The sequence below is a fragment of the Pleurodeles waltl genome, chromosome 5, assembly GCF_031143425.1.
Source record: "Pleurodeles waltl isolate 20211129_DDA chromosome 5, aPleWal1.hap1.20221129, whole genome shotgun sequence".
Classification (NCBI taxonomy): domain Eukaryota; kingdom Metazoa; phylum Chordata; class Amphibia; order Caudata; family Salamandridae; genus Pleurodeles; species Pleurodeles waltl.
This window is the reverse complement of record NC_090444.1, coordinates 1,091,043,311-1,091,115,399: the sequence shown is the minus strand read 5'-3', so window position 1 is coordinate 1,091,115,399 and position 72,089 is coordinate 1,091,043,311.

Below are 72,089 nucleotides of genomic sequence, written 5' to 3'. Positions count from 1 at the left end.
AAAGGCAGATCCAAGATCAGAAGCCAGAGTGGTCCGGAGCGGGCAGGAACAAGCAAGGAACAAACCACGCAACAGCCACGCTCACACCATGTCACTCAGTGACTCCTTCCTTCCGACCAGGGTTCCACTGCTTCAATTCTGCATTTGGAAGCCCTCACTAGCCAAAGGTAATAAATCTCTTCTTAAAACAACAAATAGTTAATTAAAGAACAGTGTTCCAAAGAGCTTGTGAGGAAAATGAACATATGGGTGGAGTTTTAGCATGGTCAGGAACATCTAGAGCCAGTGTTAATGGGACACTTGAGGTGCTGGATCCGGCTACTGATTCTATCAATTCTGATAGTGATGCTATTCAAAGGATTTTTGTAACTACTATTATGCACTTTATCATGCTCATATGGAGGTTCAAGAGAATGCCATTTTATAGTTTCTCACTTCATTTCCAATTCCCCAGCTCTCAAATGAACTAGAAGACAGTGCAATTTAACCATTTTCAGTGAGTTAATTTTGGGAGGCCTTGGCCTCTATGTCTAATGCCATGGCAGCAGGGACTGGTGGTATCGCAATTGCTATAAAAGGAATTCTCTCTGGTTTTCCAAGTTTTTCCAATTACACTTTTTAATGAAATAATTTCCAGTGGGTTTATTTCTACATAATGTACAAAATCTATAGTTTTAAGCTTTAAAAAAAATGCCAAATTGTCTTTTAATCTTAATGCGAATTGACCAATTTGCCTGCTAAATATAGATTACAAACTTCTGATTAAAATTTAAACCAATCTTTTAGCACCCTGTTGCTCAAAAGCTTACACATGAGGATCAGAATTGTTTTCTCCCTCATAGGTCATTTGCGACTAATACATACTGTTTGATTCAGGCTGTAGACAATCTTGCGACTAATAGAACAAGAGCAGCCATAATTATGGTCGATGTGGAGAAAGCCTTTGACCTGGTAAATTGTGTAGCATTATTTCAGATATTGAGGATGTTTGGTTTCCCTGGTCAATTTTTAAGGATTTTGCAAAAATGTATTTAGTGGCAATATTATCAACTCATGCGATACAAGCCTTATTCATATTTCTTGTGGGACGCATCAAGGTTGCCCCCATTCTACGGTTTTATTTATATTTTTTGTTGATCAATTGGATATTCTTCCATGGAATGGTGGTTCAAATTTGCCTCCAGATCCAAGTATGGTAAGCTAAAACTTTTTGCAATCAATCTTATTTTGTATTTGGATGCAACATAAGCAAATACCTAAAGAACCTTCAATAGATTTCAAGGACAAACGCACATTGAGGGTTATGAAATTATTCATAACAAGTCAGAAATGCATCTTTTTAGTGCCTTGAAGGAGGATATGCCTACTGCAGCTAGGGGCCGGTGGTTGCCTACTGACCCCATTCTGTATCTTGGGGTGTTTGTGACTGAGCTAAATTATTGTGCAATGCTGTCTAAAGTCAGTAGAATGTTAGAGAGATGGCATATTTTACCATTCATGAGGTTATTTCAGCCTTTGTATTGACAAATTTAGTTTGGCTTGGTTCTGGGGCCTGCACCCTCACCTAGTCACTTGTCATTGTATTCCTATTACTGTAGCAAGGCTTCAGTTTTAGTGGCAATGTTTTATAAAAAAATTTATTTTGGGGTGGTATTTTATTGTGATTTTGAAACAATAACAACAAATAAGCATTGCACAAATACAGTCACTATAGATCTCACACATTCTTAATAATGATTTATTATTTTTATCTGCTGCCTTTGTATGCAGAATTTTGTTATTCATTTTTTTCATCCTGTGCTCACTCCAAGGCTGCACACGTTAGTTTACTGGGTATTGCCAGTTCAGAGAGTGCAATGTTTACCTGACAAAGAAAACATGCATTATCATGCCAGGGCAGTTCTCAGAACAACATGTTTTATTGTAAAACAACATGCTGCTCAAACTAAGTCAGAGGAGACATTCCAGCCAGCCTGCCATCTAATGCTGCACGTTGTGGCAGTGTCTGCTGAAACCTCACACTTCCTCTTCGTCTACGTGGGAGGACTCTCAGCAGACTAACAGACCTCTTCTTTACCTCTAGCACAGGTATGGGGATTAGGTTTCCATCATGGGGCTAGGTGGGTGGATTGGGGCTACCACTGCTATTTGTTCTCATGTAGAAACTTAGTAGTTAAGGTAGGGATATTAGGCACACTATTGTGACAATATGGTGTGACTCTTTCTGTGCTTCACTTTCCTGGTGAAATAGGCTTGTGTTTCATTATCCTCATAATCACAATTCATGCCTTTTTACTTAGAATGCAGTTGCTTCAATAAAGCCTACTGAACCAATAATCTGCTTCTATTTGTCTTTGCATGTATGCAACTTGTATAAGTGAGAGAAAGTTGTATGATCTGTTCCACCACAACTTCCCTGAGGAGTATGAGTGTCATACGATAGGCTGCCACAAGTCACTTTTACCTTTGGTACTGGTGAGGTGCTGCTAGCTAGCCAGAAGGGTTCAGCCGATAGCTGACACACGGTATGGGATCAGACTCAGTCCCCCATAATCAGTGTGCTGCCATCCAAAATCCAGCAGTCTTGTTACTACAACGGGAGTCCTATGACATACCTTTATCCATTGTAGGCTAAGTAGCCTTAATAAACATTTTGATTTATCTCCTATTTCTGTTTTTATTTTCTAATGTTCCAATCAAGCTCAGTAAGACATATTTTAAAGATAACAATTGCAGAATGAGAAACTTTATATGGAAACTTCAGCAACCACGAGTTAATCTGACCACCATTCAATCAAGCAAGGAGCAGGGGGCTGGCCATTCCTGATTTTTATGTGTATTATAAGTCTGCCTTTACTGGTTCTCATTCTTGTTTCTATCCTGATTTACTCTCTCCAAGTAGTTTTCTTGAAACCCTGGATATTTCCCAAAAATCTAGGTATAAAATCCAAAAGGAAATGATTCTGCAAAAGAATATAATTCACTTGATTTTCATGCATTCTTTTCCTTGCAGGATTGTAGTAGATTGTGACTAAAGGTTCTAGAAAACCTAATTAAAGCTGAGAATAGACATGGGTTTGCTAAATTATCAGATTTTACAAAAAATAATAGGTGGAATTCCTGACAACAGTTAGTTTTCCAGGATCATGAGAGTGCCTCTTTTTTATGAATGAATAATGTATTGCACAGATAATAAAATCCAATACAATCAAAACAACAGAAAACAAGGAACAGTTTCGTTTTCCATTAATTTTTAGTTTCTTGCTGGACCTTACACCTGATCTAGAGAATTTTGTCTTGTACCTATTCTTTAAGAATAACATCATAAGGCTCAGTATTTGGTACAATGTGTTTTATCTGAAACTTCAGGAAAAATGTATCCCAAAACTGATTCGTAAGATAACATCATTAATAGGGTTTATTATTTCCCCGTAACACGGGCTAGGTATCTCCTCTGCCATAAACTGTTCAGAGCAGCACATTTTAAAAGAATAGAATTCATTGTTTGATGGACACTCTATGGTACATCTCAATTTTTGAACAAACGCTTTTCTAATTTCCCCAATAAAGGTTTTTGGCATATTATAATGACACAAGGCAACTGGGCCGTTATTCTTTATACTTGTCCCAGTTTTGCAGGAATTCTGCATTGTTATTGGTTTTTGACCCAACTATCAAAAAGGGTGCAACCAGACCCATTAGTAGTTCTTTTTGGGCTGCTCACCAATAATGAGTCTTTTTTGAGGAGTGAACAAAATTGTTGAATTTTCGATTGCAAGGCAGGCCCTGCGTCCAATTTCCAGTCAGTAAGTCAGGGCTGCGTCATTCTGGTAGGCTGTCCGGTGAATTCTTGCCTGCAATGCAGGCTTCGCATAGATTTCAGCAGGCAGTGCATCGATTTGCTATGTACAGGGAGTTTCCCGAAGTGATGAAGTCCTTTTGGCCCTGAGACTTCAGAAAACAGGAGGCGAGCTCAAGGTAAGCCATTGGAGAGCACTTTTGGGGGAGGCAGAGTCCTTCTGAGCAAAGTCAGAGGCCAGCAGGGCAGCAGGGCAACAGCAAGGCAGCAATCCTTCTCACCAAAGCAGTCAAGATGAGTCCTCTGGGTAGCCAGTCAGCTCCTCAAAAATGCCTTTGATGTGGGGGAGACTACAAAGAGTGGTTTTGAAGAGCACAAGTTCCCCTTTCAGCCCAGTCTGGTCTGCCAGGGTCCCAGAGGGGGGATATCAGTCCATTGTGTGAGGCCAGGCCACTGGTCTTTGAAATGCAAGTGTCAGGCCCTCCCCCTTTCCAGCACACGAAGCCCCATTCAGTACGCAGATGAATGCAGGTGTGACTGAGTGTCCTGTGTTTGTGGTTGTCTGGGTGAAATGCACAAGGAGCTGTCAACCAGCCCAGACCAGACATCGATTGGAGATAGGATGTAAGGCACAGATGGCTTTAAGTGCAGAGATATGCTCACTTTCTAAAAGTGGCATTTCTAAAATAGTAATATAAAATCCAAACTCACCAATAAGCAGGATTTTCTATTACCATTCTCACCATACTAAATATTACCTGGTTACCTCTTTAAGATCAGAATATACCACTCAAACGGTAAATGAGGGCAGCCCTAATGCTAGTCTATAAAAGGAGCAGGCCTAACAGCAGTGGAAAACACATTTAGGAGTTTTCCATTACCAGGACATCTAAAACACATATGTACATATCCTGCCTTTTACCTACATAGCACCCTGCCCTATGAGTTAACTAGGGCCTATTTTAGGGGTGACTTAGATGTAGAAAAAGGTGAGTTTAAGGCTAGGCAAGTACTTTTAAATGCCAAGTCGAAGTAGCAGTGAAACTGCACACACAGGCCTTGCAATGGCAGACCTGAGACATGGTTAAGGGGCTATTTATGTGGGTGGCACAATCAGTGCTGCAGGCCCACTAGTAGCATGTGATTTATAGGTCCTGGGCACAGGGAGTGCACTTTACTAGGGACTTACAAGTAAATTAAATATGTCAGTTGGGTATGAGATAATGTTACCATGTTTTTAGGGAGAGAGCACAGGCACTTTAGCACTGGTTAGCAGTGGTAAAGTGCCAGAGTTCAAAAGCCAGCAAAAATGAGGTCAGAAAAAGAAGAAGAGGAAGGAAAGTAGTTTGGAGTGACCCTACAGAGAGGCCATTTTCTACTATATATATATGTATGTATATGATTGTATGTGTATATATGTATATATATATATATATATATATATATATATATATATATATATATATACACATAATGCACATGAACATAATATACTTAACATGCGTGGTAAAGGCATCTGCCCTTTAAAGACATGTGTGGTCAAGGCATCTGCATGCAAAGGAATGTGTGGTAAAAACATTTGTGTTATTGTCATACAACCTAATTGCATGTGCCTCTTTTCCTAAGATCAAGTTCAGGGGGAAGGTAAATGCACTGTGCAGTGAGGGACATAAGTATAAAAACCATGCAGTGAGATGGCATTGGGTTGCTATGATGTAACTGCGTTTTTTGAGTTGGTGAACATAATGTACAGTGTTGTGCTAATGTCCTTGGACCGTAATGCAATTTGTGAGTTACTGTCTAGTAATTAATTTCATTAGTTGTTTGTAGTACGGTTGTTCGTGTAGTACCCCGACAATGCAGAGTACTGCGTTATTGTATCTATTAGGCAGTGCTCATAGTTAAGGTCTTTAAGGTGCAGTTCCATTTTCTAGGTAAGAGTCCCTTGGTCACAGTACATGACATTTTCATAATGTTCTTAGTATACAGTATGGCATATTTAGTTATTGCAGTGAAGCAAGGTGTGTGAGTGTAATAAAGATGCATTATAATGCGGTGGTTTAGTGGTTCTAGGAGTGTGCATCACAATTATATAGTGGATTGTGATGAATTAGTACTGCTAAGTTACTATGTAGTGCGATATGATGGCTTGGTGGCACACAATGCAGGGCATCGTTATTGGATAGGGTCTCTAGAATTCAGTGCAGTATAGTGAGCAAATGCTACAAGTAACTAATGCTGGAGTTTAACGCCCTGAAGTGGGCAGGATAGAAGGGTTATATATCTAAGGAGTCCGAAAATATTGTCCTACAAAATAATTTTGTTCAGCATATCGAGTTTTCTGTTTCCATTTTTATAAGTGCATAGCTACCTGACATTCAATTTTCTGAAAAGGAGGGTGAATGATATGCAAAGCTATACACATCAGGTTCAGAGAAAAGAAATATCTTAAATATTTTTTCAAAACTCATAAAATTGACCTCCCTTCTGAGGCTTAAAGGGAGCCACAGTTTATGAGTGAGATAAGTATTCAGGGAACAACCAACAGTTCCAAATGTTTCATTTTCATGTCACTGTTGATATAGTAGGGGGTGGCCTGACACTACAGAATGGATGGCCTGGCCTTATACTTAGCCTTATGCAAGACACATAGGGCCTGATTACAACTTTGGCGGAAGGGGTTAATCTGTCCCAAATGTGACAGATATCCCGCCCACCGTATTACGAGTTCCATAGGATATAATTGACTTGTAATACGACGGGCGTGATATCTGTCACATTTGGGACGGATTAACCCCCTCCGCCAAAGTTGTAATCAGGCCCATAATGCTTTCAATTTTCCTTTTCCTTTTATAAGAAGCCAGTGAAACAGTTTGAGTGCTTCCCCTGTTGCCTAGCAACACCTGAGCTGCAGCATTTTGGATGATTTGAAGCTTTTTTTATCACAGCCTTTGGGCTTCCTAAATAAAAAGCATTGCCACAATCCAGACGGGAAAGGATCAATCACCACCCTACGTGATTCCATCAGGAGCCACTCTAGTATCTTTCTCAGCACCATCAGAGGGCCAAAGCAGCTCCCAGCCACCTTTTTGTGCATGGGAGGTGATAGACAACTGGGCATCCAGAATTACCTGTAGGCTTTTTACTTCTGCTTTAGGAGCTTGCCTTTCTCCTAATGATGATGGCCAGGTGATTTGATCCCAAAGTAATGGATTCATCCCTAGTAGCAGTACCTCATTCTTCTTTCCTTTCATCTTTAGATAGCTCACTTTCATCCACTCAGATACCTTCTCTAGGCATCCATTTGAGCCGAGGAAAGTGGACACTGCATCTGGTGACAGCATGACTACCAGCTAAGTGTCGTCCGCATAGAATATCATCTTGAAGCCAAAAGAACAGATGACATCTGTTAAAGGGCGGGAATAGATATTAAATAACGTGGGGCTCAAAGACAAGCCCTGTGGGACTCCACACTTCAGCTGATAACAGAACGAAGGTAAGGCCCTTCTCTGACCCGGAATCTCCAGTTTTCCAGGAATGATGCTATCCATCTCATTGTCTTCCCTGTGATGCCTACCTCTTCCAGTTTCTCCAGAAGAGCCGAGAAGGAGACTGTGTCAAAGTCCTAAGATCTGAAAGGATTAGTGCTACTGACCCACCCTGGTCCATAGTCACTCCCAAATCTTCGGTTGCTCTTAAAAGGGCAGTCTCTGTATTACATCACACCCAGAAACCCATCTGGGTGTGATGAAGAATATTATTACTTTCCAGATAATATGAAATATGCTTATTAATAATTTTTTCTATGATCTTACTGAGTCTGCAATTCTCTATCAGCTCAGGATCAAGGTTGGATTTTTTAAAGAACCGGATGGATAATGGTGTGTTTCCATACCTGTGGAACACTGCACTTTTCTAAAGACAGATTGTACAAGTCCATCAAAGTGCAAAGCATCATGCTGCCTCCCTTCCATAGAATGTCAATTGGGGCGAGTCCGGTGGGGAGCCCAGTTTCACTAAGGTTGCCACAGCCCTCACTTCCTCTTGGTCAAAAGTGGAAATCTAAAAAGCGTCACATTATTGTTCATGACTCTTAGGCTGTTGTTTCCATTTCCTATGCCATCTGCTGATTCTGAAAGAGACTCATTGATATCCTTTACCTTACCCATGAAGTGTTTTGCCAGGGCTTCACATTGCTCAATTGAGATTGTAGGACCCTTCTCTAAAGTGTCATGGTTCTTTCACCTCCATTACCACACTATATAACCCTCTATAACAACATAGTGAAAACAAATATTTATAGGTTTGTATAGCATTACTATTGTTGTCTCCAAACTTTCTTGCACATAGATATTTTTATCCTTAAGGTGCAAATATGTGGATTTAGGAATATAAGGTACATATTAACTATAGACACTTCTCTTCACAATATTGCAGTTTCTTTCTATTTAACTGGTATAGTTTTGTATAACTATGTTTAAAATAGGATATTTTGGTGTTGAAGGCTTAGGATCCTTGGGCTATATGACAGTACCAGAATTGCATGGGAATATCCATAAGTAGAAATGCAGTAGTTTAGTGTCCCTGTCATCTAATGTAGTATTTTGAGTTGGTGCTGCTAGGATGCAATGCAATGAGAAAATGTATTTATTTATGGATGTTTGTAGGGAAATTATCAAGTTCCTTTTGGCGCTACGTAGCCTTGGCTGATACAATGGAGGCCATCTCCTTTCCTCTCTAAATGTTGCTTGTGCTCGAAAAGGAAGAACGTTAGAATAATAGCAATTCAATGGGTTAGCGTTGCTAAAATTCAGTACATTAGGGTTGTTTTTTGCCCATAAGATACAATGCAGTTGTACATTTAGCATGTCCCTACACTTCGTGATTTAGTATGAGGGTCATTACGACTTTGGCGGTCAGAATAATCTGTCTGCCAAAGTCATAGGGAAGAGGTTGCCGTCATACTGGCGGCCTCCCACCAGTCGTATTACAATGTTTCCCCAGGGCTGAGTGGCTGAAACATTGTATTATGACATTTCAGCCTGTCAGCCTGGCGAAAACAGTGCCCTTAAGGGAGCCGAGGCCAATGCCGTGGCACATCAGCACCCTCATAATGCACACTATCTGCAGAGCAGACAGTGTGCATTCTGAGGTGCTGGAAGCTGGGGGCCCAGCACTGCTCCTGCCAAGGGTATGGGCAGTGCAGTGCCTCCCGTGGCCCACAGAACTGGCTTTCTGCCAGCCTGTTCATGGTGGGGACCTCACCATGAAAAGGCTGTTGGAAAGAGGACTCATGATGATAATGGCGGCGCTGAACTCAGCACTGTCGTGGCTGACCACGACTCCACCTGCTGCTCGCCACCGAGATCCATGATCCTGGTGGTGGCGGCAGTCCCTTGGTGCTCGGACGCCAGAAGTGATCAGGTCCTCCTGACACCACGAGTTTGGCAGCTCTTGGACCCCCAAACTCATAATGACCCCCTATGTCCCTCCCTTCCATGAGCCCCCAGTGAAAAGGAGCACTCATGAACTTTTAGGTCAGGAAAATGGCCATACTGGCCTGTAGGAAAATAAGGCAGTGCCAAAGGGGCTAGCCTGACAAATTAGTGCATAGGATGTTTTTAGGTTGCAGCCTAACAGACAGCTATGTTATCTGGTTTGCTAAAGACATCTTGAGAACTTTCAGAAAGCTGACCTTGGAATACAGTCCACTTGTTGATTATCATTGACTTTGCGCTTTGTAACTCACGTTTTCTGGCTTTCTATTTGCTGGCTTTATTTGCTTTAGGCCCTCCAGGTTCAGTTTGTTGATCCTGTTGCCTAAAGCGTGTTCACTGTTTCCTTCCAAGAACTCACTTTCTGTAAACAGGCTTTTAAATCTTGTTCTTATCTTATCACATTTCCTGTTAATTCAATGACTGAGGTCAAATTTCAGGAGCTGTCTAACGAGAGCACTTGTTAACTTTTCTTTCTCTGACTTCAAAGTGAACGATTTATGTGAGAATCTTTCCTGATACTCTAGGTAGATAAGAGTTTTTTTCTAGCACGTCAACATTTAAATGAACTGTGTACGTATTTCAAAACATATCAAAGTTAGTAACACAAATGAATAATTTTTCTATTTGTGAAGTGTGATGAAACCAAACACTTTAATATGATTAAAACAAATCATTACACTAGGTGATGCTATTTTCACACTTTTCCGTTTGTGCACTGTATAGTTTTATTAGTAAAACTGTAGGTCTGTGCACATTTAAAATGTGTAACGCCGCGCTCAGACGTGGCGTCTCTTTCTGTCCTCGCGGATGGAACGCGCTACCGATACTCGAAGCGCCGTTCCCTGCGTTTTTTGACTACACATTCTGGGAAGCATATATTTCGCACCCGGTCACACTACACTTACCTGTAGCCCTTTTTTCTTCTTTTTTGTTGTTGGTGAGTTTGTCTGGTCTTTTTACCTGTCTCTGTCCATGTTGTGTCCATCTTGTCTTCTTCATGTTTTTGTCCCAGCATGCTCTGTTTTTCTTTTATACTACTTTCTTTTTCCTATACTGGTCTATGGGCTCTTCCCAATTCAAGATAGTGTACTTTCCTTTTCCTGTGATGTCACTTCCCTTTTCTCAGTATATAAGTCAGTCAGTCTTGTTCCACCTTGTGTTGCAAACACTTCCTTCTGGTTGTGCTGTTCGCTCCTGTTCTTTGTTCCTGCTTTTTGCCTTGGGAGATTTTTGCCTGTTCTTTGTTCCTGCTTTTTGCCTTGGGAGATTTTTGCCTGTTCTTTGTTCCTGCTTTTTGCCTTGGGAGATTTTTGCCTATTTCTGTTTCCTGTTGTTTAGTCCAGTTCTTTCTTGTTTTTCTTCAGGAGTTCCTGTTTGAGGTTTTTTCCCCAGTGTTGGGGGTTTTTCCCTCTGGGACTCCTTCTGGAGGGTACGGTCTGCTTTGGCGTAGCCTGTCAAGCTGCACCGTGGCTACTAGAAGGGGTCGCCCTTATCTGGGAGTATCCAGAACCTGTAGAAGACTTGGTGTATTCGCCAACCCGGTATCCAGAGGTGAGAAGTCCAGCGCAGTACGTAACAGATTGCAACGCCAAAAGATTCCACGTTGCGAGCTCGCCATGGAAGATCCACAATGCTCAAGCCATGTTGCAGACTGTCCAATAACAAGCCCAAGAGTTACAACAGTTACGGGCAGAGAACACTGAGCTACGACAGGTCTTGTCTTCCCGATCAATGGACATACCACCCGTATCTGCCACTTCTCCTCGATATTCTGGAGATCCTCTAAAGATGAAGGAATTTTTGGATGCCCTGATGGTTTTCTTTGCCTTTTGTCCACTTCAGTTTTCTTCGGATAAAGCTAAGGTGGGCTATCTGATCAGCGCCTTGTCTGGTCCGGCGTTCGCTTGGGCAACTCCTTTGGTTTCTGAAGAAGACCCAGCCCTGGCTAACTATTCCACTTTCCTGACTCTTTTCAAACAAATGTTTGAGAGACCTGGGGTAGAAGCAGCAGCTGAAGAAGCCTTATGTGACATTCAGCAGGGTAATCAGGATGTTCTGCAGTATATTACCCGCTTCAAACAGCTGGCAGCTGAAACCTCCTGGGTGGAACGTACCTTCATAATCCTTTTCCGCAGAGAAATTAAAGATGAGTTTGTACATTCTTCTCCAGCTTGTTCTTTGAAGGAATTGATGGATCAATCTATGAACATCGAATATAGACTTCAAGAGCGCAAGATGGAGAGACGTAGAACGCGAGCTCCATACCAGTCTGGTACCTTTCATGCTAGCAGTCGGCGAACAGAAGATATTCCATCCGAAGCCCCTCCAACTCCCGCTGAAGAATCCATGCAGATAGATCTGGTTTGTTGGCCATTGACAGAGTTAGAAAGGGAGGAAGACGACGAAAGGGACTTTGTCTGTACTGTGGTAAGGCTGGCCACCTGATCCGTAGTTGTCCGGTACGTACCTCAAGACCTGCGGGAAACGCCAGCTCCCATCCCCTGTAAGGAGGAAGGAGACGGGAGGAGCTGAAGTACCATAAATATGTTCCTCCAAATAAAGCATGTCCACCCTGTTTATCCTCTCGGTCAAGTTACAAAGTTCACAAGATCAAGAGGAGCACCTTCTGGCACTCCTTGATTGTGGAGCAAGTGGACTCTATCTGGATGAGACCTGGGCTACGAGTAAAGGAATTCCCCGCATTCTTAAAGAGACTCCTGAGCAGGTTTACATGGTGGATGGTTCTCCGTTAACCTCAGGACCTGTGGTGGCCTCAACTCCTACTCTTTGTTTGACATTTGGGGGGGCATCAAGAACATGTTGCCTTTGATCTCATAGCCTCACCAAATCACATCATGATTTTGGGAATACCCTGGTTAGCCCGACACAACCCCTATATCAATTGGGAAACAAGAACTATATCCCTAAAGTCTTTATTTTGTCAACAGAATTGTTATTCCACTACTTCTTATTGGACTCCCAAAAGGTCCTGTCAGTCAACTAAGGATAACACTAACTCTAGCAATATGATCCAGGGAGTTCCAGATTGTTATCGGGAATATATCAGGATTTTTCAGAAACCTAGTAATCCTATTTCGCTGCCTCATCGCAGTTATGACTGTGCTATTCCTTTAATTCCTGATGAAGTCGTCCCCTTTGGTCGAATGTATTCTCTGACAGACCAAGAAAAGAAGGTGCTAAAGGAATATTTAGACGATAACTTGTACAACGGTTTGATTACTCCTTCCACGTCCCCGGCTGGGGCTCCTCTCTTCTTCGTCCCAAAGAAGTCCAAGGATCTGCGTCCTTAGGTTGACTTTCGTGAACTCAACAGAATAACGATTAAGGATCGATATCTGCTGCCTTTAATCAGAGATATATTGGATGCCATTCAAGGAGCCAAGATGTTTACCAAATTAGACTTACGGGGTGCCTATCATCTCCTTCGGATCAAGGAAGGAGATGAATGGAAGACAGCTTTCTGTACCCCTTTTGGGCGCTATGAGTACCGTGTTATGCCTTTTGGACTGACTAACGCCCCTTCTGTTTTTCAACGATTTACGGATTCGGTGTTCTCTGATGTACTCAACCAATATGTAGTCATTTATTTGGATGATATCTTGATATATTCCCGTGATCTTGAGCAACATATAAATCATGTCCTGCAAGTCCTGGAAAGACTCAAGAAAAAGCAATTGTTTTGTAAACCTGAGAAGTGTGAGTTTCATAAATCTGAAGTAAAGTAGTTGGGGTTCTGTATTAATCAACACGGAATATCTATGGATCCTGACAAGGTCAGTGCCATATTAGATTGGCCTTCTCCAACGTCCATTAAGGAAACGCAATGTTTCCTTGGTTTATCAAACTTTTATAGTCAGTTTATTCAGAACTTTGCCCACCTACAAAGTTTCATAACACAAACAATTAAGAAAGAGAACCTGTAGAAGGGTTTCGTTTGGACCAAGGATGCTGAACGTGCATTTTAAGAATTAAAGACAGCCTTTACCCAAGCACCCGTGTTGCGTCATCCTGACAATACCAAGAAATTTATCGTTGAGACTGATGCCTCAGACAGAGCTATTGGGGCAGTTCTGCTACAAAATCAAGACAACGATGTACTGGAACATCCTATCTTTTATCTGTCTCATATCCTATCAGAGGCTGAGCGCAATTATTCTGTACTGGAACAAGAACTACTCGCGCTCAAAGTAGCTTGTAAAGATTGGAGGCTTTTCTTGATGGGTTCCAGAGAGCCTTTTGAAGCCAGGACTGATCATCGTAATCTCCAATGTCTTCGGAGTTTTCAGTGTCGCAATAGTCATCAGGCTCGATGGGCTTTCTTCTTTAGCCAGTACGATTTCGTGATCACGTACATACCTGGTTCCCAGAATTCAGTGGCAGATGCCTTATCCTGCAGATATCCTGACATAGCCGAGAACTCCTCTCCACCTCTTATTGAGTCTAGCAGAATCATCGGAGCTACTCAATCTTTTCAAGAACGCGTTCAATCCGAGTACCAGTTTCTGTCTGCTTCAGAATGGGATAGAGTGACTCCGTTTTTGCAGAAGAAGGACAACTACTTCTATCATCAACATGCTCTTTTTCTACCTTCCAAGAAAGTGCAGACAGAAGCTCTACAAATGTGCCATGATTCTCCTATAGCCGGTCATCGAAGTATCAGGAAGACCCAGGAGCTGCTTCAGCGATCTTTTTGGTGGCCTCCGCTTAAGACAGACACTGAAACCTATGTGTCAGCATGCCCAGTCTGCGCTCAGACTAAGACACCCCGAACTAAGGTGGCAGGCTTATGAAGACCTTTACTGGTTCCTTCCGCTCCGTGGTGTACTCTATCCACAGATTTCATATGCTCTCTACCTACTTCCTCTGGTAACCAAGTAATCATGGTGACCATAGATTCATTCACCAAGATGGCCCATTTCTCAGCCTTGAAGAAACTACAGACAGCCCCAGAAATGAGTCGCATTTTTCTGTGGGATATTTTTCGCCTCCATGGTCTTCCGCAAGAGGTAATTTCAGACAGAGGGCCTCAATATGTATCACGTTTGTGGAGGGCCCTTTTGTGCCTTATTTAACATTGAGATTTCTTTATCCTCTGGTTTCCATCCACAAACTAATGGGCAAACTGAAAGAGTGCATCAAGAACTTCAGCAGTATCTGAGATGTTACTGCAATGCCACACAAAGCAATTGGTCGGAGTATCTTGCTCTTGCCGAGTTCTCCTATAACAACACAATAAATAGTGCGACCAAAACAAACACCCTTTTATTGTACCTATGGATTTCATCCGAGGACTTTCACTAATGTTTCCCGAACATCCTCTTCTGTGCCTGCTGTCACTTCTTTCTCACGACAGATCCGTCGAATCCAAGGCATACTTCACACAACTCTCCTAGCTTCGAAACAAGTAATGAAACAAAAGGCGGATCGTTATCGACAAGCCGCACCTTTGTATCAAGTGGGCCACAAGGTGTGGATTTCTTCCAGATTCCTACCTTCCCGGTTTTCCACCAATACGTTCAAGCCACGTTTTTATGGACCTTTTCGGATTTCACAAGTCCTGAATCCTGTAGTTGTGCGTTTCCGCTTACCTCATACCTGGAGGGTTCATACTGTTTTCCATGTGTCCCAGTTAAAACTCTTTGTTCCTGATCCATACCATCGCCAGTTCCAGAGTCCGCCGCCTCTTTCTATTAATGGACAGCCTGAGTATGAAGTCCTGGAAATCTGTGACTCCAGAATTTTTCGACGCATACTACAGTTTTTGGTCCATTGGAAAGTATACCCTCTCAGTGACTGTTCTTGGGAGGATGCTTCCTCCGTCCATGCTCTCCGTTTGGTGCGCCTGTTTTTTGACAGTCATCCTGACAAATCTGGTGCCTCGGGGAGGGGACCTACTGTAATGCCGCGCTCAGACGCGGCGTCTCTTTGTGTCCTCACGGATGGAACGCGCTACCGATACTCAGAGCGCCGTTCCCCGCGTTTTTTGACTGCACATTCTGGAAGCATATATTTCACTCCCAGTCGCGCTACACTTACATGCAGCCCTTTTTTCTTCTTTTTTGTTGTTGGTGGGTTTGTCTGGTCTTTTTACCTTTCTGTCCATGTTGTGTCCATCTTGTCTTCTTCGTGTTTTTGTCCCAGCATGCTCTGTTTTTCTTTTATACTACTTTCTTTTTCCTACACTGGTCTATGGGCTCTTCCCAATTCAAGATGGTGTACTTTCCTTTTCCTGTGATGTCACTTCCCTTTTCTCAGTATATAAGTCAGTCAGTCTTGTTCCACATTCCGTTGCAAACACTTCCTTCTGATTGTGCTGTTCGCTCCTGTTCTTTGTTCCTGCTTTTTGCCTTGGGCGATTTTTGCCAGTTCTTTGTTCCTGCTTTTTGCCTTGGGAGATTTTTGCCTGTTCTTTGTTCCTGCTTTTTGCCTTGGGAGATTTTTGCCTATTTCTGTTTCCTGTTGTTTAGTCCAGTTCTTTCTTGTTTTTCTTCAGGAGTTCCTGTTTGAGGTTTTTTCCCCAGTGTTGGGGGTTTTTCCCTCTGGGACTCCTTCTGGAGGGTACGGTCTGCTTTGGCGTAGCCTGTCAAGCGGCACCGTGGCTAATAGAAGGGGTCGCCCTTATCTGGGAGTATCCAGAACCTGTAGAAGACTTGGGGCCAGATGTAGCAACGTAAAAATTTGCGAGGTGCAAAGTGCGAGTCCATGCGACTCGCAATTTGCACCTCGCAAATTTGTATGCAGTACGGTGTCTCAGACACCGACTGCAACTCGCTATGGGGTCGCAATGACCCACCTCATGAATATTCATGAGTTGGGTCGCAAATTGCGGCCCCATAGCGAGTATAGGCACTTGCAAACATGGAGGCCTGCTGTAGTCAGCAGACCTCCGTGTTCGTGACTGCTTTAAATAAAGCAGTTTTTTTTTTTTAAGTGTAGCCCGTTTTCCTTAAAGGAAAACGAGCTGCACTTTAAAAAAAAAAAAAAACCTTTAGTTTCGGTATTTTTTCAGGGCAGGGAGTGGTCCCTGGGACCACTCCCTGCCCTGAAAAATATTTTTGGGTCCATTCACAAAGTGGAAGGGGTCCCATGGGGACCCCTTCCAATTTGCGAGTGGGTTACCATCCACTTGAAGTGGATGGTAACTGCGATACGATTTGCGACCGCGTACGCGGTCGCAAATGGTATTGCATACCACTCAGACTCGCAAATAGGAAGGGAACACCCCTTCCTATTTGCGAGTCGGAAATGCATTTTGCGAGTCGGTTCCGACTCGCAAAATGCATTTCTGCATAGCAAAGAGGCATTTGCGCCCAGGGTGTATTCGCCAACCCGGTATCCAGAGGTGAGAAGTCCAGCGCAGTACGTAACAAAATGGTCATTTCATTTGAAAATCTGCTGTCTGTAGTGGCAGTGCACTACCATACCGTGCATACACAACACTATGCCAATCCACTCTCCTCTGAATTACTCCACACCACTGCACTCTACTCTTCACCACTCAATTTTATATGACTCAACACCATTCCAAACCACTGCACTCTTCGCCACCCTGCTCTACACCACTGCACTCACCACTCCAATCTAGGCCACACAAATCTACTCTGTACAAATCCACTCAATACCACTGTACTCTGCGCTACACTGCAACACTGTACTTTATGCTGCTGCACTTTATGCAAATACACTTTATGCCAATGCACATTACCCGGTAACACTCAACTCTATGCCCCTGCATTCTAAGCCAACCCACTGTGCGCCACTCCAATCTACTCTGCATCATTGTACTCTATGCACACTGCACTCTACATCACTTTTGCTCTATGCCATTACTCTATACAACTACACCCTACCCTGTACCACTCAACTATATTCCACTTCACTCTGCTGTGAAACAATCTACTCTATGCCACGGTACTCTACACCACTCTACTTTACTCTGTGCCACTCCACTCTATGCCATTACACTCAATGCCACTCTACTCTTAACCACTGCACTCTACGCCAATGCACGCTACACAACTGTACTCTATGTCACTGCACTCTATGCCACTGCACTCTACTCTGCATTGCTGTACTGTACACCACTGTTTTCTACTCCACTCTACTCCACTGCACTTTACCACTTTACTCTGCAACACTGCACTCTCCACCACTAAACTCTATACCACTCTACTCTGCACTTCTGCACTCTATAATACCCCACTCTATGCCACTCAACTCTATGCCACTGCACTCTATGCCACTGCACCGTATGGCACTGTACTCCACTGTGCACCACTCTATGCTACTTTACTCTGCACCACTCTACATCATTTGACTCTACGCTGCACTCTATGCCACTGCACCCTATGGCACTTGACTCTACTGTGTGCCACTGCCCTCTGCATCACTGAACTGTACACCTCTCCACTCTGCATCACTATGCCACTCTGTGCCACCATATGCGGCTGCACTCTATACCACTGCACTGTGAGCTACTCTACTCTGTGCCACTTTAGTCTGTGCCACTCTGTTCTATACCACTCCACTTTGAGCCACTGCACTCTACTATGCACCACTCTAATCTACACCACTGCATTCTACAATGCTGCATTGTATGCATCTAACTTCAATGGCACTGCACTCAACATCACTCCACTCTACTCTATACCACTCTAGTTAATGGCACTCTATGCAACTCCACACCAAGCCACTCCAATACACAGCACTCTCTGCCACTCCAGTCTACAACACTCTACTCCACTCTTCACAATTGTACTCCACAACCCTCCACACAATTCTCCTCTATACCACTATTTGTTAGCCATGCTGTACAGGAGCCACCCTGGTGTACAACATGGCTAAAACACATTGACAAAACAAATAACTCTTGCATATGAGAGACCTATTGGCTTTACAAATGCTTGTTTTGGCTTTTTTGTGGGACGGATTAATGGTCCGAAGGGCCAGTTTTTATTGTTGATTTGTCTAGAAATTGGGTCTCTAGTTGGCAGAGGTATGCACCGTTGTCCACGTAGGGGCTACAATCCTAGTCAGGGTAAGGCACAACACAACCCAAATTATCCTGAACACACCCTCTGGTAGCTTGGCATAGAGCTTTCAGGCTTAACTTAGAAGGCAATGTGTGAAGTATGTGTGCAATAACTCATGCAGTAACTGTTAGAAATGGGGTCTCTGGTTGGCAGTCAGTTTGCACTCTGTCTAAGCAGGGACCCTCACTCTAGTCAGGGTAAGGGAGATGCACAGCTCAGATAACCCTTGCTCACATTCTTGGTAGCTTGACATAAGCAGTCAGGCTTATCTCAGAGGCAATGTGTATTTGTACAGGCACACACAGTGACACAGTAAAAACACCACAAAAGGACCCCACACCAGTTTAAATAACAGCCAATATTTATCTAAATCAACAAGACCAAAATGACAGAAATCCAACATACGCAGGCAAAAATATGGATTTTCTACAGTAAAAAGAGTCTTACTCCATAGAAATCAATAGAGGCGTTGTTTTAGTACAAAGTACCTGGTATGCATCAAAAATAAAGCCACAAAGGCAATGGCGCGTCAGAAAAGCAAGTGATGTGTTGATTGGTCAATCACTGCGTCGATTCTTTACTCACACTAGAGGCCGTGTGTAAGGAAATGCCTCCTTGGCATGGTTACCCCCTGACTTTTTGCCTTTGCTGATGCTATGTTTTGAATTGAAAGTGTGCTAAGGCCTGCTAACCAGGCCCCAGCACCAGGGTTCTTTCCCTAAACCTGTACTTTTGTATCCACAATTGGCACACCCTGGCATCCAGATAAGTCCCTTGTAAATGGTACCCCTGGTACCAAGGGCCCTGATGCCAAGGAAGGTCTCTAAGGGCTGCAGCATATCTTATGCCACCCTGGAAACCCCTCACTCAGCACAGACACCCTGCTTGCCAGTTTGTGTGTGCTGGTGAGAACAAAACGAGTAAGTCGACATGGCACTCCCCTCAGGGTGCCATGCCAGCCTCTCACTGCCTATGCAGGTATAGATAAGTCACCCCTCTAGCAGGCCTTACAGCCCTAAGGCAGGGTGCACTATACCATAGGTGAGGGCACCAGTGCATGAGCACTGTGCCCCTACAGTGTCTAAGCGATACCTTAGACATTGTAAGTGCAGGGTAGCCATAAGAGTATATGGTCTGGGAGTCTGTTTCACACGAACTCCACAGCACCATAATGGCTACACTGAAAACTGGGAAGTTTGGTATCAAACTTCTCAGCACAATAAATGCACACTGATGCCAGTGTACATTTTATTGTGAAATACACCCCAGAGGGCACCTTAGAGGTGCCCCCTGAAACCTTAACCGACTATCTGTGTAGGCTGACTAGTTCCAGCAGCCTGCCACAACCGAGACATGTTGCTGGCCCCATGGGGAGAGTGCCTTTGTCACTCTGAGGCCAGTAACAAAGCCTGCACTGGGTGGAGATGCTAACACCTCCCCCAGGCAGGAGCTGTCACACCTGGCGGTGAGCCTCAAAGGCTCACCCCTTTGTGCCAGCACCGCAGGACACTCCAGCTAGTGGAGTTGCCCGCCCCCTCCGGCCACGGCCCCCACTTTTGGCGGCAAGGCCGGAGAAAATAATGAGAATAACAAGGAGGAGTCACTGGCCAGTCAGGACAGCCCCTAAGGTGTCCTGAGCTGAAGTGGCTCTAACTTTTAGAAATCCTCCATCTTGCAGATGGAGGATTCCCCAATAGGATTAGGGATGTGACCCCCTCCCCTTGGGAGGAGGCACAAAGAGGGTGTACCCACCCTCAGGGCTAGTAGCGATTGGCTACTAACCCCCCAGACCTAAACACACCCTTAAATTTAGTATTTAAGGGCTCCCCTGAACCTAAGAATTTAGATTCCTGCAACTTACCGAAGAAGAAGACTGCTGAGCTGAAAACCCCTGCAGAAGAAGAAAGAAGACACCAACTGCTTTGGCCCCAGTCCTACCGGCCTGTCTCCTGCCTTCTAAAGAACCCTGCTCCAGCGACGCTTTCTCCAGGACCAGCGACCTCTGAATCCTCAGAGGACTGTCCTGCTTCCAAGAGACCAAGAAACTCCCGAGGACAGCGGCACTGCTCCAAAAGAACTGCGACTTTGTTTCAAGGAGCAGATTTAAAGATCCCTGCAACTCCCCGCAAGAAGTGTGAGACTTGCAACACTGCACCCTGCGACCCATACTCGACTGGTGGAGAACCAACACCTCAGGGAGGACCCTCCGGCGACTCCGAGTCCGTGAGTAACCAAAGTTGTCCCCCCTGAGCCCCCACAGCGACGCCTGCAGAAGGAATCCCGAGGCTCCCCCTGACCGCGACTGCCTGAACTCCATTTCCCGACGGCTGGAAAAGACCCTGCACCCGCAGCCCCCAGCACCTAAAGAAACGGAACTCCTGTGCAGGAGTGACCCCCAGGAGGCCCTCTCCCTTGCCCAGGTGGTGGCTACCCCGAGGAGCCCCCCCCTTGCCTGCCTGCCACGCTGAAGAGATCCCTTGATCTCTCATAAGAAACCATTGAAAACCCGACGCTTGTTTCTACACTGCACCCGGCCGCCCCAGTGCCGCTGAGGGTGTACTTTTTGTGTGAACTTGTGTCCCCCCCGGTGCCATACAAAACCCCCCTGGTCTGCCCTCCGAAGACGCGGGTACTTACCTGCTGGCAGACCGGAACAGGGGCACCCCCTTCTCTCCATTGAAGCCTATGCGTTTTGGGCACCTCTTTGACCTCTGCACCTGACCGGCCCTGAGCTGCTGGTGTGGTAACTTTGGGGTTGCTCTGAACCCCCAACGGTGGGCTACCTTGGACCCAAACCTGAGACTTGTAAGTGATTTACTTACCTGACAAAAACTAACAAAAACTTACCTCCCCAGGAACTGTGAAAATTGCACTGTGTCCACTTTTAAAACAGCTTATTGTGTTTTATGTAAAAAGTATACATGCTATGTAATGATTCAAAGTTCCTAAAGTACTTAACTGCAATACCTTTCAAATGAGATATTACATGTAGAATTTGAACCTGTGGTTCTTAAAATAAACTAAGAAAAGATATTTTTCTATAACAAAACCTATTGGCTGGATTTGTCTCTGAGTGTGTGTTCCTCATTTATTGCCTGTGTGTATGTACAACAAATGCTTAACACTACTCCTTTGATAAGCCTACTGCTCGACCACACTACCACAAAATAGAGCATTAGTATTATCCCTTTTTGCCACTATCTTACCTCTAAGGGGAACCCTTGGACTCTGTGCATACTATTCCTTACTTTGAAATAGTGCATACAGAGCCAACTTCCTACATTGGTGGATAAGCGGTGGGGTACAAGACTTTGCATTTGCTGGACTACTCAGCCAATACCTGATCACACGACAAATTCCAAAAATTGTCATTAGAAATTGATTTTTTGCAATTTGAAATTTTTGTAAATTCTTAAAAGACCTGCTAGGGCCTTGTGTTAGTCCCTGTTAGCATTTCCTTTTAGAGTTTAAAAGTTTGGTAAAAGTTTGAATTAGATCCTAGAACTAGTTTTAGTTTCTTAAAAAGTATTCCAACTTTTAGAAGCATAATGTCTACTACAGATGTGAATGTGGTGGAACTCGACACCACACCTTACCTCCATCTACAGATGAGAGAGCTAAGGTCACTCTGTAAACTAAAGAAAATAGCAATGGGCTCCAGACCTTCCAAACTACAGCTCCAGGAGCTGTTGGCAGAGTTTGAAAGAGCCAACCCCTCTGAGGATGGCAACTCAGAGGATGATGATAGTGACTTGGAGGGTGATTCCCCCCCACCAGTCCTATCTAGGGAGAACAGGGCCTCTCAAGCCCTGACTCCACAAATAATAGTCAGAGATGCTGGTTCCCTCACAGGAGGGACCAACAACTCTGAAATCACTGAGGATAACTCCAGTGAAGAGGACATCCAGTTAGCCAGGATGGCCAAAAGATTGGCTTTGGAAAGACAGATCCTAGCCATGGAAAGGGAAAGACAAGAGATGGGCCTAGGACCCATCAATGGTGGCAGCAACATAAATAGGGTCAGAGATTCTCCTGACATGTTGAAAATCCCTAAAGGGATTGTAACTAAATATGAAGATGGTGATGACATCACCAAATGGTTCACAGCTTTTGAGAGGGCTTGTGTAACCAGAAAAGTGAACAAATCTCACGGGGGTGCTCTCCTTTGGGAAATGTTCACAGGAAAGTGTAGGGATAGACTTCTCACACTCTCTGGAAAAGATGCAGAATCTTATGACCTCATGAAGGGTACCCTGATTGAGGGCTTTGGATTCTCCACTGAGGAGTATAGGATTAGATTCAGGGGGGCTCAAAAATCCTCGAGCCAGACCTGGGTTGACTTTGTAGACTACTCAGTAAAAACACTAGATGGTTGGATTCAAGGCAGTGGTGTAAGTAATTATGATGGGCTGTACAATTTATTTGTGAAAGAACACCTGTTAAGTAATTGTTTCAATGACAAACTGCATCAGCATCTGGTAGACCTAGGACCAATTTCTCCCTAAGAATTGGGAAAGAAGGCGGACCATTGGGTCAAGACTAGGGTGTCCAAAACTTCCACAGGGGGTGACCAAAAGAAAGGGGTCACAAAACCTCCCCAGGGGAAGGGTGGTGAGACAGCCAAAAACAAAAATAGTAAAGAGTCTTCTACAGGCCCCCAAAAACCTGCACAGGAGGGTGGGCCCAGGGCCTCTTCACAAAACAATTCTGGGTACAAGGGTAAAAACTTTGATCCCAAAAAGGCCTGGTGTCGTAGCTGTAGTCAGTCTGGACACCAAACTGGAGACAAGGCCTGTCCCAAGAAAGATACCACTTCTAACTCCACTCCAGCTAAAACTGGAATGGCCAGTCTCCAAGTGGGATCAACAGTGTGCCCAGAGCAAATCAGGTGTCACACTGAAGCTACATTAGTCTCTGAGGGTGGGGTGGATTTAGCCACACTGGCTGCCTGGCCCCCTAACATGCAAAAATACAGGCAGTAGCTCTTAATTAATGGGACAAGTGTAGAGGGCCTGAGGGATACAGGTGCCAGTGTCACCATGGTGACAGAGAAACTGGTTTCCCCTGGCCAATACCTGGCTGGACAAACTTATCCAGTCACCAACGCTGACAATCAGACTAAAGTACATCCCATGGCAATGGTAACTTTAGAGTGGGGAGGGGTCAATGGCCTGAAACAGGTGGTGGTCTCCTCAAATATCCCAGTAGACTGTTTGCTTGGAAATGACCTGGAGTCCTCAGCATGGGCTGAGGTAGAACTGAAAACCCATGCAGCCATGCTGGGTATCCCTGAACTGGTGTGTGTCAAGACAAGGGCACAGTGCAAGGCACAGGGTGAAAAAGTAGAGCTGGAGTCTGGAAGAAAGGCCCTGCCTACCAAGAGAAAAGGAAAGTCAGCTGGGAAACCAGCTGCAAAACAGCAAGAAAAAGAGAACCTCTCTTCTCAGGAAGAAGTTCTGCCCTCTGAGGGAACTGAGCCTATGGAGCTGGAACCTTATCAGGTTGAGCTCTTAGGCCCAGGGGGACCCTCAAGGGAAGAGCTGTGTAAGGGACAAGAAACCTGTCCCTCTCTTGAAGGCCTTAGGCAGCAAGCTGCTGAAGAGTCCAAAGGCAAGAAAAATGGAACACATAGGGTCTATTGGGAAGATGGACTACTGTACACTGAGGCAAGAGATCCCAAACCTGGTGCCACTAGGAGAGTGGTAGTGCCTAAGGGTTTCAGAGAGTTCATTCTGACCTTAGCCCATGATATTCCCCTTGCTGGGCATTTGGGACAAACCAAGACGTGGGAGAGGTTAGTCAACCACTTCTACTGGCCCAATATGTCCCAGAAGGTTAAGGAGTTTTGCCTCTCCTGCCCCACCTGTCAAGCCAGTGGTAAGACAGGTGGGCATCCAAAGGCCCCCCTCATTCCACTTCCAGTGGTGGGGGTCCCCTTTGAAAGAGTGGGTGTGGACATAGTTGGTCCACTAGAACCTCCCACAGCCTCAGAAAATATGTACATCCTAGTAGTAGTGGATCGTGCTACTAGGTATCCTGAAGCTATTCCCCTTAGGTCGACTACTGCCCCTGCAGTAGCCAAGGCCCTCATTGGTATCTTTACCAGAGTGGGCTTCCCTAAGGAGGTGGTGTCTGACAGAGGTACCAACTTCATGTCAGCATACCTAAAACACATGTGGAATGAGTGTGGAGTGACTTATAAGTTCACTACACCCTATCATCCACAAACTAATGGCCTTGTTGAGAGATTCAACAAGACATTAAAAGGCATGATCATGGGGCTCCCAGAAAAACTCAAAAGGAGATGGGATGTCCTCCTGCCATGTCTGCTTTTCGCTTACAGAGAGGTGCCTCAGAAGGGAGTAGGGTTCTCACCCTTTGAACTTCTGTTTGGCCACCCTGTAAGGGGACCACTTGCTCTTGTTAAAGAAGGCTGGGAGAGACCTCTTCATGAGCCTAAACAAGACATAGTGGACTATGTACTTGGCCTTCGCTCAAGGATGGCAGAGTACATGGAAAAGGCAAGCAAAAACCTTGAGGCCAGCCAACAGCTCCAGAAGTGTTGGTATGACCAAAAGGCTGCACTGGTTGAATTTCAACCAGGGCAGAAAGTATGGGTTTTGGAGCCTGTGGCTCCCAGGGCACTTCAGGACAGATGGAGTGGCCCTTACCCAATCCTGGAAAAGAAGAGTCAGGTCACCTACCTGGTGGACCTAGGCACAAGCAGGAGCCCCAAGAGGGTGATCCATGTAAACCGCCTAAAACTCTTCCATGACAGGGCTGATGTAAATCTGTTGATGGTAACAGATGAGGACCAGGAAGCTGAGAGTGAGCCTCTCCCTGATCTCCTCTCATCAGACCCTAAAGATGGCTCAGTGGATGGAGTGATCTATTCAGACACCCTCTCTGGCCAACAGAAAGCTGACTGTAGGAAGGTCCTACAACAGTTTGCTGACCTCTTTTCCCTAACCCCTGGTCAGACACACCTGTGTACCCATGATGTGGACACAGGAGACAGCATGCCTGTCAAAAACAAAATCTTCAGACAGTCTGATCAAGTTAAGGAAAGCATCAAGGTGGAAGTCCACAAGATGCTGGAATTGGGAGTAATTGAGTACTCTGACAGCCCCTGGGCTAGCCCAGTGGTCTTAGTCCCCAAACCTCACACCAAAGAAGGAAAGAGAGAGATGAGGTTTTGTGTGGACTACAGAGGTCTTAATTCTGTCACCAAGACAGATGCCCATCCCATTCCTAGAGCTGACGAGCTGATTGACAAATTAGGTGCTGCCAAATTCTTAAGTACCTTTGACTTAACAGCAGGGTACTGGCAAATCAAAATGGCACCTGGAGCAAAAGAGAAAACAGCATTCACTACACCTGATGGGCATTATCAGTTTACTGGTATGCCCTTTGGTTTAAAGAATGCCCCTGCCACCTTCCAAAGGTTGGTGAATCAAGTCCTTGCTGGGTTGGAATCCTTTAGTGCAGCTTATCTTGATTATATTGCTGTCTTCAGCTCCACCTGGCAGGATCACCTGGTCCACCTGAAGAAGGTTTTGAAGGCTCTGCAATCAGCAGGCCTCTCTATCAAGGCATCCAAATGCCAGATAGGGCAGGCAACTGTGGTTTACTTGGGACACCTTGTAGGTGGAGGCCAAGTTCAGCCACTCCAGCCTAAGATCCAGACTATTCTGGACTGGGCAGCTCCAAAAACCCAGACTCAAGTCAGGGCATTCCTTGGCTTGACTGGGTACTACAGGAGGTTTGTGAAGGGATATGAATCCATTGTGACAGCCCTCACAGAACTCACCTCCAAGAAAATGCCCAAGAAAGTAAACTGGACTGTAGAATGCCAACAGGCCTTTGACACCCTGAAACAAGCTATGTGCACAGCACCAGTTCTAAAAGCTCCAGATTACTCCAAGCAGTTCATTGTGCAGACAGATGCCTCTGAACATGGGATAGGGACAGTTTTGTCCCAAACAAATGATGATGGCCTTGACCAGCCTGTTGCTTTCATTAGCAGGAGGTTACTCCCCAGGGAGCAGCGTTGGAGTGCCATTGAGAGGGAGGCCTTTGCTGTGGTTTGGTCCCTGAAGAAGTTGAGACCATACCTCTTTGGTACTCACTTCCTAGTTCAGACTGACCACAGACCTCTCAGATGGCTGATGCAAATGAAAGGTGAAAATCCAAAACTGTTGAGGTGGTCCATCTCCCTACAGGGAATGGACTTTATAGTGGAACACAGACCTGGGACTGCCCATGCCAATGCAGATGGCCTTTCCAGGTTCTTTCACTTAGAAAATGAAGACTCTCTTGGGAAAGGTTAGTCTCATCCTCTTTCGTTTGGGGGGGGGGGGGTTGTGTAAGGAAATGCCTCCTTGGCATGGTTACCCCCTGACTTTTTGCCTTTGCTGATGCTATGTTTTGAATTGAAAGTGTGCTAAGGCCTGCTAACCAGGCCCCAGCACCAGTGTTCTTTCCCTAAACCTGTACTTTTGTATCCACAATTGGCACACCCTGGCATCCAGATAAGTCCCTTGTAAATGGTACCCCTGGTACCAAGGGCCCTGATGCCAAGGAAGGTCTTTAAGGGCTGCAGCATATCTTATGCCACCCTGGAGACCCCTCACTCAGCACAGACACCCTGCTTGCCAGTTTGTGTGTGCTGGTGAGAACAAAACGAGTAAGTCGACATGGCACTCCCCTCAGGGTGCCATGCCAGCCTCTCACTGCCTATGCAGGTATAGATAAGTCACCCCTCTAGCAGGCCTTACAGCCCTAAGGCAGGGTGCACTATACCATAGGTGAGGGCACCAGTCCATGAGCACTGTGCCCCTACAGTGTCTAAGCGATACCTTAGACATTCTAAGTGCAGGGTAGCCATAAGAGTATATGGTCTGAGAGTCTGTTTCACACGAACTCCACAGCACCATAATGGCTACACTGAAAACTGGGAAGTTTGGAATCAAACTTCTCAGCACAATAAATGCACACTGATGCCAGTGTACATTTTATTGTGAAATACACCCCAGAGGGCACCTTAGAGGTGCCCCCTGAAACCTTAACCGACTATCTGTGTAGGCTGACTAGTTCCAGCAGCCTGCCACAACCGAGACATGTTGCTGGCCCCATGGGGAGAGTGCCTTTCTCACTCTGAGGCCAGTAACAAAGCCTGCACTGGGTGGAGATGCTAACACCTCCCCCAGACAGGAGCTGTCACACCTGGCGGTGAGCTTCAAAGGCTCACCCCTTTGTGCCAGCACCGCAGGACACTCCAGCTAGTGGAGTTGCCGCCCCCTCCGGCCACGGCCCCCACTTTTGGCGGCAAGGCTGGAGAAAATAATGAGAATAACAAGGAGGAGTCACTGGCCAGTCAGGACAGCCCCTAAGGTGTCCTGAGCTGAAGTGACTCTAACTTTTAGAAATCTTCCATCTTGCAGATGGAGGATTCCCCAATAGGATTAGGGATGTGACCCCCTCCCCTTGGGAGGAGGCACAAAGAGGGTGTACCCACCCTCAGGGCTAGTAGCCATTGGCTACTAACCCCCCAGACCTAAACACGCCCTTAAATTTAGTATTTAAGGGCTCCCCTGAACCTAAGAATTTAGATTCCTGCAACTTACTGAAGAAGAAGACTGCTGAACTGAAAACCCCTGCAGAAGAAGAAAGAAGACACCAACTGCTTTGGCCCCAGTCCTACCGGCCTGTCTCCTGCCTTCTAAAGAACCCTGCTCCAGCGACGCTTTCTCCAGGACCAGCGACCTCTGAATCCTCAGAGGACTGTCCTGCTTCCAAGAGACCAAGAAACTCCTGAGGACAGCGGCACTGCTCTAAAAGAACTGCGACTTTGTTTCAAGGAGCAGATTTAAAGATCCCTGCAACTCCCCGCAAGAAGCGTGAGACTTGCAACACTGCACCCGGCGACCCCGACTCGACTGGTGGAGAACCAACACCTCAGGGAGGACCCTCCGGCGACTCCGAGTCCGTGAGTAACCAAAGTTGTCCCCCCTGAGCCCCCACAGCGACGCCTGCAGAGGGAATCCTGAGGCTCCCCCTGACCGCGACTGCCTGAACTCCATTTCCCGACGGCTGGAAAAGACCCTGCACCCGCAGCCCCCAGCACCTAAAGAAACTGAACTCCTGTGCAGGAGTGACCCCCAGGAGGCCCTCTCCCTTGCCCAGGTGGTGGCTACCCCGAGGAGCCCCCCCCCTTGCCTGCCTGCCACGCTGAAGAGATCCCTTGATCTCTCATAAGAAACCATTGAAAACCCGACGCTTGTTTCTACACTGCACCTGGCCGCCCCAGTGCCGCTGAGGGTGTACTTTTTGTGTGAACTTGTGTCCCCCCCGGTGCCCTACAAAACCCCCCTGGTCTGCCCTCCGAAGACGCGGGTACTTACCTGCTGGCAGACCGGAACCGGGGCACCCCCTTCTCTCCATTGAAGCCTATGCGTTTTGGGCACCTCTTTGACCTCTGCACCTGACCGGCCCTGAGCTGCTGGTGTGGTAACTTTGGGGTTGCTCTGAACCCCCAATGGTGGGCTACCTTGGACCCAAACCTGAGACTTGTAAGTGATTTACTTACCTGACAAAAACTAACAAAAACTTAACTCCCCAGGAACAGTGAAAATTGCACTGTGTCCACTTTTAAAACAGCTTATTGTGTTTTATGTAAAAAGTATACATGCTAATGTAATGATTCAAAGTTCCTAAAGTACTTACCTGCAATACCTTTCAAATGAGATATTACATGTAGAATTTGAACCTGTGGTTCTTAAAATAAACTAAGAAAAGATATTTTTCTATAACAAAACCTATTGGCTGGATTTGTCTCTGAGTGTGTGTTCCTCATTTATTGCCTGTGTGTATGTACAACAAATGCTTAACACTACTCCTTTGATAAGCCTACTGCTCGACCACACTACCACAAAATAGAGCATTAGTATTATCTCTTTTTGCCACTATCTTACCTCTAAGGGGAACCCTTGGACTCTGTGCATACTATTCCTTACTTTGAAATAGTGCATACAGAGCCAACTTCCTACACCGTGCATCGATTCTTTACTCGCAAGAGAGGCTGTGTGCCAATTCCAGGTACGCAGGCCTCGGGTCCTTTCAATGATGTTTGCAGATTTTGATGCCCAGCATCCGTGTGTCGAAATTTCCAACATACTGTGTGGAGAGTCTGCATTGACTTCAAGCACTGCCCTGTTTCTCCAGCCACGAGGCAGGCGCTGCTTCAAATTTCCACTGTGGGGCGGTCAGTGCATCGATTTTTTTGATGCACACACAGTGGTGCGTTGATTTTCCCCTGCAGGTTACCAGTTTCCACTTCTAAGGGCCCAGAGACTGGATTTGGCACCACTTAGCAAGTAAGGGCTCTCAACAGAAGAGTCCAGGCACTGGCAGATGATGTTTTTGATGTCCCTGGGACTTCAGGACAGGGGGGCAAGCTCAATTCAAGCCCTTGGAAAAACTTCACAGGCAGGATTTCAGAAAGCAAAGTTCATTTCTTTCCCTCTTTAGGCAGAAACAGCAGCAGCAGGGCAGAATAGCAAAGCACCAGGCAGATGACAGGTCCTGCTCAAGCATCACTGTCTATAGGGAATTCACAAATAGGTCAACTGTCACTCTGACCCAGACGTGAATTCCACAGGCAGGCAGAGGCACAGAAGTGTTAAGTAAGAAATCGCCCACTTTCTAAAAGTGGCATTTTCAAACAGACAATCTAAAAACCAACTCTACCAAAAGATGTATTTTTAAATTGTGAGTTCAGAGACCCTAAACACCGCATCTAAATCTGCTCCCAATGGGAAACTGCACTTAAAAGATATTTAAAGGCAGTCCCCATGTTAACCTATGGGAGAAATAGACATTGTAAGAGTGAAATACAAATTTGGCAGTATTTCACTATCAGAACATGTAAAACACACCAGTACACATCCTACCTTTTAAATACAATGCACCCTGTCAATGGGGCTACCTAGGGCTTACTTTAGGGGTGGCTTAAATATAATGAAAGGGAAGGTTTGGGCCTGACAAGTGGGTACACTTGTCAGGTCGAATTGGCAGTGCAAGATTGCACACACAGACACTACAGTTGCAGGTCTGAGACACGTTTACAGGGCTACTCGTGGGTGGCACAATTAGTGCTTCAGATCCACTAGTAGCATTTGATTTACAGGCCTTGGGCACACATAGTGCACTTAACTAAGGACTTACCAGTAAAGCGATCAAAAACAAATTACAGCAAGGATCTAAAAACAGTGGGTCAGAAGCAAAAAAGGACAAGGAAACCTCTCCATGAGCTGCCAGGTCTAAAAGTAACACAGTGAAAACATAGATAATATTTATCTGAATACAATAAGTTAAAAACAATGAGAATCCAATGTACACAAGCAAAGTTATGAATTTTTAAAGATTTAATCCCACTAAAGTGCTTAGAAACTCAATAGCTCCAACTGGGGCTATCACGGCGTAGTTGATGGAGTCGATCTCAATAATCCAATGACACAGACGCTGCCCACGGAGTCGCATGGACCCCCAGGTACAGTACCTTTGAAAACGAAGAAACCATGATGTTGCACGAAGTAGTGGAGATAATGAGTAGCTGGGGCCAATGCAGCCTCAGTCCCTTATGGCATCCAGGAAAGTGAGGCAGTGATTCCTTACTGTGAGGCAGGGGAGGCAAGGTGTTGGTTCTGTCCGGTTGCAGAGGAGGTGGTGCAGCATTGTTGGTGAGGCGTTGGGTCCTTGTAACCCTGCTAGGTTGCTGAATCCAGTCTGTCAAGACATGATGAGTTGACTTTGCAGTGTCAGCACCATCGCAACAATGTCAGACTTGCATTTCAGGCCACGTCGTTGCGTGCAGTGAAGACCACGGAGCAGGCAGCAGAGGGCGTCAGGTAGTGGAATCTAGGCTGGAGTTGCTGAAGTCGGTCCTGGAGTCGATGAAGTTGGAAAACTAGCTACAAGCTAGTAGTTGAACTCTTTATTGGCTCTGAGATTTCAAAACAGGAGGCAAGCTCAATCTAGACCTTGAAGAGCACTTTTGGGGAAGGCAGAATCCTTCCAGAAAAGACAGAGGCCAGCAGGCAGCAGGGCAGCAGTTCTTCTCAGCAAAGCAGTCCAGATTAGTCATTTGGGAAGCCAGGCAGTTTCTCCGACACAGTTCAGGTAACGATCCATGTAGGAAAGTACTCTCTGTTTGCCATGGTTACCCCCATTTTATGCCTGATGTCAGTGTGCTTGACTGTGTTCACTGGGATCCTGCTAACCAGGACCCAAGTGATTGTGCTCTCTCTCCTTTAAATGTTGTAGTTGCATACTGGTAACCCAGTATTTCACCCAAAATTGATGCCCTTTTATAAGTCCCTAGTATATGGTACCTAGGTACCCAGGCAATTGGGGTCCCAGGGGATCCCTATGGGCTGCAACATTTCTTTTGCCACCCATAGGGAGCCCATGCAAAGGCTTTTGCAGGACTTCCATTGCAGCCTGTGTGAAAAGGTGCATGCATCCTTTCACTACCATTTACACTGCACCAGGTCACCTATTAGTCACCCCTATAGCAGGCCCTCCAGCCCTGAGGGCAGGGTGCAGAGTACCTGTGTGTGAGGGCACCCCTGCACTAGCAGAGGTGCCCCATGACCTCCAGGACCAATTTCCTGGACTTTGTGAGTGCGGGGTAGCCATTTTACGCATGTACTGGACATAGGTCACTACTTATGTCCATCTACATAATGGTAACTCCGAACATAGGCATGTTTGGTATCAAACATGTTGGAATTATACCCCAAGGCTTTTGCAAGCATTGGTTGTATGATTCCGTGCACTCCGGGGGCTACTTAGAGGACCCCCCATTAGTGCCATTCCAGCCTTATGAGGTTTTCCAGGCAACCCCATCTACTGACACCACTCAGACAGGTTTCTGCCCTCCTGTTGCTTGAGCAGCTCAAGCCCAGGAAGAAAGAACAAAGGATTTCCTTTGAAAGAGGGGTGTTACACTCTCTCCCTTTGGAAATAGGTGTTACAGGCTTCGGAGGGGTAGCCTCTCCAAACCACTGGAAATGCTTTAAAGGGCACATTTAGTGCCCTCCTTGCATAAACTAGTCTACACTGGTTCAGGAACCCCCAGTCCCTGCTCTGGTGGGAAATTGGACAAAGGAAAGGGGAGTGACCACTCCCCTGACCATCACCATTAAATCAAATTAAATATGCCAATTGAGTAGGAACCATTGTTAACATATTTAGGGGAGACAGCATATGCACTTTAGCACTGGTCAACAGTAATAAAGTGCGCAGAGGCCTAAAACCAGCAAAAACAGGGTCAGAAAAATGGTGGGAGGCAGGCAAAAAGTTGGAGCATGACCACCCTAACTAAGGCTGTCAGGTCTAACAATGACAAACACCAAGCACAAGTACATGCAGTCCCCCACACCTTGCAAAACACCTGTACCGCCTGGCTGGACAATTTTAAAACTGCCCTGAGTTGCAGATGTTGGACAATTTTTTTAGGTATCTTGGGCCAGATGTAGGAAACGCTTAGCGACTCGCAAACGGCAAAAATTGCCGTTTGCGAGTCGCTAAACACGTTTCCCAATGCAGAAATGCATATTGCGAGTCGGTACCGACTCGCAATATGCATTTCGGAATCGCAAATAGGAAGGGGTGTTCCCTTCCTATTTGCGAGTCTGAGTGGTATGCAATACCATTTGCGACCGCATACGCGGTCGCAAATGGTGTCGCAGTTACCATCCACTTCAAGTGGATGGTAACCCACTCGCAAATTGGAAGGGGTCCCCAGGGGACTCCTTCCACTTTGTGAATGGACCCAAAAATATTTTTTCAGGGCAGGGAGTCCCTGCCCTGAAAAAATACCGAAACTAAAGGTTTCGTTTTTTTTTTTAAGTGCAGCTCGTTTTCCTTTAAGGAAAACGGGCTACAGTTAAAAAAAAAAAAACTGCTTTATTGAAAGCAGTCACGAACATGGAGGTCTGCTGACGACAGCAGGCCTCCATGTTTGCGAGTGCCTATACTCGCTATGGGGCACAATTTGCGACCCACCTCATGAATATGCATGAGGTGGGTCATTGCGACCCCATAGCGAGTTGCAGTCGGTGTCTGAGACACCGTACTGCATACCAATTTGCGAGGTGCAAATTGCGAGTCGCATGGACTCGCACTTTGCACCTCGCAAATTTTTAAGTTGCTACATCTGGCCCCTAATTCCTTAATGAGCGACACTTTTGATTCGTTTCAGGGCTGTTTTCTGCCCCAGTCGGACCCTGTAAAGATATTTTCGTATCCTTGACCTAAGATACAGAAGTCACACAATTTTTTATTCAATTATTCTACTCAGTTTCTGTGTATTGTTTTTGAGTCCAACATTAAAAGTCACAGCTTACTAAATTGAAAATTCCACTTCGCTATAACAGCTGACAATGTTCGTCGTTTCAAAACAGCAGTTCCGAACTGATATGTAGTTGCAATTCGTTGTTACGTTATGTAAAGAATGGAACATGCAGTATACAGTATTGTGTTTGCTAGTTATAACTCATGCCTGGTTATGTCTGGAGATGTGTACTGAGTTGCGATGCGCGGTGTCAGTGTTCATTGTCTCTCCCGTCCATGTTATTATGTCCTTGCCTCTATTTTTAGTCTGAGGAAGAGCGAGCAGTAGTCAGTTTTTGATGCTGCGCAGCTCAAATCCAGATGTTGACACAACTGGTAGAAATGAACACGAACTGACATGGTCCCTTACTGTCTGATAACCTTGCTGCTCTTTAACGCTCTGTCAGCTTTGCGCGCGCTTAAACTTTCGCCATTTATCAACGATTATGATACTCTGCTTTACGCTGCCTGGGCAATGCATAGGGCATCAGGGGCGCATAATAATTATGTCTCCTATTTATTTAGCGATTACAATCTGCACAAAGTGGTTTACAGAGGAAATAACACGGGATCATGGTTTCTGAATCAACGATTTTATTGTCTCCTGTCGTCCTTCAATTACAGATTGCTGACTCAGGCACTGGAAACCAGTCAGGGAGTGTCCAAGGACGCAGCTGTTTCATTACCATCATGGGCAATTATTTATTGATTGCAATCTACCACATTTCATGCACAAACATGCATTTTCCATACGCAAGTGAATGCGTTATCGTACACATTTGCTTAAAGGCTGACATAGCTCCAAGTAGTAGAGAATACATTACTAAACAAGCATTTGCAATGCAATAGGTCTCGTTTTTACTTGAGTTGGAGCCAGTGGCGGCCGGCAGCTTTGGGAGGAGGGCGGGCGGGGCACACACACAAACACACACGCAGACTCATTCTTTCACACCCAGACACGCACGCACGCACGCTCACCCATTAACAACACTCATTCCATTCAAACATGCACGCACGCACCATTCATTTTACAAATTCACACACATTCATTCTAACACGCACGCACGCACGCACGCACGCACTCACATCCAGTAACAACACTCATTCCATTCAAACATGCACGCACGCACCAAACATTCATTTTACAAGATCAAACACATTCATTCTTTCACACACACACACGCACGCACATCCATGAACAACACTCATAACACTCAAACATGCACGCGCGCACCAAACATTCAAAGGAAAACATAACACACATACACACACACACACTTACCTTCAGCTTCCAGGTCCCAGGAGGGTTGGGACTGCTGCCTTCCTTCATTGGCTGACCTTAGGTCAGCCAATGAAGGAAGGCAGCAGTCCCAGCCTCGTCACAGAGTGGGATGGGGTCAGTGAGACTGCTAACCCCACCTCACTCTGTGACGAAGTGTCACTGATTGACACTCGCCCTGGGCGCTTCAGGGCTTAAACCTGAAGCGCCCAGGGAGAGTGTCAATGGGTGACGCTTTCCTCGTCACCCAGGGGAGGGCCTGGAGGCACCTTTGCTGGGCCGAGGAGATCACGCCCATAAGGGTCGTGATCTCCTCAGCCCAGCAAAGTTCAGCTCAGGCAGCTAGGAATCTGCGCAAATCGCGCATGTCTGCTCCTGGCTGCCTGACCTGAACATAAAGAGTGTCTGTCAGGCTGACCTTTGTTCAGCCTGACAGACACTCTTCATGGGGTGGGGGGGCGTGGCCCCTCCGCCCTAAAGGACGGGCTGCCACTGGTTGGAGCCATTGGCGCTGTGAATGTGTAACTGGACTTGTTTTGGCATATTAATTGGTCAACCCTGACGCATATTTTGGTCCTTTCTGCCACATAATTCCAGTGGCTGTGCATATAACTAAAGTGCTAATAGGCCTACTGGAATTTTTTTTCAAACAAGGCCCTTAAAAGATAAACTACTCCTAGGTGCAAAAAGTATTTATTTGGCAGTTGGTACAGACGACATAGTCCACAGGGCAATGAATAACTAATTATTCTTTAAAAATGCATGCTTACTGGATCACTGTCCCTTTACTGCAGTCTGGGGAGTCGAACAAAACGCCTATGATTTTTCACACGCTTGAGGAGAGCCATCTCACATGTTAATGATCCTCAGTCAGTCTTGAACTGAAATATTAGTTAGAAAATATTGACCACTATACAACATAATCAACTGTAAGCTCTCCTCCAGGTTAGTTTTATAAATACACACAAACACAGCTCAAGTTTCACGGACTCAAATGTGTGTAGTTTTTCTAGTCAGGTTTCTGCTTTGTATTTGCAGCTTGTATTACATTATTTAAAAAAACTACAAGTCCCAGAATGCAAAGCAGAAACCAACAAAATGAGCAATTCACGCACCAAACTAGGGAGCTGGACAACTCTACAAATACTACTCCAAGGGGTGGTTTCCAGCTTGTATCACGTTATAAAAATAAAACTACAAGCCCCAGAATGCAAAGCAGAAACATAAAGTAAATCTGAGAATCATGTTTGGAACTAGGGAGCTGGACAACTCTACAAATACCAACACAAAGGCCGGCTTCCAATTTTACAATCTTACAGTTAGAATGCCCTCTTAAATAGTAGTGTATCACAGTAAAAACAAAGCAAAGCCAGGATTTCAGCACCTTATTTGACTATTTTCATCACGGACACCATCTACAGCTTGTGAGCTGGGGTTGGCTGCCTTCACAAGATTTGGAAGCGGCCGCAGTGCACAAATTTCAAAGGCATTTATTAAGGAGTTCAGTAAAGTTATAATATTGTGCTTAAACCAATAACTCATTATTCCTTGATGCCCAAAAAGCTCCCTAAATTTTCAAAAGAGAAAAAAGCTGTAAAACACTATGCAGTAACACAGCTGCTTCATATAAATGTTAAAGCACTAAATACTGTGGCAACGTAATTTTAAAGCTGTATCTGGCTATATGTAGCGCAGGGGGTAATATGTCTGCTACAAAGAACGTGTGATAGGCAGATCACATAATGTAAAATGCAATAATAAAAAAAAAATGTTTAATGTCAAAATGTCAAAATAACTCTGCTAATTAATGTTCAGTCTGGAGAGAGAACATCATTTTATCTAGTGGAAGCTTGGACTCATTATGAGGTAGCACAGAGGGTAATATGCCTGCTGCAAAGAACATCACAGAGTGCATATAATGTAAAAATGTCAAAATAACTCTGGTGTTTAATGTTTTTGGGGGATTTTGTCTAGTGGAAGCTTGGTTTTATCATAAAGTAGTGCAAAGGGTTAATGTGCCTGCTGCAAAGAACATGTACTAAGCAGATCAGAGTGCATGTAATGTCTAAGGGGGTCATTACAACCCTGCAGACGGAGTTAAAGCGGCGGTGAGACCGCAAACAGGCCGGCGTTAAAAAAATAGGAATTATGACCGTGGCGGAAACCGCCAACAAAAACAGCCACTTTAACACTCCGACCGCCATGGCGGTACAGACAAACAGCTTGGCGGTCACCGTCAACAGACAGGCGGAAGACAATGTACCGCCCACAGTATCACAACCTACCAATCCGCCACCTTTTCCGGGGCAGATTCACCGTGGATAAAAACACAACGGAAACAGCCATTTCAAAGGGAAAACGCTCACCTCTACACACTCCACGAGGAAGGAGGACACCATGGAACCGGAACTCCAAATACTCCCTGCGATAGTCTTCCTGCTCCTATACGACCATCATCAACGCCGGCGCCGAAGACAACAGGGAGTACTGCACCTACGACATAGGGGAGGCAAAAGTCAAGGACACACACACGCAACTCCCCCACCCCCACCCGACCCTCACCCACTACAACACACTCACCAATGCATATCCAAACATTACAGTAACAACCCCCCCGGAAGAATGCAAAGACAAAAGGAAATGAGTCCAACCATTGTAATATATCAAAATACAGTAACCAAATATATACAGATATATATACACATTCAACAAAATATACATCACGATTAGTAGTGCAGGTAATGCACCATTCAATATCCGTGGACCACTGGGCCCAAAATGCATGGGCGAGGCCCACATCAGATACCTGATCAAAATGGAGAGAACACTGCTGGGGCATCAGATAGAAATACAACAGGCACCTCAGGGGGAAGGGAAAGGGGGGCACCTCAGCCAGTTGAGTGCACCACGCCAGATCCATGAGGGGGCTCCATGTCCATTGATGTATCCTGGGGAGTGCAAATCCACAGTCTCTCAAGTCTCTACAGTGGGTGGTATGCCCACTGTACCATCCTGAGGAGTGCAAAGCCACAGTCTCTCAAGTCTCTACAGTGGGTGGTTTGCCCACTGTACCATCCTGGGGAGTGCAAAGCCACAGTCTCTCAAGTCTCTACAGTGGGTGGATTTCCCACTGTGGATTGCGCTGTCCAACTTCGGGTGCTTCACAGGGGGGGGACTGGCTGTGACTGGCTGTGCTGTGGCTCCGTGTCACACTGGCTGCCCTGGTGCCCGGTGCACTCCACATACCTCTAACAGGCACCACTGGTACCGGAGATTTTTTGGCTGAGGTGCTAGTCCGGGACCTATGAATTGGAGGGGGGGGTGGGAAAGAGGTCAAGCTTGGTCAGGAAAAGTTGCTTAGGAACACTGGGACGGGTAGCTGGAGGGGGTCTGGGAGTGGAGGAAGAGGAGGTGGTTGTAGGAGGTGTAACTTTTGTGGCTTTGGGTGCAGGTGCATGCGCTGGAGGCTGTCGTGAGGTGGATGTATGTTGGGTGGGTGTGTGCCTGCATTTGTGTACTTTGGGAGGGGGCGTCACAGACACACTGGGAGAGGACACAGGGGACGTGTAAATGGGAGTGGGGTTGGTGAGTGCAGGTGAGCGGGGTGTGGTGGTGGGTGTGTTGGTGCGGGACCTAGAGGCTGTAGTGGTAGTGCATGCAGGTGAGAGTGTAGATGACACTGGGAGGGAGGAGGGAGACGACGACGAGGGGGACACAGTGGAGGCAGTGGATGTTGCTGTGTCTGTATGTGTGTGATGCTTGCGTGAGTGCCTGTGGGATGTGTGGTGCTTATGTTTGCCTGAGCTTCCCTTGTGTGCTGAGGTGTGTGCAGGCTGGTCTGATGGTGTGCTTGGGATAGGCTGGGGTACAGGGGATTGGGTCTGGGTGGAGGAAGTTGGAGGGGGAAGGCTAGAGACAGGGACAATGGCTGCCATCAGTGCTGAGGCCAGAGTTTGCAGGGTTCGATGAAGGGCAGCCTGACGAGAATGAATGCCCTCCAGGAATGCATTTGTGTGTTGCAATTCCCTTTCTACACCCTGGATGGCATTCAAAATGGTAGACTGCCCAACAGTGAGGGACCTGAGGAGGTTAATGGCCTCCTCACAGAGGGCAGCAGAGGTGACAGGGGCAGGTGCTGAGGTGCCTGGGGCGAAGGTGATGCCCACCCTCCTGGGTGAGTGGGCACGGGGCAAAGTCTGAGGGGCTGCTGGGAGGGCGGTGCTGGTAGGGGTGCTCCCATTGAAGGACGAGTCCGTGTCGCTGGTTGCAGATCCTGTGAACGCTGTGAAGCTCCCCTCGCCCTCCGTCCCACTGGTGTATTCCGAGTCCGTGGTGTGGCCCTCCATGGCCATGTGGGATGCAGCTCCCTCGTGCTCCGGTGCCACTGTGCCTCCGCCTGATGATGCTGATGCACACAAGAACAGGGAGACCACAAAAAGGGGGGGGACAGAAGAAAGACAGGTCGAGTGCATGGCTTACCGCTACCATTGGCGGACAATACAGACACAGCAGCCCCCTGCACTACGCCGCGCTGTTGGGCTCTACAGATGCAGTTCCTGGGATATGGCCTACATGGCTATGGTGGACATCAGCACACATAGATGACACAGGGGCATGTATACCTGTACTTGGCACTCTACCGAGGTGAGGTGGAGTGCCACATGGCCTGCATTATGGAAGGGCCTAGCCTACGGAACTCGCCCTGGCCTAGGGGAACCCACAGCCCTCCTCCCCCACCCAGACACGTTCACTGCACGCAAAGTCTGCAGAATTATGTTGTACTCACCCCCTTGTGTCTGCTGTGATGCCCCCAAGTGCCCATCCAACTCAGGGTAGGCCACCGACAGGATCCGGAACATCAGGGGGTCATGGTGCGAAGGGCACCCCTCCCACGTTGGGAGGCCATCCCCAGCTGAGCCTCTGCCGTCTTCTTGCTCTAGCGGCGAATGTCCTCCCATCTTTTACGGCAGTGGGTGCTCCGTCTGTGGTGGACCCCCAGGGTCTGGACGTCCTTTGCGATGGCACGCCAAATATCCTTCTTCTGGTGGGCGCTGACCTACATGACATGTACAGGGGAAGAAGAGAAGTCATTACCAACTGCACCGTCAAAGGGAGTGGCCCACATCGTGCACGCAGAACTGTGGCCCCTTCCTTCTTAAAACCAGCCCTCTCCACACAGGCATAGCCCATACAACTTGCTCCCTGTGTACTTACCTGTTTGTCTTGAGGACTCTAGAGTAGCGTGTACTGGGGGAGGACCCCGTCCACGAGCTTCTCCAACTCCTGTGCAGTGAAGGCAGGGGCCCTTTCCCCAGATGCACAAGCCATTGTCTCTTCCAGACCGAGGTCACAGCAGCACTTGCAGTGTAGGTCCTCTCCTGTCGAAGATCAGGTATCGAGTGATTGAACAGATAGAAAATGGCGGTCTCGTCCGCGGCGGTGATGTCCGCAGCGGTGCGTATCATCACCGCCGGCACACTTCGTCATTGGCTCCTGGGACCCATAGGGTCCAATGTTAACCAATGCAGCATTGCGCCGCGGTTTTCGGCAGCCTACCGCAACGTTGTACAATGCCAGCACAGTTACCTCACATCCCATTGTCCCAGTTTAGAGGTCAGGCAGCCGCCATTTCAGGGGCCCACATGGCTTCACTTTCAACTGCGTCACACATACCTAGGCCTAGACTCAACACACATACAGACAATGTTTTGGATTATGTTTCGTGTTCTGTGTAGACTGTGGGTACATACCTCTGAGTTGTTTGACTCTGTGGTCGCTGTTGTCCTTCCTAGGCACCGTCCGCTGGGACATGTGAGGAGATGGCAGAATCCTCTGGTGGACCTGTTGACAATGGAGGTGCGACATGTGTACCCAGTTGGAGCCTGACCTGATGTCAGCAATCCGCCATCCCACAGGGATCCCCCCTCAAGTGCAGGTGCTATAAGTGCTCTATTTCCTTGCATGTGGGTAATTTCAAACAACAGTGGCCATGGCATCAGGGATGTCCCAGCCTATGTTTTCCAACTTGTTGTCCAGAGTGTTGTCTGCCCTGCTGAAACACATTTGGAGCTACATCGTTTTCCCTCAGGTGGAGGATTTGGCTACAGTTAAAGGTGACTTCTATGCCATTGGACATATCCCTAACATCATAGGTGCCATTGATGGGACCGATGTAGCTCTGGCCCCCCCACAGGAGTGAACAGGTGTACAGGAACAGGAAGAGTTATCATTCCATGAATGTACAGATGGTATGTTTGGCAGACCAGTACATCTCCCACGTACATGCTATGTTCCCTGGCTCTGTGCATGACGCCTATATCCTGCGGAATAGAAGCATCCTTTATGTGATGGGTCAACTCCAGAGGCACCGGGTGTGGCTATTAGGGGACTCTGGTTACCCCAACCTGTCATGGCTACTGACCCCAGTGAGGAATCCCAGGACCAGGGCAGAGGAACGCTACAATGAGGCCCATGGGCGGACTAGGAGGGTGATCGAACGCACCTTCGGCCTCCTGAAGGCCAGGTTCAGATGCCTCCATATGACAGGTGGTTCCCTATTCTACTCACCAAGGAAGGTGTGCCAGATCATCATCGCCTGCTGTATGCTTCACGATCTGGCTTTGCGACGCCAGGTGCCTTTTCTGCAGGAGGATGGTCCAAATGATGGTGTTGTGGCAGCTGTGGAGCCTGTGGACAGTGATGAGGAGGAAGCAGAGGAAAAAGACATTGACAACAGGGGCTCAGTCATCCAGCAATATTTCCAGTGACACACAGGTGAGAACATATTCCTGCCTACTACAAGTACTTTCACAATTCTACCTCTATCCTGTCTGTCGATTTCAACCAGTATATGGTAACTGAGTTGTACATTTCCATTACGGTTTCACAGGTGTGATTACCAACGTGTGTCATCTGCTTACATTCCTCATGGACTTGAGATGTGTGACATAGGTATGTTGACATTACATTTAAGAACAGATTTTGTCACTGTCATTACTAATACACACTTTCAAAATCACAGACTGACTCCAGATTGTTTTGTGCTTCAAGGGTGTTTATTGAAGTGCTAAATATTGGAGGGGGTGGTAAAATGGTGAGGGGTGATGGTGGAGGAATGTCCTTGGCAGAGTCCAGTCTATTAGTCTCACAGGTACACTGCCCATATGGGCATAGGAAGTCGAGCTGGGACAGTACCAATATGGACAGGATTACAAAGTGGGACAGTTGGATGACAATCAGGGTGGTCTCATTTCCTGGCGGGGTCTTGCCATCGTGCTCTGTCCTGTTCCAGGATCTCAGGGACCGCTTGCGGGGTGGTTCTCCGTCTGCAGGGGGTGGGGTGCTAGTGTGGTGGTTCTGTGGCAGTGCCTCCTGTCCACTAGCGCCAGCGGAGGTGGTGGGCAGTTCTTCGTCCATGCTAGTGTCAGGGGCCCCTTGGAGTGCCATGGTGTCCCTCCTGGTGTTCAGTATTTCCTTCAGCACCCCTACGATGGTGCCCAGGGCGGTGCTGATGGTTCTGAGTTCCTCCCTGAAGCCCAAATACTGTTCCTCCTGCAGGCGCTGGGTCTCCTGAAACTTGGCCAGGACCGTTGCCATCGTCTCCTGGTAGTGGTGGTAGGCTCCCACGATGGAGGAGAGGGCCTCGTGGAGAGTGGGTTCCCTAGGCCTGTCCACCCCCTGTCGCACAGCAGCCCTCCCAGTTCCCCTGTGTTCCTGGGCCTCCGTCCCCTGGACCGTGTGCCCACTACCACTGCCCCCAGGTCCCTGTTGTTGTTGGGGTGGTGGTTTATCCTGGGTTCCCTGTAGTGGTGGACACACAGCTGATTGACGTGTCCTGGGTACGGAGGTATGGGCCCGCTGGGTGGGTGCTGTGCTGGTGTTACCAGAGGGTGGAAGGTCTGTGGTGGCCTGTGACTCGGTGTGGAGAACCGACTGTCCTGAGGCCCACGATGGTCTGGGCTGGTCATCTCGATCCAGTTGGACATAGCTGCTGTCATCACTGTGGGCCTCTTCTGTGGGTGGGGTAGGGATGTCTGGACCCTCCTGCCTGGAGACCACAGAACACACCTTCCCCCATATGTCATTCCACCTCTTCCTGATGTCCTCCCGATTTCTTGGGTGCTGTCCCACTGCGTTGACCCTGTCGACTATTCTTCGCCATAGCTCCATCTTCCTAGCTATGGAGGTGTGCTGCACCTGTGATCTAAATAGCTGTGGCTCTACCCGTACGATTTCCTCCACCATGACCCTGAGCTCCTCCTCCGAGAACCTGGGGTGTCTTTGCCGTGCCATGGGGTGGTGTAGGTGATGTGTGGGGTGGTGTATGTGGTGATGAGTGTTGTGATGTGTAGTGGTGTGTGGTGTTTTGTGCGTGGATGTTGTGTGGGTGATAGTGTTGAGTGCCTCTGTGTGGCGGGGTTGTCTATGCTGTGCTGTCTCTCTGGCCTTCGTCAACATTTTTGGTCGTAGGGGTTTGTGGGTGATGTGGCTGTGTGTTTTATATAGTATTGATTGTGTGGGAGTGGTGTTTGTATGTGTATCATGTGTGTGTATTTCGAATTGTCCAATGTGGCGGTGTTTTGGAGATGTGTGTGTATTTTGAGCGCGGCGGTATGTACCGCCAATGGAATACCGCGGTTGAAAGACCGCCGCGTGGATTCGTGGGTCGTGATAGCATGGGCGTGTTTCTGTTGGTGTGACGGTGGAGGTTTTGTTTTCGCCAGTTTATCACTGACCTTTGGTGTGGCGGACTTGTGTGGGTGTCTGAATTTCGGCGGATTCCGAGATGTGGGTCATAATAGCTGTGGCGGAATTCCGCGGCCACAGCGGTGTATTGGCGGTCTTCTGCACGGCGGTAAGCGGCTTTTACCGCCAATGTTGTAATGACCCCCTAAATGTCAAAATAACTCTGGCGAATGATGTTCTTTCTGGAGAGAGAACGTATTTTTGTCCAGTGGAAGCTTGGATTCATACTAAGGAATTGCAGAGGGTTAATGTGCCTGCTGCAAATAATATGTGCAAGACAAATCACACGCGCTAAAGACTTGAGAGGGACTACATATCCCAAGCTGCTTTGAGGCCCCAGGACGTGGCCATTTTCAACTGCACCTGCACCCACTTGACACTAACGAGCGCTATAAAGCGCGTGGGGGGCACCACGCTGCGCGGGACGCGCTAAAGACTTGAGAGGGACTACATATCCTAAGCTGCTTTGAGGCCCCAGGAGGCGGCCATTTTCACCTGCACCTGCACCCACATGACACCAACGAGCGCTATAAAGCCCGTGGGGGCACCTCGCAGCGCGGGACGCGCTAAAGACTTGATAGGGCTCACAAATCCCAAGCTGCTTTGAGGCCCCAGGACGTGGCCATTTTCACCTGCACCAACTTGACACTAACGAGCGCTATAAAGCACGTGGGGGCACCTCGCTGCGCGGGACGCGCTAAAGACTTGAGAGGGACTACATATCCTAAGCTGCTTTGAGGCCCCAGTAGGCGGCCATTTTCACCTGCACCTGCACCCACATGACACCAACAAGCGCTATAAAGCCCGTGGGGGCACCTCGCTGCGCGGGACGCGCTAAAGACTTGAGAAGGACTACATATCCCAAGCTGCTATGAGGCCCCAGGAGGTGTCCATTTTCACCTGCACCCACTTGACACCAACGAGTGCTATAAAGCGCGTGGGGGCACCTCGCTGCGCGGGACGCGCTAAAGACTTGAGAGGGACTACATATCCCAAGCTGCTTTGAGGCCCCAGGAGGCGGCCATTTTCACCTGCATCTGCACCCATTTGACACCAACGAGTGCTATAAAGCGCTTGGGGGCACCTCGCTGCGCGGGACGCGCTAAAGACTTGAGAGGGACTGCATATCCCAAGCTGCTTTAAGGCCCCAGGAGGTGGCCATTTTCACCTGCACCCACATGACACCAACGAGCGCTATAAAGCCCGTGGGGCACCTCGCTGCGGGGGATGCGCTAAAGACTTGAGAAGGACTACATATCCCAAGCTGCTATGAGGCCCCAGGAGGCGGCCATTTTCACCTGCACCCACTTGACACCAACGAGTGCTATAAAGCGCGTGGGGGCACCTCGCTGTGCGGGACGCGCGCGGGTCAAGGACGGGCCCGTCCACGCCCGTCGGAGCCCGGAAGAGGCTGGGCTGGGCAACCCCCCTCACATTGACCATTCAAGTAGGCATCATTGATCTTAGTTCTATGCGCCATTGCCAACTCTGTGCCATCCCGTAGGTTGCATCATCATACTGATACCCTGTAGAACATTTTATCACCAATAACCGTCCCAGATGGGTAAAAGGAAAGCAATAGAGGCTGGGGCAGGGGCTGTGCTAAAAGCTAAGAGAAAAAGACACAAGCATGCAGCTAGTAACTGTGTTATGGACAAATCACACAGTGCATAGGATGTAAAAAATGTCAAAATAACTCTGACGAATTATGAGACAATGTACTTTTGTCTAGTCGAAGCTTGGACTCATGAACTAGAAAGTAGTAAACCATAAAGTAATGCGAGAGGAATGCCTTAGGCATTTTAAATCCCAAAAATAGTTTTGTACATTCATATGATGAAACTTGAAAAGGGAACAGCATTCTTCTTCCAATTCTGCTGTGTCCTGCAGCACTGAGATCATAGGAAAGTCAAATATTAACTTGCCACATGCCCAGACCACCACGGCCATTAACTGCGACAAGAAGGGTTTACCAAATACCTATGTCCCGGGTTCCATTTAAACTTAGTAAATCTGATACTTTACACAGCTCATGTAGTCAGTCTTCAGGGCAATGAATACCATCAACATTTAAGTCCTCACTTCCTGAGCCTGCTCTTAAAAACAGATTGGAGGCTGTGCTCGTGATATACTTTTGGATGGCCTTTAACATTGCAAATCACTTCCCCACCCCTCATTTTATACTCTGGATTATACCATTCACATGGTAGGTATTACATCATGTAATCGCCACCTAGTAAAAACACTGCACTCATGTATAGTAATGCCTGATAGCAGGCTAACATCAACTCTCTCATAGGTCAGGTGTTGTCAGAAACAGGATGAGGACAGATTCACACGGACGCGATGGAAGGTCAGTCAAGCCAAGCATTTCAATTGCAGCCACACAAGACTAGTGATGTCATCACTTCAGTCACAGTCCCTCAACCCTGGGGAAGGGATTACATCGTAAAAGCGATTCACAGTCCATGCCACTCCTTAAGATCCTAATGAAATGTCTCTCAGAGTTAAACACTAAGGCCCATATTTATACTTTTTTAGTGCCGCACTTGCGTAATTTTTTGACGCAAAAGTGGCACTAACTTACAAAATACAATTGTATTTTGTAAGTTTGTGCCGCTTTTGCGTCAAAAAATTACGCAAATGCGGCGCTAAGAAAGTATAAATACGGGCCTGAATGCTCGAAGCTTGTGTTACGCCTCTGTGGCACATTCACTGTTAGGACTTTTCATTGTCCCTAAAGCTGATGCCCAACAAATAGGCATTTTAAGTGTTGTGCGCATCTGGCGTGAAGCAGAGTTTTCTGTTTATTGCTTTAAGAATAAACAGATAAATGCCTGCTGGCACACGTTGCAGCATGTATTCTAGAAACGCCTTCTTCACAAGGTCTGCCATATTATGTCATTCATTCCGTTTAACTTCAGGCACAGAGCCTGCCCTGCAGTTTTCAAAATGTCCATTAATTGCTGAGTTGCCTCCGGATGAGCACTGTAAGTCATCGGAAGCCACGGAGCATAGGCAAAAGAAAACAAGCGCATACCACAATGATACTAAAAAATTTCCAATAAAAAATTGTCAGGGACTTAAATGTCGGCACCATTTTATATTCGTAACTCAAATGTTTATATCAAAATCCGTTTGACCAACACTCCCCTTAAACGAAACCTGTGTCACAAAAGTTAACACAAATTATCCAAAACACCAAGAAAGGCAGGCAATTTTACCCACAAACACTACTTCATAGTCAGCAATCGTTGGTACAAACATTTTGTACAGCTGAAAGGAAATAGGTCTCATTGCTGAAATTACTTTTAATCATTTTACACTTGTAACAATGGATGCGACATGGAAGTTGTCATGATCCCCTCCCCCGGATGTGTTTAGGTGCAATGAAGAGCGAGTTAGAGCTATTCTTGTTTTAAACTCCTAACCAGACTTTTCATGCACATAAACTGAAAAGTAAAACAGTTTAACATATGCGAGCCCACAGCCCCAATGAAGCATGACGGAGACACACAAAAGGAAACAGAAGTTCACTCACAGTGAAACTGTAAGAAATGGGGTCTTTGGTTGGCAGTCAGGTTACCCCCTGTTCAAGCAAGGACCCTCACTCTAGTCAGGGTAAAAGAGAATCACCCTCAGCTAACCCCTGCATACCCCCTTGGTAGCTTGGCACAAGTAGTAGGCTTAACTTCAGAGTGCTAGGTGTAGAGTATTTGTACCTACACACACAGCAACTTAATGAAAACACTACAAAATTACACAACACAGGTTTAGACAAATAAGAAATACTTATCTAAACAGAACAACACCAAAACGACAAACATCCAAAGTACACAAGTCAAGTTATCACAAAAAATGCAAAAGAGCCTTCATGTAATTTTAAACACAACACTAACACTGTTAACGTGAAAGTTTACCTTAGGTGCGTCAAAAATAACCTGGCACGGGCTGGTGTGCATCAAAAGGGCTTACAATGCGATGATTTCACTCACGAGCGAGACCTTGCGTCGTTTCTCCTTTAGTCAGGTCGGCGTGTGTCATTTTTTCTCTCAGGAGAGCGATGTGTGGATCCGGTCAGCACTCTCGGGTCCGGGCAGGCCTTGCATCGTTTTTACACACCGAGCGGTGTCTGCGTCAGAAATCCAGCCGTATGATGATCCGCAAACCACGCAGCGCGGCTTACGATCTCACCAGCCTCAGTCAGCGATGCTGCATGTCTTTTCTCTAGCTGCGTGCATCGATTTTCTGGTCATGTTGCAGGTGAGTGTCAATTTTCAGCTGTGAAGTGGCAAGTCGATTTTTTCAGCCGCAGAGTAGGAGTCTCAGCAGAGGCTTCAGGCGCTGGCAGAGAGAAGTCTTTGCTGTCCCTGAGACTCCAAACAATAGGAGGCAAGCTCTAAATCAAGCACTTGGAGAGTTCTTCACAAGAAGGAAGACACACAAAGTCCATTCTTTGTCCTGTAGCACAGGGAATAGCAGCAACTGTAGGATAGCTCCACAAAGCACAGTCACAGGCAGGGCAGCTCTTCTTCTTCAGCTCTTCAGCTGTTCTCCAGGCAGAGGTTCCTCTTGGTTTCCAGAAGTGTTTTAAGGTTTGTGTGTTGGGTGCCCTTCTTATACCCCTTTTGCCCTTTGAGGTAGGCCTACTTCAAAGAAAAGTCTCTCTTGTTTGTGAAATCCTGCCTTGCCCAGGCCAAGCCCCAGACACACACCAGGGGGTTGGAGACTGCATTGTGTGAGGACAGGCACAGCCCTTTCAGGTGTGAGTGACCACTCCTCAGCCCCCTCCTAGCACAGATGGCTCATCAGGAAATGCAGACTACACCCCAGCTCCTTTTGTGTCACTGTCTAGTGAGAGGTGCAACCAACCAAACTGTCAAACTAACCCCAGACAGGGAATCCACAAACAGGCAGAGTCACAGAAATGGCTTACGCAAGAAAATGCTCACTTTCTAAAAGTGTCATTTTCAAACACACAATCTTTAAATCAACTTTACTAAAAGATGTATTTTTAAATTGTGAGCTCAGAGACCCCAAACTCCACATGTCTATCCCCTCCCAAAGGGAATCTACACTTTATTCATATTTAAAGGTAGCCCCTATGTTAACCTATGAGAGGGACAGGCTTTGCAACAGTGAAAAAACAAATCTAGCACTATTTCACTATCAGGACATATAAAACACACTAGTATATGTCCTACCTTAACCATACACTGCACCTTGCCCTTGGGGCTACCTAGGACCTACCTTAGGGGTGTCTTACATGAAAGAAAAGGGAAGGTTTAGGCCTGGCAAGTGGGTACATGTGCCAAGTCGAATTTACAGTTCAAACTGCACACACAGACACTGCAGTGGCAGGTCTGAGACATGATTACAGAGCTACTTATGTGGGTGGCACAACCAGTGCTGCAGGCCCACTAGTAGCATTTGATTTACAGGCCCTGGGCACCTCTAGTGCACTTTACTAGGGACTTACTACTAAATCAAATATACCAATTATGGATTAGCCACTTACATACACATTTTGTATAGGAGCACTTGCGCTTTAGCACTGGTTAGCAGTGGTAAAGTGCCCAGAGTAATAAAAACAGCAAAATCAGAGTCCAGCACACATCAACAACCTGGGAAACAGAGGCAGAAAGTTAAGGGAGACCACGCCAAGGATGAAAAGTCTAACAGAAACGTACTGGCAAAAGTGTATTATCCATGTAAGCGGTAAAAGTGCAATTAGCGATGTAACCGGCAAAAGTGCAATTAGCCTTGTAACAGGGTTGATATCATGCAAAGCGTACAACTACTGCCCTGTGAGATCACGCTGCCGCGAAATAAAGAAACAATGTAGTCCAGAAACCATATAGAAAACATGGAGCCTCGTGTGTACGTATGTATGTAGTATAATCTTAGCAACACAGACATAGCTAATTTTGGCTAAACACAATATGTTGTGTAATACAAATTACTAGCGGCATGGGTGCAGCTCTCCTCCTAACAGAATTATACATGGAGAGTCATGTAGCATTCTCCCATGTGTGTAGTTCACCATGGATCATTCCTTGCATTCCTGTCTTTTAATGTATGTTGTTGTTTCACCAGAAACTGGTCTAAAACTACATATATTTTCTCCTAGTCACATGATATCCATATGTGTGTACTAGTTGCCAAACATGTTTGTATATCTAATACAGTCATTGAAAATCCTACATGGAAGATATTTTTGCAAACAAGTATTCTCCATGGTTTCAACTGTTGACTACAACTACCATGATGGTCTGTTTCTGGATCTGACAATCAAAAGTGGAATGTAATGTTGTAACACTCTCCTTTACTTCCACATCAGCACATCTAAAAACATAATGCATTTGTCTGTTACCATGTAATGTTTGGGAATAAAATATCACCTCTTGTGCATCTCAACCATGTTGACAGCTGCTCATAGGGACATTGAACTGATGAAAATGCTTACATAAGTCATTGTCTTTTGAATCCAAGACATCAAGCGATTTGTTGTGGCATGCTGAACACAATTAGTAGCCGCACATGAGTTAAATTTTGCTGCAGATATGATGATTAATTACAGTATCATGTGCATTATGAACCATTGTGTATCCAATGTTTTGCAGCCTGCTAGGTCTTGGAAGGGTTCAGAACTCCAATGTACCTACCACTGTATTGGCCTCAACATCTGTCACATGTAACCTACAAATCTGAACTTGTACTTTTACATTTTAGGACATCTCTACAAGGTCAGGACTGAAGTTATCTTCTGTGTAGATCAGGTTGCATGGGTTAAACAATGAAAATCAGGCAAAGGCCTAATCAGTCAGTCTCTCCCTTTCTCCGTTTTAGGTTGTCCCTCTTGTAAACAGACACATGAAATGCACAAAATATATTTTAATCACATATCCTCTGTATCCTTCACAGGTCCAACCACACGGACCAGTGCACCACCCAGATCTGGCAGCCAAGAGACCTCCACTCCACCCCAGAAGCACGCCTTCAGTGAGGACCCCAATGCTGCAAGTCCGGGTGATGAGGAGCGAGCTGGACCATCTGGTCTATCCGGCAACACAACCCCAGTAAGTCAAACCCAGCCCACAGCTGTACTTCCCACCACAGCTGTAAGAAGACTTCAGCATGAGGACACCTCCACTTTCTGTGCACCGAGAGTCAGCACACCTATCCTGTGCCCCCCAGTCCTGTCTACTGCTAAGCCACTAACAACTCAGGCAACATGTCTTCCAGGACCAAGTGGTTTGGGGCACACTTCAAGGGCACAGGCTAGTGGGGGTAGGGCATGTGGGATGGAATCTGTGGGTCAGCCAAGGGAGGCTACTGTGGTTTTGATGAGCAAGACCACCCTTGACCAAGTCTTGGGAATAGTACAACAGGGCCAGGGCCTAGCCGAGCTCTGGAACATTAAGCAGGTGCAGAGGGACAACAATGTGGAAATGCAGAACATCAATTCCCCTTTGGGCTCCTTGACTGGGGTGATGTATGACATCTACCAGATCATGCACAAGTCTTTTCCTGGTCCATCTGCCCCTGTCTGTGGTCCCTCAACATCTGGGCACACTATAACTCTGCCAGCCACAGACAGGGAGGCCCAGCCACAGGAGAAGCCTGCTTCTACCACCCAATTCCCTGTACCCGTACCCCTCTCTCCTTCCCAGAGAGGTCGGTCATCTGGACCAGCAGCAGAGAATGACAAGACCTACATCACCACCTCCAAGAGACACCAAACCTAATCTCCTCTTTGTGTGTGTGTCATTCACCCTGTGGACTGTTTCATGGATACATGTACCTTTTCAGAGAGCTGTAGTATTTTTGACATTAGAGTTCATACTGTTTTGGGATCTACTACCATGTTTCCATCCACCATGATAGACTCTTTGTTGTTCAATGTATATTATTTGATTCACACCGCACCACACTTGGTGCCAGATGTAGCAAAAATCGATTTAACGAATCGGAAATTGCGAGTCGGTGCGACTCGCAATTTCTGATTCGGTAAATCGTATTCAGAATGGTGTCTCAGACACCTGCTGCGAATCTCAAGGGGGTCGCAAAGACCCACCTCATTAATATTAATGAGGTGGGTCGCATTTTGCGACCCCATTGAGATTCCCTGCACTTACAGGGATGGTGGCTGAAACTATACTGAGAATGTATGTGGAACATACCAATTTTGAAAACAAGTCCATGTAATAATAGAGTCCGGGCAACCAAAACCAGTCCTAACACCAATATCTGCCATTCAGGGTTATGCACTCCTCTACTTTGATACCAGGGAGGAAAGGGAATAGGCAATGGGGCAGATTAAATAGCAAACTATCACTGATGCATGACCTCAATTAGAGCCATACACCCTGCCCTCACAACAGAAAACCTTGACCAATAACACCAATATCTACATCATAGCAGTGACAACATTTGAGGACACATGACCAGTACTGGACGCTGCGACAATATCTGGTGCAATTACAAATTCACCATTTGGTGGTGTGAAAACAAACAGTTCTATCACCAATGATAAAACATGCCAACAGCTACCTCCCCTGTGCACAAATTGAAGATGTAGCCAATGTGAAGGGAGAACAGTATGCTTAGGCTTCACATACACATGTGATTTGAGCGACTCAAGTGGCACATAGGGGGTCATTCCGACCCTGGCGGTCCATGACTGCCAGGGCCGGGGACCACGGAAGCACCGCCAACAGGCTGGCAGTGCTTCCAGGGCTATTCTGACCGCGGCGGTAAAGCCGCGGTCAGAAAAGGGGAACCGGCGGTTTCCCGACGGTTTTCCCCTGGCCCAGGGAATCCTCCATGGCGGCGCTGCTTGCAGCGCCGCCATGGGGATTCTGACCCCCTTCCCGCCACCCTGTTTCTGGCGGTTCTTACCGCCAGGAATAGGATGGCGGGAACGGGTGTCGTGGGGCCCCTGGGGGCCCCTGCACTGCCCATGCCACTGGCATGGGCAGTGCAGGGGCCCCCTAATAGGGCCCCATGAAGATTTTCACTGTCTGCATTGCAGACAGTGAAAATCGCGACGGGTGCAACGGCACCCGTCGCACCCCTGCAACTCCGCCGGCTCCATTCGGAGCCGGCTTCCTTGTTGCAGGGCCTTTCCCGCTGGGCCGGCGGGCGCTCTTTTGGCGGTCGCCCGCCGGCCTAGCGGGAAAGCCATAGGGCGGTAACCGCATGGCGGGCGGCGACCGCCGCGGTCAGAATGACCGCCATATTGCCTTGATGGCAGCATCCACAGTAAACAGGTTAAATACAATCTTCTGAACTTCCATGCCATCAGAGTGAAATTTGACTTTGGAAAATGTTTGTCCATCCCAAGTGGGTATCTCTTTCAGGATCAAAACATGTTCACTTTGTACTTCCAACGGGCAACATGTCACAGAAAATGCCACAATGATGAAATGTCCAAATTAAGATGACATGGTGAAGGACCCTGAAACAGAATAACAAGGGAAAATCATATTTACCAAATGGAAAGAATAACTCAATCAACAAGTCATGTGGACACACATACTTAGAACAAGCACATTTCATCTATTCCAATGACCACATAACTCAATGTAGGGAGCCCCTGATCCACTACCATCTTTGCCTTGAACTTTACTGCACTGACCATTCCTAAAACAAAATACCATAGCAGATATATATGTACTCTAGGACACAAGTTGAACTGACATTGTAGCATTAAATTTGTAAAGATAAACTTACACTTAGGTGAAGAAGTGGGCAATCACAACTAGATGTAAATCAATTCCTTCTTCTTCACCACTGTCATCTTCATAGAGCATTTCAACACCCTCACCCAGTGGTTCATCACGGTCTGGCTCCTCTGCAGTTATAGGGATGTGTCTCCCCAGGGCAACGTTATGGAGAATGCAGTAGGCAACCATGATTTGGCACATCTTATCGGTTGGTAGAGGAAAGCCCCACCAGTCTTGTCCAGGCACCAAAACCTAGCCTTCAGGATCCCGAAAGCCCACTTCACTGGCCTCAGTGTTCTTTCATGGGACTCACTGAAGCAGACTTCTCCTGGTTTTGTTGGATTCATCAGTGGTGTCACTCACCAGAGTGGGGTAAGATATGTTGCATATCCTATACAGAAGCAACACATCAACAGATTACTATAATATCAAACCATTGTTCCTTCCAACAAATCTACAAGTCATGTGGAACTTACCAACAAGCCAGGCACTCTCTGGTCCAAGTTGTGACATCTGTATGGGTATATTGCTGTTCCGTAGTATGAATGAATCATGTGTTGACCAAGGAAGAGGGAAAACACACTTGAGATGTATAAGTCTGGTAAGCAAACAAATTGTTCTTCAGATTGCAGTAGACCTGTCCTTTGTTGTGTGGTGGCACCAAGGGAAAATGAGTGTCATCTATTGCTCCAACCACATGTGGTTTTCCACCTAAGCATAACATTCTCCCTTCACAGTAGCCAAATCCTCTGTACTTGAGAACTGGATGTAGTTGTTGATATTCTTAATCAGGGAAGCAGGGACTTCTTGTAGCACACCACTGAGAGGTGGCTGTAACCTGCCCCCAGATACACAGACAGTTCATTGAAATGTGCCAGTAGCTACAAAATGCTATACTGCCATGAGTTTTACTATTGTTGTTATGGCTTTTAGATTCATATTGTGAGGCAGGAGATTAGGCTCTAATTGCTGACACAAATCCAGGATAGTTTGCCTATCTAGACAATATTGCTTGATGATGTGCCTTTCCTCATGGTGGCAAGGTCTGAAAGGGATAGAACACCTGAGGCAGTCACCTCCAACCCATGGCTGGGTTCAGGCATTTGTAAGTATGGAAAACAAAATGTCAGAATGTTGGAAATGGCACGTTTTGCAGGATTATCACCAAATATTTTGCCTTCTTCCCCCTTTTTTTCAGATCTGTTTTTGCTGGTTTATTGTCTCTGCACAATTTAATACTGCAGATAAATGCTAAATTGCAAGTGCTCCCTATGTAAATTGTATTGGTGATTGGTTTATCCATGATTGGCATATTTGCTTTACTGGTAAGTCCCTATTAAAGTGCACCAGAGGTGCCTAGGGTCTGTAAATCAAATGCTATCTGTGGGTGTAGGAATGTACCATCTTGCCTGGCATGTTACCCCCAATTTTACATGTATGTCAGTTTGTTTTTGCCTGTCTCACTGAGATCCTGCTAGCCAGGACCCCAGGGCTCATAGTTGGCCTGAATGTGAGTACCTGTGTAGCGACTAATTGTGTCACTGAGGCTCTGCTAATCAGAACCTCAGTGCTTATGCTCTCTCTGCCTTTAAATTTGTCACTACAGGCTAGTGACCACTTATACCAATTTCAATTGGCACACGGGAACACCCTTATAATTCCCTAGTATATGGGATCTAGGTACCCAGGGTATTGGGGTTCCAGGAGATCCATATGGGCTGCAGCATTTCTTTTGTCACCCATAGGGAGCTCAGAAAAACCTTTACACAGGACTGCCACTGCAGCCTGAGTGAAATAACGCACACGTTATTTCACAGCCATTTTCACTGCACTTAAGTAACTTATATGTCACCTACATGTCTATCCTTCACTTGCTGAAGGTTAGGTGCAAAGTTACTAAGTGTGAGGGTGTCAACACCAGAGCAGTACGCGCTCTACTGGCGACAAAAATGCAAAAACCTAGCACTCTCAAAACAACGTAATTTATGCATTGTGCTGATATGTTGTGATTTAACCTTTTGCATTGCAGAGTTCGATCCTGAAAACGTATTTTTAATATGCTTACAAATACTGTTCCTTTGCAATGTATTGCTGCAGGTTTTCAGAGTGTGTTAGGGTGTGGCCCCTTTCCAGGGCCTTGCCCAGACTTTCCCTGCAAACTGCCTGGGCGTGGTTCTGGGCTGGGGCCAAGACTCTATAAAAGAGAGCCAGCCCAACTCCCAGTGCTCACTATTCAGAGGTCCCGGTGCAGAGCAGCAGCTTTTTCCTGAGCTCCTGTCCCAGCGGCCTATTTGGATCTTCCAGACTTCTGCCCTTCATCCTTCATTGGTGATCATTGTTCCAGGCGGTAAGACGGTGGTTGGACTGTCCCAACACCGTTATTGAGAATTTTCATATTCTTGGTTTAAATTCTTAAATGAGTAACAGATTACTTGTGCGCTACCATTTCTTGACATTTATATGGTAGTTTATAAATAGACAAGACGCGCAATTTATTTCATAAATGTTTGACTTTGTTATTCATTGCGTGCTACCATTTCTTGACATTTGCATGGTGGCTTAAGAATCGGCAAGAAGTGCGATTCGTTTTATGGCGTTTAAACATTGTTGTCCATTGCGCGCTACTATTTCTTGACATTTACATGATGTTTTACGACTTGGCAAGACGCTCAACTCGTTTCATGAGGATTTAACTTTGTTGTTCATTGCGCGCTACCATTTCTTGACATTTACATGGTGGCTTAAGAATCGGCAAAAGAAGCACAATTCGTTTCATTGTACTTTGATCTTGTTATTTATTGTGAGCTGTAATTTCTTGAAATTTACAACGTGATTTACGAATCGGCAAGACGCACGATTCGATTAATGACGATTTGACTTTGATATTCATGGCATGCTACCATTTCTTGGTATTTTACATGGTGACACTCGAATCGGCAAGACGCACGATTCTCTCCTCGAGTTTAATTCAAGTTGTTTATTGTATGCCACTATTCTAAGATATTCATTATGTAATATTCGAGTTGACAAGTTATGTGATTTGTTTCCTGAATCCATATTGTGTTATTCATGGTGCACAATCCTTTTATGGTATTTACTATACATATACATATCTATCTGCAATATGAGCAATTTGTGTTGAAACATTTTAAGAGTACACAGAAGACCAATATTGTATGGTCCTAGTATACATTCTCAAAACAGGATTTATATGACTGGTTTAAAATTTAGTCAGAATGTTTTTTCTGATTCTCATGTAAAGGAAAGTACTTGAAGAATAAAGTTTTCATTTAATTCATCTTGATTCCCCTACAGGTATCCGACCATCTTGAAACTTAGTCATTTTAAGCTTAACTCTTTGATTGTTCATGTTTTCAGAGTGACTAGGTTTAGGATCATAGTCTAGTATTGATTTCAGGAGATATAATTTTCATATTATGTGTTCTAACCTTTTTCTTACTACAGGTCTCCTTCCCAGCTGTTCCCTTCCTAATCCCCTCTTGAACTCTCTCAGTCTCTGTGATTTATCTATCAGAGTCTTGGAGCTGTTCAGAGGTGGACGTGTTGGGAACGTGCACAGACCCCGAGGTTCTGGTGACTCTGACAGAATAGTGAGCCCCCAAATTATTATCCTCCTGGCTTGTGTATGATCTCACATGGCCACGCTAGACAAGTTAGTCAAGGCTATCACCCAGCGCCAAACAGAGGTGGTATCATCCAAAGAATTGACAACTAGCTTAGCAGAGAGAGTGAGTCAGTTGCAAGATAAGGTAGAGAAGAAGGAACAAAGTCCCACAGGTGTGTCTTGGCCATATACTTCTTCTCAGGCTTCTGGAAGTAATCCGATTTCCCTAAATGTTCCTTCTGCAATTCCTTTAGCTCCCCCAGAACGTTTCTCAGGTGACCCTTTGAAAGCACAATCTTTCCTGGTTCAAGTGGAACTACACTTCACCTGCAGACCAAATACTTTCCCCAATGCCCAATCCAAAGTAGCTTTCTTGTTATCATATCTGTCTGGGGATGCAGCTACTTGGGAAATTCCTCTTGTGCGTAAAAATAGTCCCTTGTTGTATAACTGGAGAAATTGTGTTCATGAATTTGAGAGAGTTTTTGATCGTAGAACTGTAACACAGTCAGCAGATCGTGATTTATTAGATTTACGCTAAGGAAATCAAGACCTAGTGTCGGATTTAGCCAACTTTAACCAGCTGGTTGCCGAGACATCCTGGCCTGAAGAAAAAAAAGCAGTCTTGTTTTACTAGGGACTCAAAGAAGAATTAAAAGATATCTTAGCGCAAATCGACCCACAACCTATAGACTGTCAAGAATTAATAAATCTTGTCTTAAGACTTGATCATAGATTAGCAGAACGTAAAGGAACGCGCAAAAAGATTGAAAAATATTCATGGCGCGTTCATGATAACAGAGACTCAAGAACTCCGAAAGAAAGAACGCCGGAACCAATGGAAATTGGAACCATCAGAAGACCTTTGACCAAAGATGAAAAGGACATACGCAGTAAAAATTGACAATGTCTTTATTGTGGTCGAAAAGGTCATTTTGCCAAAGATTGTCCAATCAAACCAAAGAACAAGCAAGTTCCAGTTCAGAAGGTCGCAGTCAATGCACCAGTCGAGTTGGAAAACTAGAACACCTGAGATGCAGAGAAGGGTTGCTCTTGGGTGTCACTGTGGACCCTTCACAATCTAGACATCTTAAACTAGAAATAAGAGTTTAGTTCAAGAAAAAGATCTATTTCAAAAAAGCTCTTAGCGATTCTGGGGCTACTGGGAACTTTGTTGATGTCCAATTGGTTCGTGCATGGGGGATCCCATGTATTGAAAAGAAGACCCCAGAAATCATCCCGGCAGTCAATGAAAAACCTTTGACTGGAGGTCCTGTAACTCTTCAGACTATCCCCTTGTCGATGATTTGTGAAAATAAGAATCAAAGAAAGAAACATAAAGAGAAAATCATCCTTGACGTGATCCATGCTCCCCAATATGGGATTATCATCGGCTTGCCATGGTTAACTCATCACAATCCGGAGATCAATTGGGCAGAACGAAAAATCGTGTTCTCATCTGTGCTATGTAACGAACAATGTCTCCAAAAGATTCAAGTACCAAAAGTTTGCAACTCTTACATAACTACTGCTGCGGAGAAAAAGATTCAGCTACCAAAACAGTATTCATCTTACAAAGATGTATTTGATGAGAAAGGAGCAGAGACTCTACCTCCTCATAGATCTTATGACTGTCAAATTGATCTAGCCCCAGGTGTGATACTTCCCAACTGTCGTGTATTTGCCCTTTCAGAACATGAAAATCAACATTCACGAAAATACCGAGATACATTTTTGGAGAATGGCTTCATTCGCCTCTCTAAATCTTCTGAAGCTTCGCCTTTGTTTTTTGTTCCAAAAGCTAATGGAGAACTTCAAGCTTGCATCGACTACAGGGTTTGAACAAAGTCACCATCAAGAATAAATATCCTTTATCCCTAATTCCGGTTTTATTGGAACAAGTAAAGAGAGCAAAAATCTACACGAAGCTTGACCTTCGAGGTGCTTATCATTTGGTCAGAATGAGAGAGGGTGACGAATGGAAAACAGCGTTCAAGACAAGATATGGCCTTTTTGAATACACCATCATGCCTTTTGGTCTGTGTAATGCTCCAGCAGCATTTCAATTTTTCTTCAATGACGTTCTTAGAGAGTACCTCGACATATTTGCCATAATCTACATCGATGACATTTTGATCTACTCAGACAATGAAAACAAACATGTCCAACATGTCAAGAAAATTCTTGCAGCCCTTTGAAAACACCATTTATATTGCAAACTAACCAAGTGTGAGTTTCATGTTACCACAGTTGAGTTTTTAGGGGTTATTCTTACCCCTCAAGGTATGGCGATGGCAGAAAGAAAGTAAAAGCCGTATCTGATTGGCCCACTCCAAAGACTGTTTGTGATGTACAATGTTTCCTGGGGTTGCACATTTTTACCAGAGGTTCATAAATCATTTCTCCCAGACAGTGGCTCCAATCACTAAGCTACTAAGAAAGAAAGAAAAGTTTTTATGGTCCCCAGAAGCTGATCAAGCCTTCTCGACTTTGAAGGACGCTTTCTCCACTGCGCCAGTCTTGACTCATCCTCATGCGAATCAACCTTTCATAGTGGAAGCTGATGCTTCAGATGTAGCAATAGGAGCCCTCTTATCACAACGAAATAAAGACACTGGTCAACTTCATCCTGTAGCTTATATGTCTCGGAAGTTGAACGAAGCCGAACAGAATTATGTCATTGCTGAAAAAGAGCTTCTGGTGATTTGTGACACCTTTAAAGAATGGAGACATCATTTGTTGGGTGCCAAATACACTGTTACAATATATACTGATCATCGTAATCTTCAATTCATAAGTTGCGCCAGACTTTTGATCCCTCAGCAATTACGCTGGATTTTTTTTTGCCAAATTTGATTTTGTAGTAACCTTCCGGCCTGGTAAAGATAATCGCAAGGCTGACGCCTTGTCCCGTCAAGAGTCTACTTCGTTGCCTGCATTTCAAGGCTCCAGAGCTATCATTGCTCCTGACAAGGTTCTATGTATCATAAAAACTGAAGATTTCTTTGAAGAAATTCCCAACTCTTTCACTGTTGAAAAATGGCAAACATGGGCCCAAGCAGATCCCGAAAGGTCAATCAAGCAAGGTTTGCCCTTTCATGACGCTCGTTTGCTCGTACCCACTACCAAACTTCGCAAGATAGTATTTCATTGGTTGCATGTTATACCTACGGCAGGTCACCCAGGTACTCCTAAAACTCTTGAACTGATCCAACGCTATTTTTGGTGGCCTACCCTAACAAAAGATGTAAAAGCAATGGTAAACAACTGTGAAGTTTGTGCTTGCATTAAAACAAGTAATTCAAAACCAAAAGGGTTGTTACATCCACTTCCAACCCCAAGTCGTCCATGGGAGCACATTTCTTTAGACTTTATTACCGGTCTGCCAGTGGTTCAACAGCATTCAGTAATTCTGGTGGTAGTAGATAGCCTCACGAAATATGGGCATTTCATTGCCTGTAAAAAATTGCCCACTTCTAGTGAATTGGCAACTATTTTACTGGACAGAGTGGTTCATTATCATGGACTGCCAAAGGTTATCCTCTCCGATCGGGGGTCACAATTTTCCTCCAATTTCTGGAAGACATGGTGTAAAACACTCCAAGTGACATCTACGCTATCTACTAGTCACCATCCTCAAACAGATGGTCAAACGGAGAGACTAAATCAGACTTTGAAACAATACCTACGTGCCTACGCTGAAAAGGCACTTCATTCTTGGACATCTATGCTCTGGTTAGCTGAGTTAGCTTACAATAACTCATTCCACACTTCTATTGGCGTTACACCCTTTTTTGGTTTATTTGGCTATCATCCTGACACCTTGCCCATCACAATTCCTCAAGAACTTCTCTTACTCCAGCTGTGTCAGAAACCATTCCGCATTTACATCAAACCCAGAAACTGTTTCAACAGCATTTAGAAAAAGCAAAACAAAAATATAAAAGGCATTATGACAAGAAACATTGTGAGGGACCGCAATATCAACCAGGTGACAAAGTGTGGCTTTCCACAAAACATATAGGGGGTCATTACAACACTGGCGGCCGGTGTTAAAGCTGCGGAAATACCGCAAACAGGCCGGCGGACAAAAAAAGGGAATTACGACCCTGGCGGAAACCGGCAACAAAGACAGCCACTTTAACACACCGCCCGCCTCGGCGGTACAGACAAACAGCGTGGCGGTCACCGCCAACAGATAGGCGGGAGACAATGTAACGACCACACTATCACAACACACCAATCCGCCACCTTTTCCGGGGCGGATTCACTGTGGATAAAAACACGGCGCAAACAGTTACTGCAATGGGAAAACGCTCACCTGAACACATCCCACGAGGAACGACGACTCCATAGAGCCGGAACTCCAAATCCTACCTGCCCTTGTCTTCCTGCTCTTCTACGACCAACAGCGACGTAGGCGCAGAACATACCGGTGAGTACTGCATCTACGACACAGGGGAGGGGGGAGGCAAAAGTTAGGGGGACACCCACCTAACACCCCCACCCCCACCCTCGCATATCACAACATACACATCAATGCAGTCACAAAAATCACAGTAACAACCCACAATCCCCCCGGAAGAATGCAAAGACAATGCGAATTGCGGGCAAACATTGTATTGTGCCAATATACATGTCAAACAAAAATATACTGATATATATCACGAAATCTGTCATAACTAAATATACAATACAAGAAGTAGTGCAGATATGTATACAACAATGTCCGTGCATCAACAGTCCAAAAATGCATGGGCGAGGCCCACGATAGATACCTGACCATAATCCGAGAGAACACTGCTGGGGCATCAGATAGAAACACTACAGGCACCTCAGGGGGAAGTGAAGGGGGGGCACCTCAGCCACATGAATGCGAAGCCAGATCCACAATGGGGCTCCATGCCCATTGATGTATCCTGGGGAGTGCAAAGCCACAGTCTCACAAGTCTCTACAGTGGGTGGTTTGCCCATTGTTACATCCTGGGGAGTGCAAAGCCACAGTCTCTCAAGTCTCTACAGTGGGTGGGTTGCCCACTGTACCATCCTGGGGAGTGCAAAGCCACAGTCTGTTAAGTCTCTACAGTGGGTGGTTTGCCCACTCTTCAATCCTGGGGAGTGCAAAGCCACATTTTGGCAAGTAGATGCAGTTCTCTACTGGTACTGGGTGGGACTGGTGCCCAGACTGGATGAGTCTCCCCGTGAAAGTTCATGTCCTGTCACTGTCCCAGCTGCACATGGGATAAGGATGCCTGATGTGGCGGCCTATTCATACCCACACGGTGTCTGCCCTGTTCAGCGGTGCTTTGCCCTGTTCAGCGGTCTTCACCATGGCGATCTTAGCCCTGTTCAGCGGTCTTTGCCCTGTTCAGCGATGCTTTGCCATGGCGGTCTCTGACCCGTTCAGCGGTCTTTGCCCTGTTCAGCGGTGCTTTGCCCTGTTCAGCGGTCTTCACCATGGCGGTCTTTGCCCTGTTCATCGGTGCTTTGCTATGGCGGTCTCTGACCTGTTCAGCAGTCTTTGCCCTGTTCAGCAGTGCTTTGCCCTGTTCAGCGGTCTTCACCATGGTGCTCTTTGCCCTGTTTAGCGGTGCTTTGCCATGGCGGACTCTGACCTGTTCAGCGGTCTTTGCCATGTTCAGCGGTGCTTTGCCCTGTTCAGAGGTCTTCACCATGGCGGTCTTTGCCTGTTCAGCGGTGCTTTGCCATGGCGGTCTCTGACATGTTCAGCGGTCTTTGCCCTGTTCAGCGGTGCTTTGCCCTGTTCAGCGGTCTTCACCATGGCGGTCTTTGCCCTGTTCAGCAGTGGTTTGCCATGGCGGTCTATGGACTGTTCAGCGGTGCTCTGACATGGTGGTTCGGATCCTGACATTGGTGTGTGGCATGACGAACTCCACACTGGACATTGGTGTGTGGCATGACAAACTCCACACTGGACATTGGTGTGTGGCATGACGAACTCCACACTGGACATTGGTGTGTGGCATGACGAACTCCACACTGGACATTGGTGTGTGGCATGATGTTCAATAATTTCCCAGCGGGGCTGTGGGATCCTGGACCCTCCTGGGCTGTGACTCCGGCAGTAGTCTCCTGACCAGTAACGATACTTGAGCCCTCCTGGGCTGTGACTCCGGCGGTGGCGGTGGTCTCCTGACCAGTAACGATACTTGAGCCCTCCTGGGCTGTGACTCTGGCGGTGGTCTCCTGACCAGTAACGATACTTGAGCCCTCCTGGGCTGTGACTCTGGCGGTGGTCTCCTGACCAGTGACGATACTTGAGCCCTCCTGGGCTGTGACTCCGGCGGTGGTCTCCTGACCAGTGACGATACTTGAGCCCTCCTGGGCTGTGACTCCGGCGGTGGTCTCCGGACCAGTGACGATACTTGGGCCCTCCTGGGCACTGACTCTGGCGGTGGTCTCCGGACCAGTGACGATACTTGGGCCCTCCTGAGCACTGACTCTGGCGGTGGTCTCCGGACCAGTGACGATACTTGGGCCCTCCTGGGCACTGACTCTGGCGGTGGTCTCCGGACCAGTGACGATACTTGGACCCTCCTGGGCACTGACTCTGGCGGTGGTCTCTGGACCAGTAATGATACTTGGGCCCTCCTGGGCACTGACTCTGGTGGTGGTCTCTGGACCAGTAACGACGGTGCTGGCAGTTGTGTCTGGACCGCCGGAAATGATAGCGCACTTCTCCGCCGTGACACTCACAACAGGTTGGGGAGACTTCCTTGGGACCTTCCCCACCTTCTTTGGAGTTACAGCTGACTCACCAATCGCCTTGGAGCCCATTTCAGTTGTTGTCCCACCAGGAGTCTTGACACGGTCCCGTCGTCCACTCTCCAATTTCGGAGCCTTTACAGGGGGTGGGGTGACAGTGCCTTGGCTCCGGGTCCTACTGCCTGCCCTGGTGGACAGGGCACTCTAAAAACCTGGAACACGCACCACTGGTACTGGAGGCTTTTCGGCTGAGGCGCTACGACAGGACTGATGAATTGGAGGGGGGGGAAAGGTCAATTTGACAGAGGGACAGTTTCTGACGGACACTGGGATGGGTAGTTGGAGGGGGTCTGGGAGTGGAGGAAGAGGAGGTGGGTGTAGGAGGTGTCACTTTAGCTGTTTTGGGTGCAGGTGCAGGTACTGGAGGCTGTCGTGAGGTGGATGGATGTTGGGTGAGTGATTGCCGGCGTTTGTGTACTTTGGGAGGGGGCGTCACAGACACACTGGGAGAGGACACAGGGGACGTGTAAATGGCAGTGGAGGTGGTGAGTGCAGGTGAGCGGCTTGGGGTGCTGGGTGTCCTGGTGCGAGTCCTAGTGCCTGTAGATGTGGTGCATGCAGGTGTGTGTGTAGACGACACTGGGAGGGAGGAGGGAGAAGAGGAGGAGGGGGACACAGTGGAGACAGTGGATGTTGCTGTGTCTGTATGGGTGTGATGCTTGTGTGAGTGCCTGTGGTGTGTATGGTGTCTATGTTTGCTTGAGCTACTTTTGGGTGTTGACTTGTGTGCATGCTGGTCTGTAGGTGTGCTTGGGATGGGCTGGCGTACAGGGGATTGGGTCTGGGTGGAGGAAGTTGGAGGGGGGAGGCTGGACACAGGGACAATGGCTGCCATCAGTGCTGAGGCCAGAGATTGCAGGGTTCGCTGAAGGACAGCCTGACCAGAATGAATTCCTTCCAGGAATGCATTACCGTGTTTCAACTCTCGTTCTACACCCTGAATGGCATTCACAATGGTAGACTTCCCAACAGTGAGTGACCTGAGGAGGTCAATGGCCTCCTCACTGAGGGCAGCAGGGGTGACTGGGGCAGGGCCTGAGGTGCCTGGGGCGAAGGTGATGCCCACCATCCTGGGTGAGCGGGCACGGGGCGAACGCTGAGGGGCTGCTGGGAGGGCGGTGCTGGTAGGGGAGGTGGCGGCTGTACCTGTTGAAGTGGGGCGCACAGATGGTGCCGCCACCACAGGGGAGCTCCCATCGGCGGACGAGTCCGTGTCGCTGCTTGGTGATCCGGTGGCCGACATGAAGCTCCCCTCGCCCTCCGTCCCACTGGTGCATTCAGAGTCTGTCGTGTGGCCCTCCATGGCCATGTGGGATGCAGCTCCCTCGTGCTCTGGTGTCACTGTACCTCCGCCTGATGATGCTGATGTACAAAAGGACAGGGAGAGCAGGAAAAGGGGGGGTGACAGAAGAAAGAGAGTTTTAGTGCATGGCATACCGCTACCGTTGGAGGACATGGCAGACGCAGCAGTCCCATGCATTACGCCGTGCTCCTGGCCTCTGCACATGCAATTTCTGGGATATGGCCTACATGGCAATGTTAGAAATCTGTGCACATGGATGGCAAAGGGGCAACTATACCTCAACTTGCCACTCTTCTGAGCTGGGGTAGAGTCCCACATGGCCTACATTACGGAGGGGCCTTGCCTACCGAACTCGCCCTGGCCTAGGGACACACACAGCCCACCTCCCCCACCCAGACACCTCCACTGCACGCAAAGTCCACAGAATGAGGTTGTACTCACCCCCTTGTGTCTGCTGTGATGTCCTTAAGTGCCCATCCTACTCCGGGTAGGCCACCACCAGGATTCGGAACATCAGGGGGGTCATGGTGAGACGGGCACCCCTCCCACGTTGGGAGGCCATCCCCAGTTGAGCCTCCGCCGTCTTCTTGCTGCAGCGGCGAATGTCCTCCCATCTCTTCCGGCAGTGGGTGCCCCGTCTCTGGTGGGCCCCCAGGGTCCGGACCTCCTTGGCGATGGCACGCCAAATGTCCTTCTTCTGGTGGGCGCTGACCTACATGACATGCACAAGGAAAGAGGAACAGTCATTATCTACTGGATCGTCAATGTGAGTGGCCCCCTCCCAAGTCTGGCCATGTGGCCCATTCATCCCCATGCATTTCTGTTCTTAGAACTCTGCCCCCTTCCCTCTCCCACCCAGCCCTGTCCACCCAGGCGTAGCCCATCCAACGTGCTCCCTGTGTACTGACCTGTTGGTCTGGAGGACCGTAGAGTAGCATGTACTGGGGGAGGACCCCATCCACAAGTTTCTCCAACTCCTGTGCAGTGAAGGCAGGGGCCCTTTCCCCAGACGCAGCAGCCATCGTCGCTTCCAGACCGAGGTCACAGCAGCACTGGCAGTATAGGTCCTCTCCTGTCGAAGGTCAGGTATCTAGTGATTGAACAGATAGAAAATGGCGGTGATGTCCGCGGCGGTGACGTCCGCGGCGGTGCGCATCATCACCGGCGGCGCACCTGTTCATTGGCTCCTGGGACCCATAGGGTCCAATGTTAACCAATGCAGCATTGCGCCGTGGTCTACGACCGCCTACCGCGACGGTGTCCAACGCCAGCGCAGTTACCCCACATTCCCATTGTCCCAGTTTAGAGGTCAGGCAGCCGCCATTTCAGGGGCCCACATGGTTACATTTGCTACTGCGTCACACATACCGAGGCCTACACTCAAAACATATCCAGGAAGGGTTAATTGTCTGTTGTAGTCTTGTGTGTGACTGTGGGTACATACCTGGAGGAATGGTGACTGTTTCTTCGCTGTTGTCCTTCTTAGGCACCGTCAGTTGGGACATATGGGAAGATGGCGGAATCCGCCGGTGTACCGACCGCTGGTGGACCTGTTGACAATGGAAGAGAGACATTTGATCGTGACCTACCGGTTTGACCGTGCCACAATCCAGCAACTATGTACCCAGTTGGAGCCAGACCTGATGTCACCAATCCGCCATCTGACTGAAATCCCCCCTGACGTGCAGGTGCCGTCAGTGCTCCATTTCCTTGCAAGTGGGTCTTTTCAGACTACTGTGGCCATGGCATCAGGGATGTCCCAGCCCATGTTTTCCAACGTTTTGTCCAGAGTGTTGTCTGCCCTGCTGAAACACGTAAGGAGATACATCATTTTCCCTGAGGTGGAGGATTTGGCTACAGTGAAAGGTGACTTCTATGCCCTTGGACATATCCCCAACGTCATAGGTGCCATTGATGGGACCCATGTAGCTCTGGTCCCCCCACAGGAGTGAACAGGTGTACAGGAACAGGAAGAGTTATCATTCCATGAATGTCCAGATGGTCTGTTTGGCAGACCAGTACATCTTGCAGGTAAATGCTATGTTCCCTGGCTCTGTGCATGACGCCTACATCCTGCGCAATAGCAGCATCCCTGATATGATGGGTGAACTCCAGAGGTACCGTGTATGGCTATTGGGGGACTCAGGTTACCCCAACCTTTCGTGGCTATTGACCCCAGTGAGGAATCCCAGGACCAGGGCAGAGGAACCGTACAATGAGGCCCATGAGTGGACTAGGAGGGTAATCGAGCGGACCTTCGGCCTCCTTAAGTCCAGGTTCAGGTGCCTCCATATGACTGGTGGATCCCTATTCTACTCACCGAAGAAGGTGTGCGACATCATCATCGCCTGCTCCATGCTCCATAATTTGGCATTGCGACACCAGGTGCCTTTTCTGCAGGAGGATGATCCAGATGACGGTGTTGTAGCAGCGGTGGAGCCTGTGGAGCCTGTGGACAGTGATGAGGAAGAAGCTGAGGATGAAGAAAACGACAACAGGGAGTCAGTCATACAGCAATATTTCCAGTGAGACACAGGTGAGTACATTTTCTGGTTTAACATTACATTAACTTTCACACGTCTACCTCTATCCTGTACCTACATTTCACTCACTATTTGTTAACTGAGTTGTCCCCTTCCATTTCAGTTTCACAAATGTGGTAACCTACGTGTCAACAGCTTGCACCCTTGAAGGGCTTGTGATGTGTGACATTGGTATGTTGGCCTCCCAATGGGTAATCCTTTTTGACACTGTAATTGACAATACAATGTTCAAAATTATAGACTGACTCCAGTTTTATTAGTGTTTCAAGGGTGTTTATTTAAGTGCATAAACATAAAGGGGGGTTGTGAAATGGTGATGGGTTATGGTGGAAGAATGTCCATGGCAGAGTCCAGTCTATTAGTCTCACAGGTAAATTGCACATCTGGCCATTGGAAGTGGAGCTGGGGCAGTTCTGAATTAGACAGGGTAACAAAGTGGGACAGTGGGGGGACAATCAGGGTAGTCTTATTTCCTGGCGGGGGTCTTGCCATCTTGCTCTGTCCTGTTCCTGGATCTCAGGGACCGCTTGCGGGTGGTTGTCCGTCTGCAGGGGGTGGGGTGCTGGTGTGTTGGTCCTGTGGTGGTGCCTCCTGTCCACTAGCGCCGGCGGAGGTGGTGGGCAGTTCATCATCAAAGCTAGTGTCAGGGGCCCCTTGTTGTGCCACAGTGTCCCTTCTGGTGTTCACAAGGTCCTTCAGCACCCCTACAATGGTGACCAGGGTGGTGTTGATGGACTTGAGTTCCTCCCTGATCCCCAAATACTGTACCTCTTGCAGCCTCTGGGTCTCCTGAAAGTTGGCCAGTACCATTGCCATCATCTCCTGGGAAAGATGGTACGCTCCCATGATGTTGGAGAGGGCCTCGTGGAAAGTGTGTTTCCTGGGCCTGTCTTCCCCCTGTCGCACAGCAGTCCTCCCAGTTCCCCTGTTTTCTTGTTCCTCTGTCCCCTGAACCGTGTGCCCACTGCCACTGCCCCCAGGTCCCTGATGTTCTTGGGTTTGTGGGTTTGCCTGGGTTCCCTGTAGTGGTGGACACACTGCTGCTTGATGTGTCCTGGGGACAGAGGGATGGGCCCGCTGGGTGGGTGCTGTGCTGGTGTTTCCTGAGGGGGGAGGCTCTGTGGTGGCATGTGCCAGTGTGCAGAACCGACTGTCCCAAGGTCCCAGATGGGCCAGGCTGGTCATCTAGATCCAGTTGGACAGATCTGCTGTCATCACTGTGGGTCTCTTCTGTAGGGGGGGTGGACATGTCTGGAACCTCCTGTCCGGTGACGTTGGGTAGGGGTCCTGCAAGGGTGTAAAGACATGATTATTGCATCTGTGTGTGCCATTGTGTGCAATGGGTGGGTGACCCTGTACCCCAGTGCTTACATTCTTGTCTAGGACCTTGTGTGATATTTGGTTTGGGGAACTGTGTAGGTATCTGTAGTGGACATGCTTTGGTGATGGGTGTCCATGCTTTGGTGTTGCATGCAGGGCTTGGTGTTGGAATGGGTGGTTTGTGATAGTGGGACATATGTGAGGTGTTGGAGTGATGGGGGTGAGGGTGGGGGTATGTGATAGCATGCAGGTAGGGTGGAGGATGCAATAGTTAAGATTTGACTTACCTGAGTCCATTCCTCCAGCTACTCCTGCGATGCCCTCAGGATGCAGTATAGCCAAGACCTGCTCCTCCCATGTTGTTAGTTGTGGGGGAGGAGGTGGGGGTCCGCCGCCAGACCTCTGAACTGCAATCTGGTGTCTTGAGACCATGGAACGCACCTTCCCCCGTAGGTCGTTCCACCTCTTCCTGATGTCATCCCTAGTTCTTGGATGCTGTCCCACTGTGTTGACCCTGTCTACGATTCTGCGCCATAGCTCCACCTTCCTAGCAATGGAGGTATGCTGCACCTGTGATCCGAATAGCTGTGGCTCTACCCGGATGATTTCCTCCACCATGACCCTGAGCTCCTCCTCAGAGAACCTGGGGAGTCTTTGCCGTGCCATGGGGTGGTGTGGGTGATGTGTGAGGTGGTGTGTGTTGTAATGTGTGAGGGGATGTGTTTGTGTGTGTTATGTGAGGTACATGGATGTTGCGTGAGTGATGGTGTTGTGTGCCTGTGGATGCTAGTTTGTTGATGGTGGTGTCTCTCTCTGTGGTTCATTCTCATTTTATGTCGTAGGGGTTTGTGGGTGATGTGGGTGTGTGTTTTATATTGTATTGGTTGTGTGGCAGTGGTGTGTGTATGTGTATCAGGTGTGTCTATTTCGATTTGTCCAATGTGGTTGTGTTTTGTAAATGTGTGTGTATTTTGAGCGCGGCGGTGTGTACGGCCAATGGAATACCGCTGTTGAAAGACCGCCGCGTGGATTCGTGGGTCGTGATAGTGTGGGCGTATTCCTGTTGGCGTGACGGTGGATGTTTTGTTATCGCCAGTTTATCACTGACCTTTGGTGTCGCGGACTTGTGTGGGTGTCGAGATTTTGGCAGATTCCGAGCTGTGTGTCGTAATAGCTGTAGCGGAATTCCGCCACCCCAGCGGTGTGTTGGCGGTCTTCTGCATGGCGGTAAGCGGGATTTACCGCCAATGTTGTAATGAGGGCCATAATACCTATCTGATATAAGTGGTATAGTAGGAGCTTTGCATGTCTCCTAGTTCAGCCTAAGTTGCTCTGCTATAGCTACCTCTATCAGCCTAAGCTGCTAGAACACTACTAATCTACTAATAAGGGATAACTGGACCTGGCACAAGGTGTAAGTACCATTGGTACCCACTATAAGCCAGACCAGCCTCCTACAGTGGGCCTGCAGCAGTAATTGTGCCACCCACATAAGGAGCCCTGTGAACACGTCTTAGACCTGCCACTGCAGGGTCTGTGTGTGCAGCTTTAAATGCATGTAAGTACCCCCAAGGTAGGCCCTAGGTACCCCCAAGGGTAGGGTGCAGTGTATGTTAAAGGTGGTACAGGTACTGGTGTGTTTTCCATGTCCTAACAGTGAAATACTGCCAAATTAGGTTTTCACTTTTGCAAGACCTAGCTCTCTCATACGTTAACATGGGAGCTCCCTTTAATTATCCTTAAAATGTAGTTTCCCTTTGAGAGCAGATAGAGATATGAGTTTGGGGTCTCTGAACTCACAATTTAAAAATACATCTTTTGGTAAAGTTGTTTTTTAAATTGTTTGTTTGAAAATGCCACTTTTAGAAAGTGGGCCTTTTCTTGCTTAAACCATTTTATGCCTCTGCCTGCTTGTGTATTCCACTTCTGTGTCAGACTGACAGTTGGGCTGTTGTGAATTCCCTCTAGCCAGTGACACAAAGGAGGCTGGGATGTAGCCTGCATATCCTGATGGGCCATCTGGGCTAGAGTGGAGGGAGGAGTGGTCACTGACACCTGAAAGGGCTGTGCCTGCCCTCACAATGCAGTCTCCAACCCCCAGGAGTGTGTCTGTGGCCAGGCCTGGGCAAGGCAGGATCTTGAGAACAACAGAGACTTTCCTTTGAAGTATGCCTACTTCAAAGGCAGAAAGGGGTATAAGTAGTGGAACCAAAACCCCAGACTTTTAGAATCATTCTGGATCAAGAGAGACTGATGCCAAGGAGAAAAGCTGAACAGCTGGAGGAGGACTACTGCCCCTTAGCTGTGTTTCTTTGCTGGGTTGGCCTGCCGTTGCTGCTTCTGCATTAAAAGAGAGCAAAGGGTGAACTGTGTGCTTTGTGCTGTTCAAGAAGAAAAACCACCCCAACAATGCCAACAAAGCCGCTGGCCTGCACTCTGATCTGCCGATGTCACACAGAGCCGCACTGCTTCATCACACCTCAACCCTGGTCTCACCAACACCGCCATCTGACTCCGCCACTGAGATGCTGCTTGCACTGTGATCTGTGAGCCCCACACTCTGGTATCACCTTGCTCACACCGCAGCCTGGGCATCCCCGACGCTGCCCCTCCTGCTGTCACCGGCACTGCTGTCTGCACCGTAGCCTGTTGACACTGCTCATGAGTTACACGAAGCCCCGTCCAGCACCGCCACCCCATTCCACCAACTCCAGCACCATCGACTCCAGTATCATCATTAGGCGTCTCTGCCTGCACCTCAACCCATGGATGCTGCACGGAACCCATCATGTGCCGCACCGCCGACTTGGGCCTACCTATGACAGCACTTCAGTAACGACGATGCCACTGCTTGCATGATGATCTGGTGACACCACACATCGCACCCCCCCTTCACACCGCAACCCTGGTCTCACTGACACCCCTGTATGCCATCACCGAACTGCTCCCTGCACCGTGACCTGTGGGCACCGCCGGTCACATCGTTCCGCTCCACACCACAGCCCCGATGCCAC